At 40.6% G+C, this 72,076-nt stretch overlaps 3 protein-coding genes across 6 annotated transcripts; all 3 read right to left on the bottom strand.

Annotated features, from left to right (window-relative positions):
- Positions 1 to 487: 487 nt before the first annotated feature.
- LOC124874725 (gap junction gamma-1 protein-like) lies at positions 488 to 16,997 on the bottom strand. Of its 4 annotated transcripts, none has more exons than XM_047376203.1 (3): positions 16,649 to 16,997; positions 14,848 to 14,925; positions 488 to 2,942 (listed from the first exon to the last, which is right to left on the bottom strand). In XM_047376203.1, exon 3 carries the CDS (start codon positions 2,891 to 2,893, stop codon positions 1,517 to 1,519), a length of 1,377 nt encoding a protein of 458 aa, XP_047232159.1. In that variant the 5' UTR covers positions 2,894 to 2,942; positions 14,848 to 14,925; positions 16,649 to 16,997; the 3' UTR covers positions 488 to 1,516. The 4 variants fall into 4 exon arrangements, with proteins under 4 accessions (XP_047232159.1, XP_047232158.1, XP_047232160.1 ...); XM_047376202.1 differs by having other exon boundaries at positions 16,732 to 16,997; XM_047376204.1 differs by lacking the exon at positions 14,848 to 14,925 and having other exon boundaries at positions 16,732 to 16,997.
- An 8,775-nt stretch (positions 16,998 to 25,772) lies between these two features.
- On the bottom strand, positions 25,773 to 35,732 carry LOC124874619 (probable phosphatase phospho1). The gene is made up of 2 exons (XM_047376048.1): positions 35,576 to 35,732; positions 25,773 to 28,901 (listed from the first exon to the last, which is right to left on the bottom strand). The coding sequence occupies exon 2, from the start codon at positions 28,883 to 28,885 to the stop codon at positions 28,109 to 28,111; it is 777 nt and encodes a 258-aa protein (XP_047232004.1). The 5' UTR covers positions 28,886 to 28,901; positions 35,576 to 35,732; the 3' UTR covers positions 25,773 to 28,108.
- Positions 35,733 to 50,425: 14,693 nt separating this feature from the next.
- On the bottom strand, positions 50,426 to 68,388 carry LOC124875757 (synaptic vesicle membrane protein VAT-1 homolog). Its single transcript, XM_047378147.1, has 6 exons — positions 67,802 to 68,388; positions 59,945 to 60,152; positions 53,646 to 53,816; positions 53,447 to 53,536; positions 53,119 to 53,357; positions 50,426 to 50,830 (listed from the first exon to the last, which is right to left on the bottom strand). Exons 1-6 carry the CDS (start codon positions 68,201 to 68,203, stop codon positions 50,639 to 50,641), a joined length of 1,302 nt encoding a protein of 433 aa, XP_047234103.1. The 5' UTR covers positions 68,204 to 68,388; the 3' UTR covers positions 50,426 to 50,638.
- Between the last annotated feature and the right edge of the window lie 3,688 nt (positions 68,389 to 72,076).

Here is a 72,076-nt window from a genome sequence, read left to right as displayed (position 1 = left end):
TCTCTTCTTACATCATCTGCTGGGGAAGCAGCATCAGAATCGGGGACTTAAAAAAGCTCAACAAGCTGATAAAGAAGACTGGCTCTTGTTCTGGGGACTCCTCTAGAACCTCTGGAGATCATTGTGCAAAGAAGGGTTCTTCATAAAACAAAGAACATTATGGAGAACCCTGAGCATCATCTTCATGAGACTGTTGTACAAGAGTGTCTTCAGAGGCTTCTTCAGATCTACTGTAAGGCAGACCACTACAGGAGATCCTTCCTGCCTATGAGCTACAACAACATTTAATTTCCATTTTGTATTAATAAAGTATTTTTTGAATTGAACTGAATTTGAAAAACCAGTCCTTTTCCATTCCTGTCCAGTAGATGGCGATGTTTTTGTAAATATCAGTCTAATCGGATTATTATCTAGTAGTAAACTGTAATGAAAATCAAATGTTTTTTATGAGTCAGATTTCAATTAAACTGTCTTATGAAAGACAAACTCCAAAGAGAAAATGCTGTCTTTTTATTGAAAACATTAAGTCATTTAAGAGTAAAAAATAATCTCTGATCAAACCAAACATTCCAATTTAACAATTAAAAATCACATTTCTAACAGGTAAGATTAAACATGAGATTGGGGTGCTCGCTGTATTGCGTAATACATCAACAATTGAACTAATGTAAAAACAACTTGCACAGAAACCTACAAGATATATAAAAAAACTACCTAAAATGTAAACATCAAAATGTGATCAAATGGAAAAATCTCAAAACATAATGAAGACTTAATCCTTTCTCAGTCTCAAAGAAAAAAAAAAAGATTAGAACATTGTAAACTCTTATCTCTAAATTGGTCTTTCTGGATTAGGAGAACAATCCACATCAAGCTGGCTCAGTGGAAACTGTTTTGCATTCTTAGAAACAACATTAATTAAGAATTAGAAGCATTTGTACATAGACAGCCGTGTCACGTCAACTTTAGCGACAATAATAATTATAATAAAAACTGCTGAGTCACCGTTAAGCAGTTCTTTGGCTCTTCAATGAAGGCACTTAAATAGAGGTCTCTGCTTCCACAAGTAACTGATATTTCTTAACATCAAATAAAGGAAATGGCACAAAAATACCAGGATATAAATATCTATTGACGATAACTTCTGTGAATTTCTTAGTTAACTTGTAGCTAAATAACCAATTTCTTTAGACCCTTCCGTTATGTAGTGGGGTAGAGCTAATCTTTACTATAACTGCTTAGTGTTGAATGTAAATAATAAAACAAGGGAGAAATACTGCAAAGCACTTGCTAATACTAACTGAAATAAGCCCTACAACATTTTCTGTCTCTGAAGAACCGCTTTTTACCCCAGAAAGCTACTTCAATAAGCGTGTTATGACTGTTGGAGAGACACAGTATTCACATTTTTATTTAAAGAAACATTTTACAAAATGTTGCATTGGAGCCAATATCTGTAATGTAGCTGCATCAATTATAACCTCTAAGGCCTGTGTTTGAACAGTCTATCTTTATTTCAGATCCACTCAGAACTCTTTATCACTCCATATTTGCTGCTGTGGCTTGTGCCACTGCTGCCCCTGTCAGTGTCACCCTTGCCGGAGGCATGCCAGGAGGTCTGCCGGTGTTTACGTTCATGGTTGGGCTTACTGTTGTTATTACCGTGGCTCTGCAGCTGACTGTAGGTCTGGTTGTTAGAATTCATCTTCTTCTGAGCCTGGCCCACATCTTTATCAGCACTTCTGCGACCGTCTCCCCTCCCGGCTCTGCACAGGTTCTCATCATTTTCGGCGTACTGCTGACGCTCCTCTTGTGCGATGTTCACGTGGTTCTGTCGGCACGTCATCTTGGCATTGGTGAGATCGGTGATGGGAAGAGGTGGAATGTGGTTCCCTTTGGACATCAGAAGAGGTTTGATGGCGATGTTGTACCCTGGAGGGGCTGATGGTTCGTTCCAGGTAAAAGGGGAGCTGCTATAATCTTCACATAATCCTGCCTCATTAATTGCTTTATTTCTCTTTGTGAGTCCGTACAGTTCATTGTCGTGCAGGTGTAGTTGGCGGGAACGCATTATCTCACAGATGGTGCCCATGCCCAGTTGAAGCATCTCCCATAAATTGAGTACCAAACAGAGCATAGAGACAGCGTACATGATGAGGAGGAAGATTGTTTTCTCCGTGGGCCGTGATATGAAGCAGTCCACGCTATGCGGGCAGGGCAGGTCTGAGCACACGTATCTGGCAGGCACAGCAAATCCATACAACACATATTGACCACAGAGGAATGCCACCTCCAGGATGGCACGGGCCAACAGCTGAAAAACATAAATGCGCATCATTCCATCTTCTTTTATTCGCTGACGACCATCATGGCGAACCTTTGCTTTGACTTCTCTTGCACTACTGTCTCCCTTTCCAGCTAGACCCCCATCATCCTCTGCCTCCGTCACTTCATAGATCATCGGGTCTTCCTCGTTGTCATCCTCAGCCTCTTCGATGCCTCTGTGCTGCTTTCTGTTTGCCAGGTAAGCCTTCTTGAGTTTATTTCGTGAAAATCTGCACACTCCCCCCATATCTGCCTGGTCTTCTGCCCGAGCGATTTTGTTCACAGCGTAGCCCAGATACATAAGGGAAGGTGTGGCCACCAGGATGGTTTGGAAGATCCAGAAGCGGATGTGTGAGAGAGGAGCGAAGGCGTCGTAGCAGACGTTCTCGCAGCCCGGCTGGCCTGAGTTGCAGACGAATTTACTCTGCTCATCGTAGTAGATCGACTCGCCTCCCACGGCTGTCAAGACTATGCGAAAGACGAGGAGGACGGTGAGCCAGATCTTGCCCACAAACGTGGAATGATTGTGAATTTCCTCTAGTAAGCGAGTCAGAAAGCTCCAGCTCATGGTAGTAGCAGGAAAACTACAGCAAGAGGCAGCATACACCTTCTGTTACCTGTGGACGGGAAAAAAAACTAGCTTAGGGTTATAATAACAAAATTCACAATTTATTCTTTGACTTACTGAGCTGTTGAAGAATGAAGATTAGATCTGATAAATCAAACCCAAGGTTGGCATCCTGCAACTTTTAGATGTGCCTCTCTGTCTAAACACCTGATTCACAGAATTAAGTCCTGATTCACAGAATTAAGTCTTTAGCAGAACTCTGTAGAACTTGAGTGCATGAAGAGGTGAATCAGTCCTTTGATTCATTGTGTTGGACTTGGGGCACATCAAAAGGTTGTAGAGCACTGGCCCTCGTGGACTGGAGTTCGACACCCCTGGGTTAGTTGCACATAGGGAGGGATCTTTGGGAATTCATCTTTACAAAAACGTTGGAGGAAAAACAAGCCAAAAGCATCACAGATACTTCACTGTACGTATGAGTGGGTATAAGGTGCTTTTCATCATATTTGTCTTAGGCTATATTCACACTGCAGGAAAATGCTACTTTTTATTAAATTAATGAAGCAATTGTAACTACATTTGTCCGTGTTGAATACACAAATCAAATAAAAAATACAATCAAAGGCACAAGCGGTGGACTAACAGCCAGAATATGATACAGGGGCTCCACTTTTCTTAATTTTGGTTTACCATTAACTTGTGATGACATGCTCTAATGCAGTGGTTCTCAAACTTTTTCTGTTATGTCCCTCTTTTAAGAATGAAAAATTTTAATTTTTCTAATATAATTTGATACATCTTTTGCTTATTCTTGGTGAAGATAAAATGTCCAAGAATGCAACCTTTTCCTGATTCCTAGAATAACTGTGAGAAACGTGCTAAGCTTACAGATAAGACCACGCTATTCATACCCTCTGCAGATTTACAGTCATATTCAATAATCCTGAATTTCCACAGTGTGGGACAATAAAGGATCTTTCTATTCCATTCTAAATTAGAAGATGTGTTCTGATGAGGCTTGTTGGTCAGAGTAAAAGTACCTTTTGTGAATCATAACCTTTAAGCATGTATTAAACATGTTTCATTAAGCACATATATTAAAAATGTTACTAGTCTGATAAAATATTCTAATCTTCAATGTTGTGTTTTCATTAGTTGTAACCGGAAAGTCATCATAATTAACAAAAATAAAGGCTTGAAAACATCATTCTGTGTAGTATTTCTATATAATGTGCATCACTTCATAAACTGAGTTACTGAAATAAATGTACTTTTCAATATTCAAATTTGTTTATTTAAAATTACTTTCATTCAACTAAGATGTTTGTTTCTGGTAGGAAATGACACAGGCCTCTCTAAAACTATAAGAAATCATCATAAAATGACTATCAAGTATATCTGTTTTTATCTAAATTTGATTAAAACATTTACTAACCTTCCATTTCACATAGATTATTTGTAAACACCCTTAACATTTTTATTTAACGCTATCACATATTTTATAAGGATGTTTATTATTTTCCAACTGATCTCCTTGGCAATGCTCCAGAAATCTCTCTGATGAGGATTTGCGAACATTTGTGCACTGGAGGACAATATGGGTCAAACACATAAATAACTAAAGCGCTGACAGCAGCTGTTTGCAAGCCAAACTAAACAAATTAAAGCGTACTTCCTCTCTAACTACCTAACAAAGTCTACCCAACTCCAGCATCATAAAACCCAGTAGTGTGGTAAAGCAACGGCCCTGAGAAGACTGTTCATCCATCCAGTCCTATGATTCTATGGGAGAGATATGACTCCCTAACAGTTTAAATGGGATGTTTGATTATTATTTCCATAAACAACAAATAAATCAACACTTACCTTTTTGGTTAATGAAGAAAAGAAAATCTAAGCAAAAACATTTCCCCAGGACAAAAAGTAAAAACTATTCCCACTCCTCCCAAAATGACCCCTTCTTAGTGAGGTTCCCAGTAAGTATGAGAAATAGGGTATCCCCTAGGTGATATCAGAAGACAGGAAGTTGACTCAGATTACGCCCCCCTTTACAAAGAATCCAACAATAAACATAAGACTGCCAAGAGGAAAAGTCACAGGAAGAACTGGATGTTTTAGTCTGGAAACACTAACCAGCATCCTACAGCTCCAACCAACACCAATCTTCAGTGGAACTGGATCACATTCAAAAAGTTCAGGGGAAAAGGCCTTTTTCCTTTTAAAAGTAAAAATAATCCCAGAAATCCCTTTACAGGAATGTCAAACTTCTTACAGCGGTAAAAAAAAAGAAATCTGTATTTCTTGTCTATGTATGCCCCCAACACACACAGAATGAATCATAGAGCTGGTTACTGTATAAATGTAGAGGTCATAAACTCGTATTTTCTATTCTTCAAGGCGTTTTTCTGCCCTCGATGCTGATGTAGGGTATCATTGTTTGACCGCTGCATGTAGCAAACCTTCACATAAACAAACATAGTTATAAATGTCTTTCATTTTCTTTACAATGTAAACAAATACAGAAGCACTTAAACTTCATGTATAAACACACCCTGGCTGATCTTCAGAATAAAAAATGAATGAATTGTCCTGATAAACATCTTTTTAGGAAGGGTCACGACAGAACTGAGCTCTGGTTGAGTATATTCATCCATTGATTTCTTCACTTTTTTTTTACTGATTTATTCATTTATAATTATACAAAATCGCAATCGCAAAGGATAGCTTGGATGCATTATTTGGCAAGATATTATATTTCAAGTGTCAGACATTCACCTTTGCATATTAAAAATAAATTTGACCAGTTGGATGGACTGTGTATGGCTTTAGTGACTGAGATGCTAAAGGGTGTGGGGGTAATTTATTAACTATGCATCATTGGTTGACAAAGTGTTTGAAGTAGGACACATTTTAAAATACATTATATAGTCATCTTCTGCAGTATATGTCATCTGTTCACAGAAAAATAACTTTGGTACTCAAATGAAACCCCACACACATACCACACATTATGTAACCATTTAACACCTCTGTTTAATGAAGGTACCCATCTGTTCCAGCTGATTTCTAACTTGTTTAAAAAAGGTTTTAAAGGCACAGATTTCAGTGTTAGTAAATTAATAATAATGTAAAAAAAATTCAATGTTTTGTTGTTTCTCTTTTAGTTTAGTTCAGCTGTTTTATTTCCTTTAACCTATGTATACCAACTGTTCATGGCCTCCACACATCTTTATCGCTATAATGCCTGCACTTTGTCTAATAATAGACAGCAGACTATCACCAATGAATGAGTTAACACGCTTCCTGATGTCTGCTTCTTTGAAGAAGAAAAAAAAAAAACAACTCTTTTTCACCGTTTCATTAACGGCCACGTGACTTTTAAAAGTGCACATCTGGCCACGTTGTGTAATGTAGCATGTGGAGGGCCAGTGGCACAGCTACATCCGGACCAAACACGAATCCTACCGACAACCAGAAACTGGTACAACCCTCCAGACTGCTCACCTTCTACTTTTGCAAATGAAACGTCCCTCCAGAATCATGAGCAATAACCTTGCAAACAAAAAAATCCAAAACCTAAGAAAAGGACAAATGAACCTTATTTTTAGGTAATATGTCCTGATTGTTTTGATTGACCCAACGTTCCTTATATTAAACACATTTGAAGCCATCAACCTCTCCAGTTTAAGTAGTTTCATGAACAAATAGGAGCCGTCTACAAGACATTTCATACATATAATCTGTCAATTCATACCTTCCTTGAAGACAGTTTTTACCTGCTTTGACAATTGATTGTTTCATTTTCTTTAGTTCATTCACAGTCTACTGTTACAAAAAGTGATTATGTTACTCCAATAAATAGAATCTACCAGCAGGAAGTCACTCATAGTTATTGTACTATAATTAGGGGTCATGTTTCATCATATTTTATAAAGTAAAATGGCCAAGAAGAGGATCAGAAATAATGTGTAATATAATATGTTAAGGAAAATAATACACCAAAAATAAAATTATACAGGAAATTTGGGCTTTTTTTAATCTTCACAATTCAACAAAATACTTATATGATTAGTAAACTGTTATACAATGGTTCGGTATAGTGTAAAAATTTGTTTGTACACAGACTTTATAGCTTTATAAATCAGTTTAGATAAATGACATTTAGTACAGGTGATTTTTATACTAAACTTCCTCACAGCTTTATTCAGAGATACACAAATCGGTATATGTGATAACTATGTTATCAACCTTGTCACATAGCAATGCCAGGGTTTTTATTCTGACAGAGTGTTAACCAGTAATAACAAGACAAAACAAAACTCTGCAACGTTTTTACAGATGAAGAGCTTTTGCAGATGGTGTGAGTTGCAACTAAATAAGAAAAACACCTTTTCTCATAAATTAAGCATATATTTGTATTTAGAAGGGGGTCTATTTTAAAGCAAGTGCAATTGTTAAATTGCCAAAACCAAGTAGCTTTATAGTGCCTTTATTAAGATTTATAAACCTTAATTAGATGAATGGTACTGGTGACCTGTCCAGGGTGTACCCTGCCTGGAGATAGGCACCAGCTCCCTCAGGACCCTGTATGGAAGAAGCAGGTATGGAAAATGGATGGATGAATGGAATTAGATAAATGGGGAATGGGACGCTGTGTGGACATCTACTGTAAAAGTCATCTTTGCAGAAAACTGTCTTTCTCTTCTGACAAAAACATCATAGCACGCTACTGAAATTATGGCCTCATGCTGTTTGTTTCATTTGGAAAGGTTTGATTGTACTACTTATATACTTTTCCTTTAGCTGGATTCAAAGATTTAGTTGCCACATCTTAACAATTTGGTGAATCACAGTTCATGAAAGAAAATTCCAGTGATCTTTTTTCCTAAATAGGGTTAATATTTGTTGGCAGAAGTGCAAAGCTAGTAGACACATACCCCCATATAATGTTTTGGATAAAGAAAAATGAATGCCACAATTTTTAGAAATGTATTGCAAAAAAAAGTGTAAGTGGTATGAATACTTTTCCAAGGTCCTGCAAAGGTCATCTGTTGAAATTACTGGAAAAGTCATACAAGTTTTTGAAAAAGGCCTAAATATCCCAAACTGAAAACTTGGGAGCGGTGCTGCTCACCGTGTCCAGATGTCTACCATCCTGAGACCAAGAACCTCCTGTACCCTACAGAGCCAATAAAAGAGCCAGCTTTGTACAAGCCTATCTAAGTGGGCTTCAAGCTGTGAACACGAAGGTTTGTGGTTGCTTTCAAAGGTCTAAAAGTGGTGCTCCACCCAAAGGCATTTGAGAAGGAACCACTCACCAACTATTTACACAAACGGCAACTTTAAAAAGATTGTAACATGCTGACTATGCTGTTTCAAGCAGTCTACTGGTAGGAATTCTCCATTAATTAGATTCTCCTTAGTCTGCAAGAAGCTGACTTCAAATAAAGGTGCCTGATTACACTAAACCAGTCAAGATGCATACTACTTTATGGTTAGAATGCCAAATAAACCAAAAACATTCGCAACATACAGTATCTCACAGAAGTGAGTACATCCCTCACATATTTGTAAATATTTTATTATATCTTTTCATGGGACAACACCAAAGATGTGACAGTTTGATATAATGGAAAGTAGTCAGTGTACAGCTTCCCCTCAGAAGAACTCCAGACACGTCCATTAACTTCTAAAACGTTGGCAAACATCAGAACAAGCCTTGATATGTTATGATTTGGAGTTGTTTGGTTTTTGGCTTCGGGTTTTTTCTTTATATGTTTTTCACAGTTAAGGTTTTTAATCGTTCCATGCTGGAGATCCTCTTTGAACCATCTACAACTAATCTGGATTTTTTCCCTGGATCACTTTTTGCCGGACAGCCGCTCTTGTGTACCCTCCAGTCTGATCGTGTTCGACCTGCCCGCTCTCCCATGAGACTCCTCTGGACCATCAGACCACGTTGCCTACCTGCGCAGCAGTACAGCCCCAGACTCGCATCTCTCTCCCCCGGGCGGATCCATCCCGCCTGAAAAGTGAGCTAAGCTTTTTGTATTGTTTTTTTCCCTACCCTGGCCACCACTCACCATCTGCCGTTTCCTTTTCAGCCTGACCTCCGACCACGCCCCTCTTTGACTGAGTTCTCTGTTAATCGTGTAAATAAACCATCTTTAACCCACGCTTCTCTGTTTGAGTGTTCTCTCTGCATGTGGATCAAGTCGGCCTTAAAGAAAACGATGAGAGAACACTCGGGCCAGCCGGACCCAGCAGAGACACTCCAGAGAACCGTGTCAGAACACGGACACCTAATCCAGGCTCACGTTTCGACCCTCCGCTCCCTCCTCGACCAGCAGCAACAGGTCAGTCAGCAACTAGAGCAGATCACAACCTTAGTGCAGCACTCCCTGGGAGTTCTGCCCGCCTTGCCCCCGGAGGGCGCTGTACCTCCTCCGGTGACCCAGCAATTACCACATAGCCGCGATGTAGCGTCCCCCACTCCGGAAAAGTTTTACGGGGAGGTTGGAAGCTGCCGGGGGTTTTTGTTATAGTGCATGCTGATGTTCAATAGGTCCCCACAGTCGTTCCCTCACGATGACGTTAAGATCTCCTTTGTGTTAGGTTTACTGACCGGCAGAGCATTGCGGTGGGCGGAGGCAAAGTTCGCTAATCACAACCTGGCTGCACCTATGATGAGTTTATTAAAGATTTCAGGTTAACGTTTGACATTGATATGGACCAATCTAGTGTGGCTCGTTGTTTACGGGCGCTGAAACAGCATAAACGTCCCCTAACTGAATTCACAATAGATTTTTGTACTCTGGCAGTAGCATCTGGATGGAATTCCAGCGCCCTTAAATCAACTTTCTTTCAGACCCTAGACGAAGCTTTAAAAGACGAGCTCACTCTTCTAGACGAGCCTGATAATTTAGATGAATATATTGCTCTAGCCGTACGCCTGGACACCAGGATGAGGGAGAGGAGACGAGCCCGTACGGAGTGGACCACTGCTAGAGTGCATCCCGCTTCTCCTTCCTCGTTTTCGGCTCAACCGGTGCAGACACCAAGCCAGCCAGAGCCCGAGCCCATGCAGTTAGGTAGGGCGCAGCTTTCTGATGACGAGCGGCAACGCCGCAGAGAAGCCGGTCAGTGTTTCTACTGCGGCTCCCCAGAGCATCTAATATCCGCATGTCCGGTTCGACTAAAAGGGCGGGTTCGCCGGTTGTGAGGGGGCCATGCTGCCAGCCACCCTAGTTATAAACCGCCGCACCATTCCCCTGACTGCCCTGTTAGATTCGGGGTGCAAGTTAGATCTGATCGACCTGGGTTTAGTCAGACAAATGCACATAAAGACTGAGGCTTTAACTATGCCGCGCCAGGTTCTGGCCTTAGACGGCCAGACGCTCCATTGTATAACTCATAAAACTGAACCACTCAAGCTAGTCCTATCTGGGAATCATAGAGAGGGCATTGCTCTGTTTGTTTACCCCATCTCCCAGGCCTCGTTGGTTCTGGGTTTCCCATGGCTTCAGACACATAACCCCCATTTAAATTGGGTAGATCTGAGAATAGAATCCTGGTCTAACCAATGCGTTTCTACCATTTTACAGTTGGCCGTCACCCCTAGAACTCTTGTGGAGGGAGAGGAGAAGGAACCGCCGGGTCTCACCGGGGTCCCACATGAATACCACAACCTTAGCTCGGTGTTTAGTAAATCACGGGCCTCGTCCCTTCTTGCTCACCACCCCTATGACTGCGCTATCGACCTCCTACCGGGCGCTCCATTGCCCTCCAGCCGGCTGTACAAGATCTCTCGGCCGGAGAGGGGGGCAATGGAGAATTACATAGCCGAATCCCTCGCAGCCGGCATAATTCGGCTGTCCTCGTCCCCTCTCGGAGCCGGTTTCTTTTTTGTTGGCAAGAAGGACGGTTCCCTTCGCCCTTGCATCGATTATAGGGGCTTAAACGCCATAACAGTTAAGAATAAATACCCGTTACCTTTGCTGTCCTCAGCTTTTGAGCCCGTTCACGGAACGACAATTTTCACTAAGCTCAATCTTAGAAATGCTTACCACTTAGTCCGGATCCGCCAGGGGGATGAGTGGAAGACTGCATTCAAGACCCCACTGGGGCATTTTGAATACCTGGTAATGCCTTTTGGTTTATGCAATGCACCTGCAGTATTTCAGACTCTAGTAAACGATGTGCTACAGGACTTTTTGAACAATTTTGTTTTCGTATACCTGGATGACATTTTAATTTATTCCAGAACTGCCGCTGAGCACCGCCCACATGTCCGCCTGGTGCTGCAGCGCCTCCTAGAGAACCAGCTTTTTGTCAAGGCGGAGAAGTGTCAGTTCCACCAGCCTTCCGTCAGTTTTTTGGGATTTATTCTCGAGAGTGGGCAGGCTCGTGCCGATCCAGACAAGGTTAAGGCCATAGAGAACTGGCCAGTTCCCACTACTAGGAAACAATTACAATGTTTCCTAGGGTTTGCAAATTTTTATAGAAGGTTTATTCAGAACTACAGCCGGATCGCCAGTCCCTTGACGGCCCTGACGTCCACCAAGGTCCCCTTTGACTGGGCCCCCGAAGCCCAAGCTGCTTTCAACGAGCTAAACAGTCGGTTCGCCCAAGCCCCGGTCCTCATCCACCCCGACCCAGAGAAACAATTCACACTTGAGGTGGATGCCTCGGACACGGGAGTGGGAGCGGTGTTGTCTCAGTGTCAGAGCCTGGATGGCAAACTCCACCCCTGCGCCTTTTTCTCCCGTCGCTTGACGACAGCGGAGAGGAATTATGATGTTGGAGACAGGGAGCTGCTCGCCATCAAGCTCGCCCTGGAGGAGTGGCTGGTTAGAGGGTTCAGAGCACCCCGTGCTGGTTTGGACTGACCATAAAAATCTGTCTTACCTCCAGTCTGCCAGACGCTTAAATCCCCGTCAATCACGCTGGTCATTTTTTCCCCCCGCTTTAATATGTTGATCTCTTTCAGACCTGGAACCAAGAACATTAAACCTGACGCCTTGTCCTGCCAGTTCATCTCCGATGACTCTGAGAGGCAGGCCACACCAATCCTCCCCACCAGCTGTACTCTCGGGGCCGTGACCTGGGAGATTGAAGACCGTGGGCGGCAAGCCCTCCGTGCCGACCCGGGTCCGGGCACTGGACCACCTAACCGCATGTTCGTCCCCACTGCTGTGCAGTCCCAGCTGATTACCTGGTTCCACTCCTCAAGATTCGCCGTGCATCCCGGGATCAGTCGGACCATAGCTGCGGTCACTAGGCGCTTCTGGTGGCCCACTTTGCACCGTGACGTCAAGGAGTACGTTTCCGCCTGCCCGGTCTGTGCCCGGAACAAAACATCTAACCGACCACCTGCAGGTCTTCTGCAACCACTGAGCATTCCCCACCGACTTTGGTCCCACATCGCAGTGGGTTTTGTCACAGGCCTGCCAACATCCCACGGTATGACCGCCATTATGACCATTGTGGATAGATTCTCTAAAGCCTGTCATCTCGTTCCTCTTAGGAATTTGCCTTCAGCGTTCCAGACCTCCAGGCTCCTGGTGAAGCATGTGTTCCGGCTCCACGGCATACCCCAGGACGTGCTCTCCGATCGGGGCCCCCAGTTCACCGCCCGGCTCTGGAGGGTGTTCTGTACAGCTCTAGGTGCAAAGGTCTCACTGACATCCGGTTTCCACCCGCAGACCAATGGGGAGGTGGAGAGGCTAAATCAAGAACTGGAGGCTGCGCTCCGCTGCGTTACATCCTCCAATCCCTCAGAGTGGAGCACCTATCTGCCGTGGATTGAGTACTCACACAAATCTCACGTTTCTGCAGCAACTGGATTCACCCCATTTGAGGTCTCATTGGGGTACCAGCCACCCTTATTCCCATCTGACGAGAAAGCGATCGCAGCGACGTCAGCACAACAGTTTGTCCGGAGGAGCTGGCACATCTGGGACGCTATGTCAAGGGCTCTCCACCAGACAGGAGTCCAAAATAAACGTTATGCTGACAGGCGGCGTGTCCCTGCACCGACCTACCTCCCGGGCCAGAAGGTGTGGCTGTCTGCACGGGACATTCCCCTCAAGTCTCTATCCCGAAAACTCTCTCCCAGGTTCGTAGGCCCGTACACCATCGAGTCCCAGATAAGTCCTACCTCCGTCCGCCTTCGCCTGCCTGCCAGTTTCCGGATTCACCCCGTTTTTCATGTGTCCCAAATCAAAATAGTCCAAACCAGTATGCCCTTCCCTCCGGCCGAGCCCCCTCCACCCACCTGGGACTTCCAGGGCCACCCTGCCTATTCTGTTGGTCGGATTGTGGCCTCCCGTCGACGAGGTAGGGGGTGGCAGTTCCTGGTTGACTGGGAGGGTTACGGTCCAGAGGATCGCTCCTGGGTTCCTCGATCGTTTATTCTGGACCCGACCCTCATTAGGGACATCTGGGCTTTTCAGGCCGGTTCCTCCGGGCCGCCAGGTGGCGGCCGTTGAGGGGGAGGTGGTGTCAGAGTCTGCTCTTCATCCTGCCTGCTGTTTACCTTCTTCCACCACTAAGGGCGCTGGAGCCGGGTCCTGAGTTCCTGACAGGTGCACATCATCGCCTCATCAGCTGGAGGACTCTATGAGGGCGGCTCCCCAGCACTCCTACGCCTGAGTGTTTTGATCACTGCGGTAGTGATCACCTGGCCGTACCTTGTAATCCTGAGCAGTAGTTCTCTGACTAATTGCCTGTTCTGTCTTCCTTGATTCCTAGGCCTGTAAGCCGAGCTTCATGCTGGAGATCCTCTTCGAACCATCTACAACTAATCTGGATTTTTTCCCTGGATCACTTTTTGCCGGACAGCCGCTCTTGTGTACCCTCCAGTCTGATCGTGTTCGACCTGCCCGCTCTCCCATGAGACTCCTCTGGACCATCAGACCACGTTGCCTACCTGCGCAGCAGTACAGCCCCAGACTCGCATCTCTCTCCTCCGGGCGGATCCATCCCGCCTGAAAAGTGAGCTAAGCTTTTTGTATTGTTTTTTTTCCCTACCCTGGCCACCACTCACCATCTGCCGTTTCCTTTTCAGCCTGACCTCCCACCACGCCTCTCTTTGACCGAGTTCTCTGTTAATTGTGTAAATAAACCATCTTTAACCCACGCTTCTCTGTTTGAGTGTTCTCTCTGCATGTGGATCAAGTCGGCCTTAAAGAAAACGATGTCAGTAGTCTCTTATATGTTTTTCCTGACAACAAAAAACAAATTGTCACAACCAAAGTTTCAGCAGGTCAGTTTTAAAATGATTCTCAAGCTTCTTAATTCAGTTAGGAAAGCTACTAATATGGTCTGACAATGCATAATCTAAATCATAACTAACTTCATGATAGGTTTCTAAACATATAGGTTACTGAACACAATAAAGCCCTGTTTTGCTCCTGCTGATTAGGTCTTTATGGAGAAAATGCTAGCAAGTTATGACCTTTTTACCCTATATATACCCTTTTTTTTTAAACATTGTTCCATGTTGCAATGTCAGATGTTTCCTCTTAGAGAAAAAGCTCAGAATACATCAGAAACCATTAAAACACGTTATAAAGAAACAAGAACGCATCATAAACCTTTCTAGTAGGTCAGTATACTGAGGTATAATTTGAGGAAGGTTTTAAAAATTCAATACCACCCAACCTCACTGCATAAACCATCAATTATCCTCCCACGCAGCTGAGAACTAACCATTTTTTGTTAGAATAAAATGTTATTTAAGATGTTCATAGACTTTTACTCATGGCCAGTGCAACAGAAACATTGTACAAACAACTGGGGAAAACCTTTCTAACTAGTTTGCACCAACTTCTAAAAAAGTTGGTGCAAACTAGTAAGTTTTTTAAAAATGTTCTTAAATATGTACAACAAATACTCCAAACGTTAAAGTTAAGATAAAAACTTTCAGGTAATAATTGTGTTACAACTGTTACCTTTTCGTGTAATTGTTTTGATTTTCTCTTCTCCAACTTAATATCTTATCCAGAATTTTTAATTCATGGCCCATTTGCCTGCACAGAGAAAAGAAAAGAACAGCTTCAAGATCGATTATGTTATTTTTAAGGTCAAAAAGAGTTTAAACAAAAAAAAAAAAAAAAACTTTTCTTCAGGTTTAGTGACAATATTTTGCAACATTTGCACATCTTGAAAGCCAGTACCCTATAACATGCCATCTTTAATTCAGGCCTCAGTAAAACCCAACATCCTGACCATCAGTTATAGTCTAAGCAGTCATCTGGGTTTAGTGGCAGTTTCATTAAGGTTCCTCAAACTAAAGTTGGCATCTGATTCACATCACTGCTTACAGATGATTGAAAGCTTTTGTGAAAACAAAAAAATTGTCAATTTCCATGTTTTTAGTAACATTAAGAGCAAATCTGGTCAGGTCAAGCATGAGAACAGCAATAGTTAAGACTGATAAAACCTTGACTTGATTGATTTATTTTACAGTAATAATAGATTGTTTAAAACAGTTTCTGATGTGTGAAACTTTTACTGTCATTGTAAAAACCAATAGTTTTTTATGCTTTATACAACATTAGGTTAACCTTAGAAGGTGTCAACCTCAGAAAGCACAATAACTGGCCAAACCTGACCTGATTAATTTTATACTAAAAACAGATATTATTGTGTTGTAATACTCCAGGCCTGCTTTGACCAGTGCTATATTAAAGATGGCACAGGGCTTTAGCTGGCCGTGAAGGCCAAAAAGGATCAATATCACCTTCTTTACTTTTTTTATTTACAAATAGAGCAATGGTTCGACATACAGCAAACTATATTTTTGACCGGTGAGAATAATTGAGTCCAGGTTTGATTAGTGGACATACGCTTGACCTATTTTATGTTGCTTTAATACTCAGAGGTCTGCCTTTTATTTATTTATTATATTGTATATGTTTTTATAATGCAACAAATTAAGCACATGTTTAACATATCATCAGATGTATTTTTAATTTAGTTGGATCATTGTAAAATAACTCAAAGTTTGACTAGTCCAAGTCCTGCTGTTCTCAGTCTTGACCCTATGTAAGGTGATCCTAATGGTCAAAAAGCATTCAAATCGCCATTTAAAAAAAAAATATACAGCAAAGCTTTTATACATTGCAAACTATTTTTTTAATATTGTTTGGTCAGAGTAGATGAACTCAGTCAACATTAGATCAGTCTAAGAACTGCTGTTTGTAACATAAAGAGAAAATGTTCAAAAGCCAACTTCTATGTGTAAAATTTGCTCCACAGATCCGTTTGTAGAATCTGAAAGGCTCTAATTGCTCATTGATGTCCCAATATAAATACTATAGAAAAAGCCTTTAAAATAATTAGCCAGGAGATTAAATTAAATATGGTCGAATTTCCTATTGTAACCCCAAATAATTTACTTTAAACAATAGAAAATATAATAGCAAGTATTTAAACAGGAAAATCTACAGTTGCCTAGCAGCTAAACAAATGTGGTTTAGATGCTAGCACCTTGCTAACTCGAAGGAAAAGTAGCCTAGCTAGAAATAACTTTAAATATGAGAACAGCTTAATGTAAAAAAGGTCCAAAAGCTTAAATGTACACTTATATGAGCTCCATTCTCATTCTGCAAAAACAAAATCGAAATAACATGTTTTTTTTAGTTTGATAGTAGACACAATTAACAAATTAGTTAAGCCTCGAACGTCTAAAATCTTTACTAGCGAAGATACATTTTAAATATACACCTCGATATTTCGTTATAACCTCACCCTTTTCCCCAAATCTTTTGGCAGCAGGTCCTTTAACAAAATTCTCCCAAACTATTTTACACAGACGTTTTTCTCATGCCCACCTTTTCCGAGCACATCGTTGGGTTTAACGTTATCAACCCGGCAGAATGCAGACAGTCCAGCCAAGCACGATTGAAACAAAATCCCCGCCGAAACACAAGCAGCGTCGACTCTCTGCTTTTACTGCCCGTTCATACACTCACAGGGGGTTGTAAAGAAGTTTTCCCTTATTTTTAAAATAATATATCCTCTTCTTTCTTCTCCCAGACAGCAGTAGAAAGGGAGCGTGGATGTTGCTGAAGACAAACTGCCCGAACTGACTGAATCAAGAAAGGAGGGGTGTGTGTGTGTGTGTGTGTGTAAGAGAAAAAGTCAAGCATCATAGGGTAGATTTTTGTCATGGGTTTTTATTATCTACAAATATATTAAACAAAATGGTCTTAATTTTGTCCAGTTATATTCAAAATCATCATTGTTTTAGGATTGCATGTAGTCAAATTCTGTCCACCTTTCAGTAATATTACATTAAAACAACTTGGGAAGGTCAAAAAACCCAATTTTTAAATGCTACTGTCACGGATTTATCCTTTTCTCATCTTTGACTTTTAAGTTTATGAAACTGGAATATGTTCAAACATGGCCCCCAAACCTTCAGGGGGGTTCCCATAAATGCTTGAATTTTAACACAGATCTATCAGTCTAAAATCGTTTTGTTAACTTTTTTGTTAATTTGATTAGATGAAGATTTAAAGGAAGTGGCAAGTTTACTTTGTAAATGTGCAAAGAATATTTTAAATTTTTTGATTGTTGTGTAGACATATAGTTACAGTCTGATGCTACGAGTATAATGTTTTTTTTGTGCGTGTTTGAGCAAAGTTTGTTCACCATTAATCTCAGAAAATAATAACCAATTATCCTTGAAGACATGAAGGGGGGGCTGAACGGTGGCACAGTTGGTAGCACTGTTGCCTTGCAGCAAGAAGGTCCTGGGTTTAATTCCCAGCTGAGGGTCTTTCTGCATGGAGTTTGCATGTTCTCCCCGTGCATGCGTGGGTTCTCACCGGGTACTCCGGCTTCCTCCCACAGTCCAAAGACATATCTGTTAGGTTAATTGGTCACTCTAAATTGCCCTTAGGTGTATGAATGAGTGTGATTGTTTGTGTGTTTGTGTGTTGCCCTGCGACAGACTGGTGACCTGTCCAGGGTGTACCCCGCCTTTCGCCCATAGACTGCTGGAAATAGGCACCAGCTTCCCCGCAACCCACTATGGAATAAGCGGTAGGAAATGACTGACTGACATGAAGAGGGGCCCCAAATCAAATTTTGCTTAAGTCCCCATACAACCTTGGGCCAGCCCTGTATTAAAGGGTCAAATTACTTTCTCAATTAAGTTAAAGAAAGACAAAAACATTGCCATGTCAGGACTTTAAAAGACAATATATACAATGTTTTCATATGCGTATTGTGAGCTCCACTCTTATTGGTTCCCCTGGTAAAGATATTTTAAAAACCCAAAGCCATTTTAAAATCACTGGCTACAATATTTTGCACAGCTGTGAGCTTTTAGAAATGAAGCCGGCATTGCAGGAGGACAGGTGAAAGATATGGGGTGCGGCATCAATGTCAGCATTACTCATAAATGTGTGGTGAAAGTCTCCCCATACCAGTCTTCTCAAAACAATAATGGCGGAGGAACTGAGTGTAGCAATCCTGTTGTTGGACGAGCACATCCTCGAAATTTAAATTACATATCTCAATTTCTTACTCCTCTTGTTGAAAGTTATTTCTGAGTTTTGTTTAGGCTTTTAATTCCTGCAACTGGCTTGTTGCAAAACCATACATCATCACTACATCAATCCCTTAACCCATGAAGCAGTCAGCTGATGCAGTGCTGTAACTATCTTGCTTGACAAGTAAAGGCATAACAGAGGGGGTTGACTTCAACCCCCTTGCCACATTGATCCTTTCATAAAACATATGGAGACATAGTTTCAGTTAAAGTCCCAATAGCACCTTGGGATGATGAGGACACAAAGACCTTTTCTTGGCACGCCTCCCACACAACCATTTGGCATGTGTAGATATCCTGTAATCGCTGTTTCGGAGAATATGTGACCCCCAGATGCCACTCTTTGCTGTAAGTGAGGTTTGAAGATTTTTTTAACCTCCCTTACCATCCTGCTCTCTGTGTGTGGTGGCAAAATAAACGTAGGTTCTCATCCAGCCTTGTATGTTCCAGCTGTTTTAAACTTTATAAATCATACCTTTGACTTCAAAATATGAAAGATTAGGCATGTAGCTATTTTATCTTTTTGATATTTCCTTTCTTAATTGAGTGGAATATTTTTTTTTCAGTTTTGAAGAATGGCTAAGAGAAAAAGGTCTCTGTGTCATGAGTTACTTACATTATCTCACAAAAGTGAATACGCTCCTAAGTGAAAATCGTTAAATTGTGCCCAAAGGATCAATATTTTGTGTGGTCCCCATTACTTTGCAGCTCCGCCTTAACTCTCTTGGACATGGAGTTCACTAGAGCTTCACAGGTTGCCACTGGAATCCTCTTCCACATCTCCATGACAAGTACCCAGAGTTGGTATATTTTAGAGACCTTGCACTCTTTCAGCTTCCATTTGAGGATGTCCCACAGATGCTCAATAGGGTTTAGGTCTGGAGATGTAGATGGCCAGTCCAGCACTTTTACCCTCAATTTCTTTAGCCAGGCAGTGTTCATCTTGCAGGTGTGTTTGAGGTCGTTATCATTTTGTAAAATTGACCTACAGCCCAGGTTCCAAAGGGAGGAGAACATGCTCTGCTTCAGTATGTCACAATACATGTTGGCATTCATGGTTCCTTAAATAAACTGTTGCTCCCCACAGCCAGCAGCAATTCTCCAGCCCTAAACCATGACACTCACACCACCTGTGGCACCTGATTGCCGCCACACACACTTGAAAACATCTGAACCAAATAGGTTTATATTGGTCTCATGAGACCCCGGAACATGGTTGCAGTAATCCGTGTCCTGTCTGTTTGTCTTGAGCACACAGTTTGTGTGCGTTTGTGCATTATCTTTAGAAGATGCTTCCTTCTCAGACAACGGCTATGCAGACGTGTTTGATGCAGTGTGCCGCATACGGTCTGAGCAATGACAGGCTGACCCCCCACCTCTTCAACTTCTGCTGCATTGCTGGCAGCACTCATACACCTATTTTTAAAAGGTAACCCATGGATATGATGCTGAGAATGTGCCTTCAACATCTTTGGTCGAATATGGCGAGGCCTGTTCTCAGTCGAGCCTGTCCTGTTGAACCGCTGTATGGTCTTGGCCACCATGCTGCAGCTCAGTTTCAGGGTGTTTTGGGGTCTTCTTAAAGTCAAGTCCATCTTCATGTAGAGCAGCAATTCTTTTCTTTAGATCCTCAGGGAGGATGCCATGAGGTTCCATGGTGAGCTTCCAGGGACCAGTATGAAAGAGTGTGAGCACGATAACAACAAAGTTAATACACCTGCTCCCCATTCAAACCCGAGACTTTGTGAGTCACATGACACTGGGGAAGAAAAATGCCTAAAATCAAAGTTTTCAGTATGAAGTCTGAAAATCAGTGAAATCAGTGGCACATGGTGTGCATCAATGCAGGATGTATTGGAAAGTGTTGTAATGTGCAATTGAAATAATCTATAAAGCAAAAGGCGACAACATACCTGTGGAGCAGAGCCAAGTGAAGTTAGTTGGCACTGAAGTAAAAAAAAAACTGAAACCCTTACAAGGTCCTCAGGTGTCCCATATCAGTAATCAGTGTTGCATATGATAAATTCCCAACCTAACCACAAGCTCCAACAATGGCAGAATGAGTTATTATGTTAAAAACTGTTATTTCTTGTCAGCATGTAGATCATGCTGACAATTCTGAATTCTTGAAGGTTTGCAAAGAAAGGAGTTATTATTTTTTCTCACATTTAACTTCCTCAAGGACATGCAGATAAAATTCAAACATTGTTTTCTCTGCAGCTTGTGACCCTCAAACAAGGGAATCCTTTTTGTTCTCTGCATCTTTTCTCAAGGACATTAGATAAACTGCAGCCTAGACTGGCCAGGCTTCCATCATCCTTTCCAACCTCCTTTTAACTGACTGTCTCTTCCGCTATTAAAGCTATTAAGCTTGACTTTTGGCTGCCATTGTGTTCTTAAACTATCACCTGAAGAATCAAATGGGTAGCAGCGGTGGAAAAAAACTCAACCCTAATCAGCCTGATTGTGTATTGGCACCGGAGGTATCGTACTCTAATCCAAAATGACCTCCTACAAGCTTGAAGCTCCCTTAACTGAGTTATCTTTCACCTCGAGGTGGAGTAACTGAATGGAGAAGAATCGATGAGGTTATCCATAAAAGCAATCATCAGACAGCAATGGCAATTTAAGGCATCTCAACAGCTAAGCGTATCCCGTTTTGATGAGAAGAAGGGCTGCATCAGCTTATGTGTGGAAACTGACAAGGAGACACAAGCTGGAGAAGATCTTTAAATACCATTTGTCATACTTCTCCCAGCTATTGATTATTACAGGATTTTTCACATGTTTTACTTTTCTCTTGAGGTCAAAGCAGCATTAAACATTAATAGACTGTTTGAACAAGTGACAGACTCAGAGAAAGGCACATTGATCATTTTTATGCTACAACCGCAAACAAATGTAATGTTTTTATTATGATTTTATGTGATAGCCCAACACATAGTACTGCATAATTGTGAATTAGAAAGAAAATGGTACAAAAGTTTTACAAATAAAAATCGGAAAATTTTACTCTGATATGCTAATTAAAAATCCAGTGTCGCAAATTACCATCAGAAGCCACCTAATTTGTAATTATTGTCAATGTTAATGCAACATAATCTTGGTATAAATCCAGCTGTTCTGTGAAGGCAGAGGTTTGTTAGAGCACATCCAGAGAACAAACAGCATTGTGAAGACCAACTTATGGAAAAGCTTAAAGTAGGGTTAGCTTATAAAACAACCACATGGTGAGACATGGCATCTAAACTGACAGGCCAGGCAAGGAGAACATTAATATGAAAAGCATCCTTAGGTCACTGGTAACTCTGGGGGAGCTGTAGAGATCCAGAGCTCAGGTGTGAGAACTATTAGTCGTGCATTGCTTTATGGAAGACTGGTAAGAAAAAAGCCCTTGTTGACAGAAGGACACATGAAGTCATCCAAGCAGTTTGCCACAAGCCATGTAAGAGACACTGCAAACGTCTGGAAGAAGATAATTAACACTGTAGATCAGGCCTATTTACTATCCCCATGTTAAAACACAGTGACGGCAGCTTCATTCTGTGGGGATAGTTTACTTCAGCAGCGACAGGAAACGCTCTGAGGATTGATTGGAAAATGGATGATGCTAAATACAAGCCATTAAAACGAAGAGACAGCAAAAAACCTGAAACTAGGTAGAGGTCCACTTCAAAGCAGGACAACAATCTTAAACATTCAGCCACGCTCCTATCCCAAAAATACTTCTGGTGGTTCTGTAAATCATTCGATCAGGTTGGCCCAATCCAAATGTATGTTGCACTGTTTATATTTTTATTTCTAAAGAATTTTAAAAACTTAACATAATAAAATAAAATAAATAGGTTGTAATGTGACAAAATCAATGTGTGTGAGTACTTTTGACACATGGGACAAATAAGAAGTAAAGGAAGAGTGGGTCTGTGTTACATCTGCTTATTACAGTCAGCTTTTCATTGAGGAACATACAAGATACAGTCATTGACAATATAATGTAACACCACAACAACAGCACAAATTCAATCCTCCAAGTGGTGGAGATCGGATCAGTGGAATACCAAATGTGGAGAGGGAACAATGTGATGATCCCTGTTGTGAGACTGAGTTCAAAAAGAAGAAACAGACGATGTGACACTGATTAAGAAGCTGAATCATCAGATTACTCTGGTGACTTCTTCATCTACTTGAACTCACGTGACATGAAGCACCGCATATTTTCTTTGTCATCACAGCCTTGAGCCTCTCCTGTCGAATCCTATGAGAGATACTGAACGATGTTTCATGAATCTGCATCAGCAGCGATTATTCTAATGTGAGCTGTTTGTTGTCTCCCATCCTCTGCTGAGAGGGCTGAAGGATAGAGTTCAAAGGACTTAACAAAGTCACTTCACTGTTTGGGGATTTAGATTTGGCGCCATCTGTTGGTTAAAAGGTATAATTGGAAGTTAATATTCTGTACAGGTGTGGGTGAAAGAAAAAAATAGAAATCTACTTGCAAATAGCTGAAGAGACAACATTTGATAATTTAATGGAAGAAACATTTTTCAGTTTGAATTGTATTAAATAATACTATGATCAAAAACGCTGCTGTGTAAATTACTGAATGAATTTAAGATCATGAATATGCAAAAACAAAATGTACAAGCCTGGCAAATATATTAATATCTCTTGAACTTCATCACATTTTGCAACTTTACAACCACAAAATCCACTGAATGTTATTGTGATTTTTTTCCAACAGACCGAAACAGACTAGAGAATAACCGGGAAGTGTAAATAAAATGGTTTTCAAATTTTTTAAAATAAAATAGGTATTCACCCCCACTTTGAGTCAACACTTTAGACTTAAAGCTACAAGTCTTTCATGTATCTTTAATCTTGTCAGTCTTCGCTGCAAATTCACTCAAGTTCAATGGGATTGGATTAATGTCTGAGAACAAACATTTTTAAGTCTTGTCACACATTCTTAAAGAAATGTAGGTCTTGACTTTGACTGTTCCAATTTATTATGTGAATATTCTTTGATCTAAACCTTTCCATTGCATCTCTTGTTGCATGTTTGAGGTCGTCTGCTGATAGGTGACTGTCCCAGTCTTTTGCAGCCTCTAACAGGTTTTCTTCTGGAATTGCCCTCATATTTAGCTCTAAACATCATTCCGTTAACCCCCATAGCCCCATAGCATGATGCTGCGATCACCATATTTTACCGTAGGGGTGATGTGTAGTGTTAGTTTTCTTACACACATAGCACATATACCCTGCTTTAAACTTCTCAACTTTTTATCTGACCAGGTGGACTCTATTTACTGATTAGGTGACTTCTGAAAGCAATTGGTAGAACTGGACTTTTTTATGAGCAGTAAAGAAGGCTAAATACATAATTTTTCAGAGAACCATGTGTCATTTACTTTTCAATTCACAATTATGCACTTCCTTGTTGGTTTAATTAATAAAATTCTAATAAACTACTTTGAATATTGTGGTAATAACATCAAGTCACTGTAGGCACTGAAACCTCTTGACTGAAAAAGTAGAAGTCAAGATAATCCAGCTGCTTGTAATCTGTGCAACAGATGTCCAAAAACCATAATATAGGATTGTATTGAAGATTTCTTTTGGCACATCTACATCTGCCCTCATTTATTTAGAATAATATGTACAGACTCTGGAAGTCTAATTTTGCATGCTTTACCACAGTGTTGTTTGGTAGTCAAAGAGCGTGACGGTCAAACTGACTTGCCTGCAATTTATATTTGCTGTTTATTTTTCAAAACAAAACAAAATTTAAACAAATAAATGTAGCCCCTAAAGAGTGGGTCAACTGTGAATGGGCAACAGCAGGCATGGCTTTTCATTCATTTAAGTTATAGACAATGTTTTTGGATTAAACAGAAATCAGGGCCTTTTATTTTTTAGTAAGGACACAATGTTTAATTCTGTAGCACACTATAAGTCGACAGTGTTGCAGGTACATAAATGCAACAAAACAGACAAAACAATTCTTAAAAACTTAAGTTATTAAAATGTCGGACCTTTAGTTTTTCATATTTTTTATGCATTGAATAAATAATAATATTGTTTATTTCTAACAAGGACTCTCCTCAAACGTTGATTCGTTTTTAGTTGGTGCCATTTCCATTTAGGTCATCTGTTTTTTATCTAGATCTACTCCACCTCTATTAACTTTGACCTCAAGCCAACTTCAGATGATCTCCGTGCTAACAAACCGGTTTAGATGACCCCTCTTACTTACAAAATGTCATCTACTTAGACAAGATTACATCATCTGAGTGTCCTTCATGCACACTGTCCTTCCCCTTGATGTCTGCAACTTCATTTAATTTAATCAAGACAGTCTCAGTGTAAACATGGCTTAAAACCAGTTGTTTAACTAGATGCACTCACTGGATTGTTTTCTTTTGGCAATTCTTCACAAAAACAGCTTTTTAATCTACTTCCTCTTTTGAGATGACTATAAACTTATTCCTTGATAATCTTTAAAAGAGCCAGAATATTGTAGTTACTACACTGGCCATTTTTGAAATTAATGTCTGTTTAAATTAATTAAATGAATCAGCTGATCAATTAAGGATTAAAAACTGTGCAAATGAGAACTGCCCACTGCACCATCTTTTCATTCAGTACATAAGTGATCCATATTTAACTCTGTGATCATCTGACTCGACACAAATTGAATTAAAAGTGAATTTTGCACATTTAAATTATGTTTGGATTTGGTCAAACAGCCCGGCTCGTGAAAATAAATAACAAAAAGAAGAGAAGTCCCAATCAAGCTTTTTTTGCTTGTTTGTTTTTACTTAAATCAACTTAACAAATTAAGAAAAATTAAAGTATCGGATCTGAGTACCAGGAAATCAGCTGTGCAGGGTATGAAGTCGTCACAGATCAGTGTCATATCCAGCTTGTCCTTAGCATTTGTCACCAGCTGAAAACAATGTTTGAACTTTTTAAAATGTAAATGTGAACAAAGTTTTCTTCCTTCCTTTCCTTTTATGCTCAGAAAAACTTTCAAGAAAATGTTTTAGTAAAAGCTGTATTATTGGAATATGTAATATTGGAATCCTGAACACTACAGCAAAAGATTGTCAAAAATCCCAAAAATTCATAAAGAATGATCAAGAAAATTACAATTTCTAATATGTTTGTTTGTAACATTAACCACCGTTGCAGGTGCTAAAAAGCCAAAAGTAAGTCAATTTTAAACCATGGTGAGCCTAAACAATTTCTCAAAGACTTAAACCATTTTGCAGTTTGTTTCATCTCGGTTACAAAGGACACAGAAAAAACACAGCGTCTGGTAATGAATGGCTTTATATTCCTGTTACAATGATCCATTTAAACATTGTGTTAATGTTCTTGATCAAACACACAAAATCCACAGTGTACAGCAAACTACACAATATGAAAAGGAAAGCACATCATCAGAGCGCAATAAAAACAACACATTTTTTTATTTAGTGGTTGTTAACGGGACCCACTGAAAACACGGCTGATCTGGACTCGATATGCTTCCCTGAAAGTGTCAGGTGTCAAGTTTTCCTCTGTTAAAGATTATTTCTTTGCACTTTAAGTATATAACACTTAATTATTGCACAAAAGCTACAGGTAGCAGATAAATTACTTTAAGTTGGTAAATTCTTAGGAATTAGCATCACTCGAAGGTAGACTTAGATCTTCAAAAGATCTGATCCAAAAGAATTTAAGGATTATTCTGCAGCTGAAGTTGATTAAACCTCTACCTTTTTAGTCACAAAAACCTTTGACAGAAACCAGATCTTTGCCTACACTGTACAAGCAGACCATTTTATCTGTCTGACATGATATTGGACTAAACGTTTCCTATTTTAGGTCGGGATTATCAAAATTGGGTATTTTTGCTAAATGCCAGAATATTGAGAGACTTTTGAGAATTGTACTTACTTTCTTCAAAGTCAGATGTTTATGTACATTTTCTGAATATTTTGCAGCCCACAACATGATGGTGCCACCCACGTACTTCCTCCTTTTTTCTCCTATAAGGAGATTTTGGAAAGTTCTAATTGACCTAAAAGAGAAAATATTTGGTCTGCTTTGAAATCAGTGGAAAAAAAAAGCTGTTTTTTTAATACACTGCATGTAAACATCTGATTTTAACTGTATCATTATTATCTTTGCTTCTTTTCATTCTGTTCTCCCTGAGAAACTAACCACGTTAAAGGACTTTTCTAATACTCTTAAAGTATTACGTTGTTTTTTAAGGCTACAAACCAATCGGCCGTAACATTATGACTACAGATCAGCAAAATATAAATCAATAAACTCATCTCTTTATATGATAACACTGAGCACGGATATCTGGATGTAGTCCAGGCATTTTGCTGAATGTTACTTTGATCCTTGCCGCCTGCCTTAACCTTTCTGAGGAGTATTCACGCTGCTATAGCAGCAGCCGGACAGAGCTAGCAACATACAACTGCCTAAAGCTTACAAAAGACTAATGAGCTGTGATGTGATTGCATCTACAGAAATCAGTACCAATCAGCAGAGACCCTTTCCCATAATCCACAGGGCCCAAAGGATCTACTGCTAATGCCTTGACTGTTAGACAACCAGAGAACCCTGTGGGTCCTTTGTCCATGTTCCACAGACACCTTTTATTGGTCATAATATTTTGGCTGATCAGTTATATTTTATTAGTTCACTTTAATAGATTTTTCCAATTAATCAGCACATAAATATTGCAATCTATAGTGATCAACACATCTGCCTTACTTGAATGGCATGTTTGCTAATCTTTCCCATTTTGGAAAGTGGCTAAGATAGATATACTGAAGTTAAAGGTTGGGTTTTTCTAAAAAGGTTCAGTGTTGGTACCGTGGAGGAACTTATTTTAAGGATTTTTAACACATTCCTTCTAGGATACCAATGAATGTCAAGGCAGCTTAATATAATACTTTTAAATACACTGAAATATCCAAATGTTGTATTTTGCCTCACAATTAAATGTCATTGTTGGGTGAAAGGTTAAGAGCAGAGAGGGAGCGGATGGTTTCGGCGCTCATTGTATTGCATGCTGGTGTAGATTACTGCTGTAAAATCAATCCTCAGATTAGGTATCAGGTAATGCGCCTGAGTATCTGCAATCTTATCCTTGTTCTGTGCTGTCCGTGTCCCTGCCTGGCAGGTGTGTCCTTCGACCCTCACCTCACCTGACCCGTGTATCCATCGTCAAGCCTTCAATAAGGCGCTGAACTGGGAAAGTTTGTTAAAACTCTGTACAGATGCAAAAGCTGTCTAAAACAATTTCCAGGTAAAACTACCTTCATGTTTCAGGGGATATTTTGTTAAATGAGGCGATTTACATTCTGTCCAGAAGCCCACTCGGTTTCCCTTTAGTTTACATTTTTTTAAGTATTTTGAAAAGAAAGAAATGATAAAAAGTACATGTTTTCCTTATTGGTTATGTGAATTTTAACTTCCTGTGTATTTTCCATGCTGCATACACTGACTATGTTCTAAATTTGCTAAAAATTTCCCTCAACAGTCTATAGTCGTATTAGGTTAGGTTGAATAAATTGTTTGCTCTTCTTTATAAATTGCACCAATGGGGTTCCTTTCCCCCCGTTTCCCAATATTAAAAAACCCCAAACTCATCTCTCCTTCACCATTTTTTCCAGACAGTCCACTATATCATCCCCGGTGACCCAGGGGACCATATTTGCCTTGAACTTGGCTGACTGGGACTGCTGCATCTCCAGCAGCAGTCTGTGCATGGGGTAGTCCCTCCTGGCAAAGACAGTGTCCTGGGATCCCAGGGCCTGAGTGGGGCAAACGTCGTTGGACCCGTCCCCGACATAAAACACCCTCTGAAAACCAACGCCTCGCTCCTGTTCCCGGGCTGCCAAATACTCTCGAAGGATTGCCTGCTTGCACATGTTTTCGGGGCAACGCGGGCAGGAGTGCGAGTGGAAAGGACGGAGCACCAGGCCACCCCTGGCGTCAAAGTAAGAGGGGTTTGTGAAGATGCTCCTGAAAAGGTGGCGCACCCCGGTGTGCTCCAGCCATGTTTCAATAAAATACGTGTTGGCATCAGAGACCACCACCAGCTCAAAGTCGTGCTGATGGCTCTGCAGATAATGGAAGAGGTCCAGAAGCCCGGGGTTGGGCGGAATCTTCTCCACTGCTGACTGAATGGATTCCTTGGTCACACCCTGATCTGCCATGTAGGCCAAGATCTTTGCTGAGAACTCGTGGTATTGCCCCTCCCGGTAGCTGTTTATGAGCCAGGCGGGGAGCTGCTGATCCGGCAGGAGATGTACTGCGGCATCATCGCTGTTCTCACTGATGATTGTCTCATCGAAGTCAAACAACATCAAAAAGCGCTGGTCCTGTGGCGCTGTGTGGTTTGGGTTTGACAGAGATGCCATCTTTGGTATTCCTTGCCTGAAAAACAAAGATATTTTTGTTTAGTTCTATGTCTTTACTAATGACACAAAACCCTGTCTTTTACAACACAGTTTGCAAAACAAAGGGACACAAATACCAGTAGTTTGAGTCACACTGTAATCCCAGGAGAAAATAACACCTAAATACTTTTAAAGAAGCAACAAACTGCAGGGGATGACATGTTTTCTATGGGGTAGTTATAGATATAAACAGGATGTCCATCACAATTAGTGGAAGGGAACTGTCTGTAAGTAGTTTAAATACACTGTACATCTGCATTACATTCAAATTACTGCAGCAGACTCTGATTGTTGTCTTTTCATTCAGAGATTCCTGCTTTCCTTCCAGGATCTTTGTTTAGTCTTGTTGTGAAACTTCCACACCCCTAGTTACAGAAATGATATATCTACAGAAAAACAAGCCCCCATTTATTTTTGGTAGGCTGGCCACTCCTGGGAAGGTTCACCACTAAGGCTAAAACAATTAATCAGATTAATCATGATTATTGAAATAATCGTCAACTATTTTAGTAACTGAATAATCATTAACTGGAGTATACAGACTCTGTAACATGCCATTTGCTGAAAGAACAACCCACTCAGAGCAGTAATTAGGTCAAAATTGTACAGAAAATATTTACATTTTGTATTTCAGATGTAAAACCCTCTTTCTCTGTAAATATACTCCATACAGAACTCCTCAAGTGGCATAGTTTGAGCTTAACCTGGTTCAAATTCCGTAAAAAAATCTCCCATTAGGCCCCTTTTGCCAATTATTAATCTATTAATGGAAAATATAGTCGACAGATTAATTGATTAGCAAAGTAACTGCTAGTTGCAGCCCTATTCACCACTTTTACATTTTCTATCCATTTGTAGATAACAGTTCTCACTGTGGTTCTCTGGAGTCCCAGAGACTTAGAAATAGCCCTACAACCCTTTCCAGACTGCAGAGAATAAATAAGTATTGAATAAATAACAAAAACAGAGCTTTTTCCTCATCTGTTCTTGAATTTCTTTAAATCGGGGCATGATCTGTTGCTTTTTGAGATCCATTCACCTACTTCATTCTAAATTACAACACTGAATAACAGCTGTAAGTACAACACACCTTTGTGTAAATGAGGTCATGGTAATGCATTTTATTGCACATACATGACTGCAGGCCAGAACTCTTATCAGATATTGAAAAGCACCTGCTCTTTATAGCGTGTGTATCTTATCAAACATCAATGAATTACAATGTCATGTTGCTATGTGAAAAACCATTAAACTTAATGTCTGTGACGTGAAGATGAGTTCACCCCCTGTATGTGGCACTATGCCCTTATTAGCTAGCAAAGACTGGAAACGACTGGATGATATATTAGTGCAGTATAAATGGGGACAAACAATCACCAGTAATAAAGTAAAATCAATAAATTAAAAAAACACTTTTCTAACTACCCCTCCTTGAACCGTCACCTTAACGTGGTGGAGGGGTTTGAGTGCTCAAATGATCCTAGAGGCTATGTTGTCTGGGGCCTAAATGCCCCTGGTAGGGTCTCCCATGGCACACAGGTTCTAGGTGATGGGTCAGACAAAGAATGGTTCAAGAACCCCTCATGAAGAACACAATATCGAGGCACGTGACGTCGCCCGGTACGGCGGAGCCGGGGTCCCACCCTGGAGCCAGGCCTGGGGTCGGGACTCATCGGAGAGCGCCTGGTGGCCGGGTTGCTCCTCGCGGGACCCGGCCGGGCCAAGCCCGAACGAGAGACGCGAGGCCATCCTCCAGTGGGCCCACCACCTGCAGGGGGAACCGTGAGGGACCGGTGCAAAGAGGATTGGGTGGCGGACGAAGGTGGAGACCTCAACGGCCCGATCCCCGGATGCTTAGGCTGGCTCTAGGGACGTGGAATGTCACCTCGCTGGGGGGGAAGGAGTCTGAGCTTGTGCGGGAGGTCGAGAGATATCGACTAGAAATAGTCGGGCTCGCCTCCACGCACAGCGTGGGCTCTGGAACCCATCTCCTTGAGAGGGGTTGGACTCTCTTCTACTCTGGAGTGGCCCACGGGGAGAGGCGGCGGGCTGGTGTGGGTTTGCTTGTTGCCCCCCAGGTCAGCCGTCTCGTGTTGGGGTTTACCCCAGTGGATGAGAGGGTTGTATCCCTGCGCCTTCGGGTTGGGGAGAGGTCTCTGACTATCATTTCAGCCTAGGGCCGAGTGGTAGTGCAGAGTACCCTGCCTTCTTGGCGTCCCTGTCGGGGGTGCTGGATAGTGCCCCCTCCCGGGGACTCCATTATTCTGCTGGGGGACTTCAACGCCCACGTGGGGAACGACAGTGACACCTGGAGAGGCGTGATCGGGAGGAATGGCCTCCCCGATCTGAATCCGAGTGGTGTTTTGTTATTGGACTTCTGTGCTAGTCACGGATTGTCCATAACGAACACCATGTTCAAACATAAGGGTGTCCATCAGTGCACTTGGCACCAGGACACCCTAGGCAGGAGGTCGATGATCGACTTTGTTGTCGTATCATCAGACCTTCGGCCGCATGTTTTGGACACTGGTGTGAAGAGAGGGGCTGAGCTGTCCACTGATCATCACCTGGTGGTGAGTTGGATCCGCTGGAGGAGGAGAAAGCCGGACAGACTCGGCAGGCCCAAGCGCATAGTGAGGGTCTGCTGGGAACGCCTGGCGGAGCCCTCGGCCAGGGATGTATTCAACTCCCACCTCCGGGAGAGCTTCGACCAGATCCCGGGGGATGTTGGAGACATAGAGTCCAGAGTGGACCATGTTCTCCTGCATCTATTGTCGAATGCTGCTGCCCATAGCTGCCGCCGTAAGGTCTGCGGTGCCTGTCGTGGCGGCAATCCCAGAACCCGGTGGTGGACACCGGCAGTAAGGGATGCTGTTAAGCTGAAGAAGGAGTCCTATCGGCTGTGGTTGGCTTGTGGGACTCCTGAGGCGGCTGACGGGTACCGTGAGGCCAAGCGTGCTGCGGCCCGGGCTGTGGCAGAGGCAAAAACTCGGGTCTGGGAAGAGTTCGGTGAGGCCATGGAGAAGGACTACCGGTTGGCCTCGAAGCGATTCTGGCAAACCGTCCGACGTCTCAGGAGGGGGAAGCAGTGCTCTGCCAACACTGTTTATAGTGGGGGCGGGAGACTGCTGACCTCAACTGAGGACATTATCGGGCGGTGGAAGGAGTACTTCGAGGATCTCCTCAATCCTGCCATCACGCATTCCGTGGTGGAAACAGAGGCTGGGGACTCGGGGTTGGACTCTTTCATCACCCAGGCTGAAGTCACCGAGGTGGTTAAAAAGCTCCGCGGTGGCAAGGCTTCGGGGGTGGATGAGATCCGCCCTGAGTACCTCAAGTCTCTGGATGTTGTAGGGCTGTCATGGTTGACACGCCTCTTCAACATTGCGTGGCGGTCGGGGACAGTGCCTCTGGACTGGCAGACTGGGGTGGTGGTCCCCCTTTATAAGAAGGGGGACCGGAGGGTGTGTTCCAACTACAGGGGGATCACACTCCTCAGCCTCCCTGGTAAGGCCTACGCCAGGGTATTGGAGAGGAGAGTCCGACCGATAGTCGAACCTCGGCTTCAGGAGGAAGCAGTGTGGTTTTCGTCCCAGGCCGTGGAACACTGGACCAGCTCTATACCCTCTACAGGGTGCTCGAGGGTTCATGGGAGTTTGCCCAACCGGTTCACATGTGTTTTGTGGACCTGGAGAAGGCATTCGACTGTGTCCCTCGTGATGCCCTGTGGGGGGTGCTCCAGGAGTATGGAATCGGGGGCCCTTTATTAGGGGCCATCCGGTCCCTGTACGAGCGGAGCAGGAGTTTGGTCCGCATTGCCGGCACTAAGTCGGACCTGTTCCCAGTGCATGTTGGACTCCGGCAGGGCTTCCCTTTGTCGCCGGTCCTGTTCATAACTTTTATGGACAGGATTTCTAGACGCAGCCAAGGGCCGGAGGGGGTCTGGTTTGGGGACCAGTGGATTTCGTCTCTTCTTTTTGCGGATGACGTGGTCCTGCTGGCCCCCTCTAGCCAAGACCTACAGCATGCGCTGTGGCGGTTCGCAGCCGAGTGTGAAGCGCCTGGGATGAGGATCAGCTCCTCCAAGTCCGAGGCCATGGTACTCGACCGGAAAAGGGTGGCTTGTCCTCTTCAGGTTGGAGGGGAGTTCCTGCCTCAAGTGGAGGAGTTTAAGTATCTCGGGGTCTTGTTCACGAGTGAGGGAAGAATGGAGCGGGAGATCGACAGACGGATCGGTGCAGCTGCCACAGTAATGGGGGCGCTGTGCCGGTCCATTGTGGTGAAGAGAGAGCTGAGCCGAAAAGCAAAGCTCTCAATTTACTGGTCGGTCTACGTTCCTACCCTCACCTATGGCCATGAACTTTGGGTCATGACCGAAAGAACGAGATCACGGATACAAGCGGCTGAAATGAGCTTCCTCCGTAGGGTGGCCGGGCACTCCCTTAGAGATAGGGTGAGGAGCTCGGCCATCCGGGAGGGGCTCGGAGTAGAGCCGCTGCTCCTCCACATCGAGAGGAGCCAGTTGAGGTGGCTCGGGCATCTATACCGGATGCCTCCTGGACGCCTTCCTCGGGAGGTGTTCCAGGCACGTCCCACCGGGAGGAGGCCCAGGGGACGGCCCAGGACACGCTGGAGGGACTATGTCTCTCGGCTGGCCTGGGAACGCCTTGGGCTCCCCCTGGAGGAACTGGAGGAGGTGTCTGGAGAGAGGGACGTCTGGGTGTCTCTGCTGAGTCTGCTGCACCCGCGACCCGGTCCTGGATAAGCGGAAGACGACGGACGAACGAACGAACTTTTCTAACTACTTATTACAGCTAGCTGTGCACCATATAGCGCACTGGATAGAGTCAGGGTTCCTTAAGATCTATAGTTTTCCAGAATCATATTTCCAGAGTCCTTCAGGTCATTTTTAAAATATGAACTAGGACGGTTCATCATGAGTTTATGACAGGCATGTCTACATTGAGCCTTTAAATATGGAACCTGTTAAGACAATAGACAGGAAGGAAGGAAGGAAAGGATACAAGGAAAAAAAGAAAGGGAAAGAAAGATCCAAGGCAGAAAGAAGAGACACAAGCAAGTAAGGCAGCGAAGGAAGAATAGAACAAATAAATAAAGGACAGAAATAAGGAGGTATAAAAGGACACAAAAGAGGAAAGACAAGAAAAGAAGGAAGGAAAGGGAGGCTACAAGGTTAGAAATGAGGTAGAACATGAATAGGAATTAAAGCGCAAAGAAAGGAGAGAACGAAGGTGAGGAAAGGAAGAAGGACATGGGAGGGATGGACAGAGGGAAGGATGAAGGAAAAAAGGCTAGCATGACCCAAACAGGTTGTTCGACCTCAAATGATTCTGCAAAAAAGAGTGAGCCATACTTCTTCCAAAAGTAAAATACTCATTACCAGTTATCAGAAACTCTTGATGTCAGTTAGTTGTTTAGCGACAATTACTTTTTTACCCCACTTCCTGTTGTCATACAGGTACTATTCAAGTGCTTAATTGTAAAAAACTAGCAGTAATAGGGCTTGTAGCAAATGAAACGGACCTTTCCCAAACAAATTGTTATCATAGTTAACTGAACATTTATTGATTTCCTTTCACTTCATGGATATGCCTATTACAAAACATCCTCATAAATGTATTGAAGTTTGAGGTTTAAATGAGACAACATGTGAAGAAGGTCAAGGGATGTGAATACTTTTGCAAGGCACTAGAAGTACTTCTTTATATTATTCTAGAGTGAAAAAAATGTAGAATATAAAAAGTTAAGCATACAGTCAAAAAATTACAATTATATTAGATAAATGCAAACTAAAAACATTTCCTTTCAAACGCCTCATGGATACCTACTGTGAATGATTTCCGAGTGTCTGTCAGTCTGATGAACACTATTTATTTGAAAAAGGACCAATGTTTTAGTTCAAAACACCACTAGAAGTATCAAACCAGGTATTTTACTTTAATTTCATGCATTTAAACTAATCAGTGACCCATTTTGGCTTGTGCAGTAAATCTTTTTCATCATGCAGGAGAAAATCCCTTTAGGATAGTAATGTTACATCAGTGGATTGAATAACAAGCCCGCTAGATCTTCTCACTGTGGGGGTCAAGGTTCAACTTTTTCCTATGATTTGCTCCAATACCTGGCTTGCACCTAAAATCAAATGATTAAATGACTACCTGATAAGTGAGACAAAAACTGATGAGAAGCCTGGACTTCAGACCATGTTGGAGATTAGCATTTTTGGAAAGCCACGTGCTGCAAAAGCGAAAACTAGTTTTTCATTAGTACTTTAACGCTCCAATTATAGCATTGATTAGGTTATCACATAGGGGCAGTGAGCTCTGCACCAAATGTTTAAAGTTAAACAAGGGTGCATGCAGCTCATCTGCTCAGTTTAATTACATCAGATCTGCTCGCCAACCTGAATGCGATATAAGCTGCAACATGTGCCAGGCTGCAGCTGCATTACTAACTACACTAAGCCAGCTAAATTTATACCCTGTCCGCTGATCCTGTATGACAGGTTGAAAGTCAGCTGCGCTGCTCTCTGCCAGAAATCATATAACTCCTGGTACAGTAGAAAGTGACACACAATTAAATAACAGTATCTCCTTATAAATCCCAGGAATAGGACAAAAGCAGGCCTACCGGTGAAGGGGGTGGTGGTCTCCGAAGCGGGGGACTGTAGGTTTAGCAGCCGGGCTCCCCCAACCGCATCCGGTGACGCGGCGATGTTTTTTTTTAAAGGAGTCCCCGCAGCAGAGAGGATTTACCTATTTAAAGCCGCCGGTGGCAAGGAAGACAGCGTGAACGCAACTTCCGGGGAGGGGAGTATTTTCAAAATAAAAGCCGGAGTGTGGTTGTTTTTTTTTGTTTTTTTTTTCCAGAAGGTAGCTCCTTTTCTGGCAATATACGTGAATTAATTGTCATAAATTGAATTGCTGGAAACAGCCATCAAAGAGAAAATATTACAAATCTATGGGAAACGTGTATATTTTATTCTGTTGAATAATTTGATTTTTAATTTGTAGTATTGTTTAGCCGGTGCTGCTTTTAGTCTGTTTAAATTTATACGTTTCAGATTCCTTCACAGGGTACACCATGTACAGACGGGAGTTATTGCAAATATTACAAAAATACATATTTCTACTGTCGGAAAACGGCACACCATGATATTTTCTAGGTTTGATAACCTGACGTTAGAAAGAGCAAAAAAAAAAAAAAAAAGATAATTTGACTGTATTATATATTTACACAAATATATAAATCTATACATCTCATAATCTATTTGATTTTATTTAAACAGTAAAGCAACAAATATTCCAACTGAAAAAAATGAACATATTAAATAATATATTAATTACTATTATAATGTCTATACCATATTACTTTAAATAATTTTTTATTATTATTACTTTGATAAAAACAAGCAACAATTTTGGATAAACAGCTGCTAAATTTTCTAGTTTTTACAATAATAATAATAATAATAATAATAATACATTTTATTTAAAGGCGTCTTTAAGGGCACAAAGGTCACCTTACAAAAGTTAAACCAATAAAAGTTTTAGAAAAAACTGATAACAAAATAACAAAATAATAAGACCATGTTGCTAATCATGGTAAAAATACCTGTTTGATCAGATGAGTTTTCAGGTGTGATTTGAAAAGAAAGAGAGTGGCAGTGTTTCTGATGTCAGGAAAGAAGGTATTCCAGAGAAAGTAATCTTTCTTATTGCACACATTATGCCATTTTTGTAACAATGGAAGTACAAAACATTGATAGTAGCTGATTATTTATTCGGGCGGTAGTTTTAAAACAGCGTTATCTTCATCAAAGTGATTGGCGGTGCTTCTTTAGTTTCTGAAGCAGTAAAATGTCTGGAATTATCTCCAAACGACCAAATGTGTCTTTTATGTTAGCGATGGACTTTCAGTCAGCTCACCAGGCAGCAAAATGTGTGTGTTGGGGGGGAGGTATTGGAACTGTAGGAAGTGTATAAATGTTGCAGGTTTGAAACTTTTTAAAACTTTGCCAAACACCAGGAACCGACCCATATATAATTTAGAATTACTTTGAGGCTCTAGGAAACAATCAGAACAGTTTCTGGATTCCACAATGACGCCCTTAAGCTCTTAAACCACATGTATTTGTATGTATGGATTTTGTCATTTTGTTAACCAATTAGTTTGCTGTTGAGCCGTTAAAAACATAAATATAGAAAATATCAACATTTTGCCATTTCAGGTCTAAAAGACTTCTCAACTGTTACTTTCCCTTGTTGTGCAAATGTCCCTATAAAAAAAAAAACTAAAGACCTTTCTGCTGACCTGAGACATCAGTCATTACAAGTGTGAACTTGTTCATCTGCCACAGCTGAGTGTTAAACAAGGACTATGTGAAGAATCAGCCGTACAAAAGGCTGGAGAAGCTCTCACTGACCTGAGAACAAGATAAACAACCAGAGTCACATTCTTGTGTTATACCACGAACAGATAAGGCTAAAAAAATCACAGCCACTCTGCATTTCTTATGAGGTAGCCTTGAAGGACTTATTCCATGCTTTATTGTATGTCTTGAGGATGATGTTAATTCTTGTTTTGATTTTATTTATAGGTTTTTAGGGGAATCTATAAAGAAATATATATCATGGTATTAGAAATTGCCAAAGTAGAAAGGTTGTTATAATTTGAAGGCTGACACCTTTGTTGGACCCAGCAGCATTCAAGGCATATGAGCAGTGTTGAATTTTATTTGTGCATAAAACCAAAGTACAGCCATGGTTACTGGTTTTAACAGTGAGAGATATGGTCGTTTTTTTTTTTGCTTCATCGAGTTTTACATGTCGGTAAGGTGTTCTGAATAAAAACATTTCATATGTTTCAAAACATGTTATTACCACATATATAGCTGAACTATGTAAAAAAGGACACATAACCATTTTTTCTCAATGTATTACATTAAATCAGACTAAAGTTTCCCAGTTTTAGATCCGTTAGAATTGACAAAACTATTTCCTAAATGTTGATTGAAAAAAATACATAGATACTGCACTGAAATAAAATTGTGCAGAATATTTTCCTGCCAGCAACCATTAAAAAAATCAATGTTAATGTGGAAATATTGAAAATTACAAGTCCTGTTATAAGTTTTACCCCAAAATAAACCAGAGGCAGTGTTCAGAATAATCTATAACATGTTTTGAAAACACTAAAACTTTTCCTCAGAGGTCATAATTGCTGTTTTGAGTTTTTCATTGTCAGATCCAAAACAGTCATTGGTAACCAAGATGCTTGTCAGTATACTCCCAAATTACTCAACAGTGACCATGAGAAGGGCCTTGCAAGATTTCAGTCTGCACAGGAAGCTGAATCAGAGATGAGTAAACTGAAGATACCAACATTTCCAGGAGCCAGAATCAGGAAGACCGTATGGGTCTGCTTTTTCTGCACAACAAACAAATGACAAGTAAACCAAAAAAAAAAAACCACATCCTTTTATAATTATAATAGACTCATAAAATATATATAATCACTTTTCTAAATCAACATATCATTCTATTTGGAAAAACAGTGATCCAAAGGAAAAAATCATTTGTGCCACATTTAAATCAGCCCTCCTTTTTGTTTGCATACGAGGACCCCTGCTGGTGGCATGAAGGTAACGGATGTCTATAGGTATGGAGGACCGATCCTGACAAAATTAAAAATAAAAGCGGAAATATATATATTTTGTTTTTCCTTTTCCTTACACATGCGTTTTCATCAAGAAATGTATATATTTTGTTTTTCCTTTTCCTTACACATGCCTTTGTTCTTTTGACATTCCTCGTCTCTCTTTTTCCTTTACCGTATGCATTTCTCCTTCATTATGCAAATGAGGAGGGCTGCCTTCTTCTTTCCAGCTCCTCTACTATTGGTCAATAAACAGGAAGGAGGAGGATCCATGTGCAGGCCGAGGGTGTGTCCCAATTCAGGGGCTGGATCCTTCCAAGTCCGTACTTGTGGGCTGATTATGTCACAGCGCCGGGCGGAAAGTCTGTCAAATGCTGCCGACAAATGTGTCCTTCTTTTGCCCGATTTGAAGGATGCGTTGTGAGTATCCTTCGCGGTCCATGTTTTCCCATGATTCATTGCGGGTCGAAGCGGTTTAGTCAAGCTGGGGCAGCCATGGCGGACCACAGTGGCAAAAGCTGAGTAAAGTGTGAAAAATTACACTTTCTGTGACACAAATGAACTTTTACAATGTTTTTAGTGCAGGAATATAACTGTGTAGACGTGAAAAATCTGCTTGATTTATCAAGACATCAATTAATTTCAAACGTGCTCCGACGTGTTCGGAGTTTTCCGCTCCCATCGTAGTAACTGCCGGCTTGCCTCGCCAGCCCTACCGGTGGTGGGGCGAGCTAGACCCGGTAGAGATCTGGCCGGACTATCGGCACTGAGCTCCTGCTGCCAGTCATCACAGTGAACGTTAAACACAAGTGATTTCTAACAGTTTATGTTAGTATTATTTTAATGTATTGTGTCATTTGTTCATGTAAGTCAATTTGACATTACAGGTGATATTAAAGTTAACCTGAATAAATGGACGATTTTATGTAATCTTACCGTATCGCTGGAGAGTGTGATTGAGAATAAATAAGCTTTTAAATATTCATTTTTGATGAAGAAATGTGCTATATGTGTTTTTAAAAGTATATTTATAATTCAGGTAGCATTATAATTCGTGATTCCAGGTACAGCTGAAGAGAAATACACTTTCAAATGCAAGCAAATCTCAGTAAAGAAATGAAAAGTTTGAAAGAGCTTGTTTTAGGCATTTGCTTAGAAATATTTTTATATGTTCTGCAAATTAAGACAAATGTAAAATTAAAAAAGACTTTTTTTACACTGATATTAAGCGAGATGGGTTTGTTTTTGTTGTTTTTATTGTTTAGGGACAAAGGAGCAGACGGGCCAGTTTATTAAGCTCAGGGGTGAGAATGACCACCTTTTTACTGGAGCTAAAAACTCAGCCACCGTGGCTTGGAGGTACAATAACAACATTCTTTGCAGTCGGTTTCTGTCCAGTTTCAAAAACTCCTATCTTTCTAACTTTTATAAATATCCATCCAGTGATTAACATACTTCTTTTGGTTTTCCCTCTTTCTTTTTGCTTGTTTAGGACAATTCTGGAGAAGATGGTCCAACAGGGGAAGGTCAGCCCCTTGCAGGCCAAAAAAAAGTGGGATAATATGAAAAGGAAATATAAAGTATGTTCAGAAGTTCTCATGTCACACACTAATAAAAAATATTTCTAGAAGTCTTATTGGTTTCTCTGTTTAGTCAGCTCTTTTTTTCTTCAACATCCTTCAGCATGACTGGTTTGGCAGTGGGTCATGAAGGGCTGCATGGCCCTCCATGTGCTCGCCAGAGGTAGCCTGACTGCCATTAGGTACCAAGATGAGATCCTCAGACCCCTTGTGAGACCATATGTTGGTGCGGTTGGCCCTGGGTTCCTCCTAATGCAGGACAATGCTAGACCTCATGTGGCTGGAGTGTGTCTGCAGTTTCTGCAAGATGAAGACATTGAAGCTATGGACTGGCCCGCCCGTTCCCCAGACCTGAATCCGATTGAGCACATCTGGGACATCATGTCTCGCTCCATCCACCAACGTCACGTTGCACCACAGACTGTCCAGGAGTTGGTGGATGCTTTAGTCCAGGTCTGGGAGGAGATCCCTCAGGAGACCATCCATCGTCTCATCAGGAGCATGTCCAGGCGTTGTAGGGAGGTCATACAGGCAGGTGGAGGCCACACACAATACTGAGCCTCATTTTGACTTGTTTTAAGGACATTACATCAAAGGTGGATCAGCCTGTAGTGTGTTTTTCGACTTTAATTTCGTGTGTGACTCCAAATCCAGGCCTCCATTGGTTAATAAATTTGATTTACATTGATGATTGTTGTGTGATTTTGTTGTCAGCACATTCAATATCTCATATTCAATGAGAATATTTCATTCATTCAGATCCAGGATGTGTTATTTGAGTATTCCCTTTATTTTTTTGAGCAGTGTATATTACTTTTTGTGCTTTGCTTAGCCTAATAAACTTGGATCCTTAACCTATACCATAAAACATTTCAAAACCAGTACAGGACCTCTGAAACATTAAATCACTCTTTGGCGTGGTTATGGCATGTAGTGGTGGTTATGACCCCACACACAACCAAGCACACAGCTACTCCATGCACAAACTCTGCAAAACACATTAATAAATAAATAACTTTTTAGTATATAATTTATCAAACAAAAAACAAGAAGTAAAACCAAATTCATCTAGAAAAATCCAGTTTTACCAGTCTATGTGCTTTCATGCTTCTTTAAGACTGAAGTGATCCTTCTGCCAAAAAACGTTGTTGTGTGTTATTTTTGTGTGATTTTGTTGTCAGCCCATTCACCTTTGTACAGAACAAAGTATTCAATGAGAATATTTATTTCTTACAGATCTAGGATGTGTTATTTGAGTGTTCCCTTTATTTTTTTTTAGCAGTGTATATATATATATATATATACATTTCTTGATGAAAACGCATGTGTAAGGAAAAGGAATAACAAAATATATATATATTTCTGCTTTTATTTTTAATTTTGTCAGGATCGGTCTTCCATACATAGGTGGCTTTTTCTTTCCTTTTTCACTTTTTAAGTATAAGTCGGAAAAACATAATTTTTTTTTAAACATAAATGGCGTGGCAATAAGTTGTAAAACTTACCTCAGAATAAGAGAAAATCTTCACATTGTTTAGACTGAAGCTGACGGTCCCCTCACACGGCTGATCAGCTGTCAAGCTCCATTTCTAAAAAACTTTAACACTAACTTTGAATGTATAAAAGTTATTGTTAAAAACATATTTGTATAAAATATGTTTTATACCAGATTTTAGCTCTCAGTTATTTTCCGTCTGCAGTCAGACACAAATAAAAGAATATTACACAAAGAAAGGTACAGAAAACATTACAGGACATATATACAGTAACAATCATAAAATTATATACATTACCTAATAAAAGTTCAAACATAAAAAAATAAAGAAATTAAAGTATGGCTGCAAACGCCTATTCCTAAAACCCACCACCCACCCTATTTTCCTCAGAAAATGTGTCTAATGTCATAAAATATGATTTTTGCCCTTATATTGGGAATACTGCTAAATGTTTGTTTAAAAAGTTTTATTTTTTTATGCAAAATGTTTTTAAGTGTTGATTTATTTTTAATTCTGTTGGAAGTTTGTTCCATTATGTTATTGTTTTAAAAAAAAACATGTTGGATGTACATTCCGATGTATGTACTTATTGTTCTTTTTGGCTTTTACATCATATATATGTTATATGTTAGATATAAAGAAAGGGTTTAAATTGAAAATGACTTGACCGATTACTTCTAAACTACAGTTTATGATGTTGGCTTGGTCACTAAAGATCAAAGAAAGTTCAGCATTGGAATAAGATTGTTTAAAAAAGCCTTGGTCATATTTCTGGGCTCTGTAAATTGTATGCAAACACAGTAGAAATGCCTTTAAAGGCTATTATAACTAATAACTGTAAAACATCTGTTGCTTCAGTGAATTATTGTTTTTAAGCAACATAAATTATTTACATTAGCTTGACCCATGTCATCTAGTTTTACAGTGTTAGTCTCTAAAATGTTTCAATAGTGACATTTTAGGTCTAAATATTGGTTTAAACTCCATCCTCCTTTTTAAATACAATCACTTAGGGCTCAAAAAACAAACACAATGGTTTATGGCTTAAATGGTTGAAAATTAGGAATGTTCCATTTTCTCCACAGTCTGGGTCTAATTCTTCTTGTTACTGCACTGGTCACGCCACAGAGTGCTTCAAACTCTTGCAGCAGGAACTGTAGCTCCATCAAACACTAATGTTCTGCACAATAAAAGCAGATCAACTATGCTTCTTATAAATACATCTCTAAAAGAGTAAAAAAGTATTTTACTCTTTCATATGCTTGCTATTAATACTGTATTGAAACCTACTGAAGACACACAGAATGGAGTTTCACAGACCTACTTTAACTTCCTGTGCCTGCTAGCTGTACTGCAGGTCTAATGCAAGCCAATATGCAAACAGGAACAATGAGAGGAAATTTGGTTTTAGCTGTTATTTTTGCTTTTCTCCTTCAAGTGGCTTCAGGTGATTTTTTTATGAGTAAATCTCAAAAGCCCTGTAGTAGGCTTTATTTGCACACACAAACAAATGCATTGGGAATGGTGTACATTCTATTTCAGATACAAATAAGAAAAAGTGATCAGATGTATCACTCCACAGAAAGGGAGAAAGGAGAGGGAATATTAGACAGCAAACTTACAAACACTGACTATTTGAACTAAAATGCTTGAAGAACTTTCCCATAAATCTCTGAAATAATAATTAGTTGTCTAACCACAGCTGCTTTAGACCCGTGTCCCATTAAGCTGACCAACGTCTGGCACATGTCAGCAGGACAATTGGACTGCATTCCACAGTTCCTCTGCATTCCTTGGTTCTGCCTCAGAAACAGTATGTTTGATCAAACCCAACACACAAGTTTTCTATTGGATTAAGGTCCGGGTATTGGGCTGGCCAGCCGATAGCATTAATCTTGTTGGTTTGGAACCAAGATCCTGCTCACAAACTGGTGTTTTTTGGGTCACTGTTTTGCTGAAACACCAATTTCAAAGGCATTTCCTCTTTTTCAACGGCAGCAGTGCCTCCTCAAGTATTTTGATGTGTTCATACTGTAAAGATATCCCCATACCATTATGCCAGAGCCACCATGCTGCGGAGTGTACTGCTGCTTAATTCAGTGTTTGAAGGTTGTCTGACAAACTGCCTGCAGGCCCCAAATACAAAACAAACATCCTTGCTTTCATCAATCTACACAATGTTGCATCATTGCTATTTCGGTTTCAGTCAGTATTTCCTCCCAGGTCTTTCTGGTTTTAGTTTCCAGTTTAAAGCATCTGAGATAATTTTAGCAGACCTGCCTTCCATTTTACTTGCCCTCTCGAGGTTGGAGGGGAGCTCCTGTCTCAAGTGGAGGAGTTCAAGTATCTTGGGGTCTTCTTCACGAGTGAGGGGAGAACGAAGCGGGAGATTGACAGATGGATCGGTGCGGCCGCCGCAGTAATGAGGATGCTGTGCTGGTCCGTTGTGGTCAACAGAAAGCTGGGCCAAAAAGCGAAGTGCTCGATTTAACAATGGGTCTATATTCCTACCCTCACCTGAAACATCCGCTTCGGGTTATTACCAGATACAAGATACAAGCAGCTAAAATAAGAGTCTCCATAGGGTGGCTGGGCAGCCCCTTAGAGAAAGGGTGAGGAGCTTGGAGTAGAGCCGCTGCTCCTCCACATTGAGAGGAGTCAGTTGAGGTGGCTTGGGGATCTGTATCGGATGCCTCCTGGACGCCGCTGAAAAAAGCCTGAAAAAGTTCAATATTTATTCTCACTCATTTCAGAAAAAAAAATTTTTAAAACAAATATGAGAAAAGCAGAAACCACTTAGAGTTTTTGATGCCAGAAGTGAATGCAGTAACACACTGCAGCATGATAAAAAACAAAAACGTTTGGAGCCTCATGACTAACCATATAGGATCTCAAATATGGTATTACTAAGAATGCAGATGTGTAATAAAGTGAAGTTTAATTGATGAAAGCCACTATCAATATTATTGCAATTTTACAGATTTATAATGAAGCATCTACAAAATAAAAGATTTTTTAACAGTATTGCTAGGGCTGACATTTACTTTTTTCAAGAAACAGGAGTTTAGCACTTGAGGCGAGTCACTGAAAAACTCCACAGGGGTCCGAATATTTTGTTCATTTGCAACAAAGAAAAAGGAGAAAATAAGAAGAGATGTGCTCCAGTTCCTGCTGAAAATCTAGAACAGGTCTTAGTTTATACTGAGGGACCACAGCTGGCTAAGCTTAACAATACCTAGTGACCAAAATAACAGAATGTCACCAATGTAAATAACATAAAACAGTATCTGTGGCGTTTGTTCTGAGGCAAGTAAGTTGGCAATGCAGCAGAGAGATGGGCTGCAGGACAGAGACAGAAAGCAGCACTGATAGGGTGGAGAAAGGAATGTGAGGGGATGGGCTGGCGTGGAAGGAGGAATGAGACTCTTGTGCTTTTGACTGTGCAGCAGCATTGAATTACAGCCACAGCTGGACAAAACATCTGAGCTGCTGAGCTGAGTTAGGTCATGCAGGCAGAGAAAGAGACACGCAAATGTTAAATATTTGGAAGTAATAACTCTATCCTCGCCTTTAGAACTTCAGCCGGACTGAAACACTATGAGCATAACATCATTCCCCTTTTCCTCATTATCTACTCACTGTTTATATACAGGTGCTTCTCAAAATATTAGCATATTGTGATAAAGTTCATTATTTTCCATAATGTCATGATGAAAATTTAACATTCATATATTTTAGATTCATTGCACACTAACTGAAATATTTCAGGTCTTATATTGTCTTAATACGGATGATTTTGGCATACAGCTCATGAAAACCCAAAATTCCTATCTCACAAAATTAGCATATCATTAAAAGGGTCTCTAAACGAGCTTTGAACCTAATCATCTGAATCAACGAGTTAACTCTAAACACCTGCAAAAGATTCCTGAGGCCTTTAAAACTCCCAGCCTGGTTCATCACTCAAAACCCCAATCATGGGTAAGACTGCCGACCTGACTGCTGTCCAGAAGGCCACTATTGACACCCTCAAGCAAGAGGGTAAGACACAGAAAGAAATTTCTGAACGAATAGGCTGTTCCCAGAGTGCTGTATCAAGGCACCTCAGTGGGAAGTCTGTGGGAAGGAAAAAGTGTGGCAGAAAACGCTGCACAACGAGAAGAGGTGACCGGACCCTGAGGAAGATTGTGGAGAAGGGCCAATTCCAGACCTTGGGGGACCTGCGGAAGCAGTGGACTGAGTCTGGAGTAGAAATATCCAGAGCCACCGTGCACAGGCGTGTGCAGGAAATGGGCTACAGGTGCCGCATTCCCCAGGTCAAGCCACTTTTGAACCAGAAACAGCGGCAGAAGCGCCTGACCTGGGCTACAGAGAAGCAGCACTGGACTGTTGCTCAGTGGTCCAAAGTACTTTTTTCGGATGAAAGCAAATTCTGCATGTCATTCGGAAATCAAGGTGCCAGAGTCTGGAGGAAGACTGGGGAGAAGGAAATGCCAGAAGTCCAGTGTCAAGTACCCACAGTCAGTGATGGTCTGGGGTGCCGTGTCAGCTGCTGGTATTGGTCCATTGTGTTTTATCAAGGGCAGGGTCAATGCAGCTAGCTATCAGGAGATTTTGGAGCACTTCATGCTTCCATCTGCTGAAAAGCTTTATGGAGATGAAGATTTCATTTTTCAGCACGACCTGGCACCTGCTCACAGTGCCAAAACCACTGGTAAATGGTTTACTGACCATGGTATCACTGTGCTCAATTGGCCTGCCAAATCTCCTGACCTGAACCCCATAGAGAATCTGTGGGATATTGTGAAGAGAACGTTGAGAGACTCAAGACCCAACACTCTGGATGAGCTAAAGGCCGCTATCAAAGCATCCTGGGCCTCCATAAGACCTCAGCAGTGCCACAGGCTGATTGCCTCCATGCCACGCCGCATTGAAGCAGTCATTTCTGCAAAAGGATTCCCGACCAAGTATTGAGTGCATAACTGTACATGATTATTTGAAGGTTGACGTTTTTTGTATTAAAAACACTTTTCTTTTATTGGTCGGATGAAATATACTAATTTTGTGAGATAGGAATTTTGGGTTTTCATGAGCTGTATGCCAAAATCATCCGTATTAAGACAATAAAAGACCTGAAATATGTCAGTTAGTGTGCAATGAATCTAAAATATATGAATGTTAAATTTTCATCATGACATTATGGAAAATAATGAACTTAATCACAATATGCTAATATTTTGAGAAGCACCTGTAATCAGGAAAAGCCAGGATAGTTTAAGTTAATTAAAGTTTGACTACAAATTCTTTAAGGTTAAAAAGATGCAAAACAAGCAAATACATTTCAAAACTATTTAAAAGTAAGCCAACTATAATGCAATTTGTTTTCCAGTTAGTTTAAACTTCAACTGAGGGATATATGCTTAGGAAGGAAGCCCAAGAGAGATTGTCGAGCAGAAAAGGCCCTCTAATTGTTATCCACAGTTGGCTCGACGGCTGTGGTGAGAACCGGCTTCCAATTTGGCACAAATAAGTGAGGAAAGCTACGCTACAATAACACTTTCCTTGTGGAGCATATTTGAAAAAGGAAGAGCAGCCTAAATGACAAAAATAAAAACTAACTTGTAAAATGCACTGGCCTAAGTGAGTGAATTGTTGATGATATTTATTATTTCTCTGATAGAGAGATATATGTTTAGTACAAATCTAAGACTTCAGAACAGGTCTGAATGAACTTCAGTTCAGAAGAGATTAATAATTTTCTTACAGCTGGTGAACATTTGCCAAACCAAACCAAAATATGTATCTTTTAAACTAGTTTAAAAGAAATGCTTCAGTTCATTTAATGTTAAATTGATTAACGCTTCATTCACTTGTAAATAATAAAAATGTATTTGCTTTGGTGGCAGATGGTACTACCACCTAGTATTCACATAGTTTTACCCCGGGTAGACTCTTGTGTGTGTAAAAGCTGTAAAAGAATTTAAGTACATTTAATAGCAGAAAACAATAAATCATGTAATTGTTTAAAAAAGGTTCCACAGTTATTAGCACTCCAAAGAACCCCAGTGAAATCAGTTTAACTGAAGTATTTGTACTTTATACTTTACTCTCTTAGCTTGATCCAAGTGTCTAGCAATTTTCAATAACTAATTCATGACTTACATGACAGGACACAGCAGTCTGTTTCTTTCAGCCCCACTTCAAAATGGGAAAGACAAGGTAACATGTAGTTCAAGTAAGGGAGATGTGTCTGATGCTCACTAAGAGTGAGCTTTTAGGTAACAAACATCCCAGGCGGGTCTGGTGTGAAATAAATGATGAGTACAGCCCCTCTTCGATCATCGTTTATAATTTACATGTGTTTATGACGCCTCATGATCACCCCCAAGGTCCCAACAGGGAACGGGAAGTTGAAAACATTAAGCCCCTATTCCACAACAGGATGTGGTATTAACCCGTAATCAGTATGAACAGTACAGGATTGTGGAGTCTGGCATAATACAAACCAGAGACAACTGCAGCAAGTATTCGGTCCATGGGTTCTCTCAGAACTGCGACAGCTAGTCATATTCCATGTCCTAATCTGGGAAATATGTCAATCAGCAGAATCTGACTATAACAGTAACAAGAAGGATGACTTTGCTTGTATTTAAAGCTCAAAATGGATTTAGAAAGCATAGATGATGATCACAACCACAGAGCTCCATCCAGGGGAAATCACCAAGGGGAAATACCTCACAGGTAAAGGCTGGGATTTGTAAGCCACGCCCCGTTGATTCAGTAATCGCAGCAACATTAGCTGAAAGCTCCCACGGCCTGGGTTCTAGGCGGGTTCCCATGCACAGTGAGCCAGGATGGAGGAGTGTTTGGACATTTATTGTGGCACTATGCTGTGAAAGGGTGTTGTATGGAAAAGTCCACTGTGAAGTGTTTCTATTCCTAAACCTTCTTAGAGTGCATGGCCTCATGGACTTTCAAAAATACTAATACATTTTAAAAGAAAATCTGTTTGATTCTGCCAGAAAACTCAATATGGGTCATCATTGGAATAATGATCCAAAATACACTGCTCAAATAAATAAAGGGAACACTCAAATAACGCATCCTAGATCTGAATGAATTAAATATTCTCATTGAATACTTTGTTCTGTACAAAGTTGAATGTGCTGACAACAAAATTACACAAAAATCATCAATGGAAATCAAATTTATTAACCAATGGAGGCCTGGATTTGGAGTCACACACAAAATTAAAGTGGAAAAACACACTACAGGCTGATCCAACTTTGATGTAATGTCCTTAAAACAAGTCAAAATGAGGCTCAGTATTGTGTGTGGCCTCCATGTGTCTGTATGACCTCCCTACAACGCCTGGGCATGCTCCTGATGAGACGGCAGATGGTCTCCTGAGGGATCTCCTCCCAGACCTGGACTAAAGCATCCACCAACTCCTGGACAGTCTGTGGTGCAACGTGACGTTGGTGGACGGAGCGAGACATGATGTCCCAGATGTGCTCAATCGGATTCAGGTCTGGGGAACGGGCGGGCCAGTCCATAGCTTCAATGTCTTCATCTTGCAGGAACTGCTGACACACTCCTGCCACATGAGGTCTAGCATTGTTCTGCATTAGGAGGAACCCAGGGCCAACCGCACCAGCATATGGTCTCACAAGGGGTCTGAGGATCTCATCTCGGTACCTAATGGCAGTCAGGCTACCTCTGGCGAGCACATGGAAGAAATGCCACCCCACACCATTACTCATCTAACCGTTTGTGCAGACACATGCGCATTTGTGGCCTGCTGGAGGTCATTTTGCAGGGCTCTGGCAGTGCTCTTCCTGTTCCTCCTTGCACAAAGGCGGAGGTAGTGGTCCTGCTGCTGGGTTGTTGCCCTCCTAAGGCCTCCTCCACATCTCCTGGTGTACTGGCCTGTCTCCTGGTAGCGCCTCCAGGCTCTGGACACTACGCTGACAGACACAGCAAACCTTCTTGCCACAGTTCGCATTGATGTGCCATCCTGGATAAGCTGCACTACCTGAGCCACCTGTGTGGGTTGTAGAGTCCGTCTCATGCTACCACGAGTGTGAAAGCACCACCAACATTCAAAAGTGTCCAAAACATCAGCCAGAAATCATAGGTACTGAGAAGTGGTCTGTGGTCCCCACCTGCAGAACCACTCCTTTATTGAGTGTCTTGATAATCGCCAAAGATTTCCCCCTGTTGTCTATTCAATTTGCACAACATGTGAAATTGATTGTCAATCAGTGTTGCTTCCTAAGTGGACATTTTGATTTCACAGAAGTTTGATTTACTTGGAGTTATATTGTGTTGTTTAAGTGTTCCCTTTATTTTTTTCAGCAGTGTATATGGCCAAATCAAAACAGGAATGGTTCATCAGACACAAAATCTACCTTGTTCTATGGCCTTGTCAGTCCACAAAATTAGGAAAGAATGTGTGTTTTTGTAATGTGTACTGGCCCCAAACCTGTACAGTTGTGATGATACGTTTCTGAACACTTATCAGAATCAGCTGTTGATACAGTTGATAAACATGATCGCAGCCAGCAGTCAGCACAGGCAGACGTATTTCTTGAGCTTGTTTATCTGAAGATCCTCAGTTTGGTCAGCGAAGTCATTAGTCAAAGTCAGTTTAATACAAACGGTACCAACTTTGGTTTGTTGTCAGTACACATATCAAAGCCGTCTCCAGGCTCTGTTAAAACAATAAATGAGTCCTCAGATATGTATCAGAATAAAGTGGATTTTTATTTCATAAAATCAAGTGTTCCCAACAAGACAACATTATTGACATATTGCACAACAAAACAAACAGCTGAATACTGACAAAAATCACAAAATGCATGACATTACTTTTTGTTTATTTCTCCTTTAAAAAAAAAGAAAATCTGGACAGATTTGTGGAGAAGTGCTGGAAAGGCAACTATGATATACTCTCTTATTCAATCCCTTTCTGCTTCAACTTCCTCTGCAGGCTCCTCTTTCTTCTCGCTGACAGCAGCTTCATTTTTTTCAGCATTTTCTGCTGCCTCTGCGTTGGACTTTGGCTTCTCTTCGCTCTTCTTGGGCTCGGGAAGAAGGATGATTTTCCCAATATTTTGACGATCGTGCATGCGCTTCATGGCTTCAGCCACCTGGGAATAAACAGAAGGTGTTTGAAACAGCAAGCATGCGTCATCCCAGAAGGTTTCCTCCTGGTACAATTTCCATCAAAGATAAACTTGTGCAGTCTTTGTACAGACATGCACTTTCATATCAACTGTAACAAGAGCCTGTTGCTGGTCCCATGATGATAATTTAAGGTTTTTGGAGACTTCTTTCAGCATCTTGCAGTCTGTTCTAAGTGCGAACTTGCTGGGAGGGTTAGACCTTGGCATGTTGGCAGATGTTTTTAATGTCCTCCACTTGTAGACAATTTCGAATTCTAGACTTCTTTAAATCTCCTACCAGACCCACAAGCTGCAGTATGAAGACCCCAGACAGCCCTTTTGGTGTTCAGTCTCACTTCAACAGTCAGCAGCACCAAACTAAATTTCTGAGGTTTGAACAAACGTGGACTGCACTGTTCTAATGATGTTCTAGCAATGTTCTAATGATGTGCACCGGATGCTATACAGGTGTGATTTTAGGCATTTCAACTGGGAACAAATATTGGGTCTACTAATGTATTCCTCACCAGGAATAATTTTTATTTAAATTACAGTTTACAGAACAATTTACTTCAGCAATGAAAGAAAATAAGTTTAGATTTTCCATTGCTTTCCTGTTAACATAGCTAGTGTTCCTATATGAATACAGGTCCTTCTCAAAATATTAGCATATTGTGATAAAGTTCATTATTTTCCATAATGTAATGATGAAAATTTAACATTCATATATTTTAGATTCATTAAACACTAACTGAAATATTTCAGGTCTTTTATTGTCTTAATACGGATGATTTTGGCATACAGCTCATGAAAACCCAAAATTCCTATCTCACAAAATTAGCATATTTCATCCGACCAATAAAAGAAAAGTGTTTTTAATACAAACAACGTCAACCTTCAAATAATCATGTACAGTTATGCACTCAATACTTGGTCGGGAATCCTTTGGCAGAAATGACTGCTTCAATGCGGCGTGGCATGGAGGCAATCAGCCTGTGGCACTGCTGAGGTCTTATGGAGGCCCAGGATGCTTCGATAGCGGCCTTTAGCTCATTCAGAGTGTTGGGTTTTGAGTCTCTCAACGTTCTCTTCACAATATCCCACAGATTCTCTATGGGGTTCAGGTCAGGAGAGTTGGCAGGCCAATTGAGCACAGTGATACCATGGTCAGTAAACCATTTACCAGTGGTTTTGGCACTGTGAGCAGGTGCCAGGTCGTGCTGAAAAATGAAATCTTCATCTCCATAAAGCTTTTCAGCAGATGGAAGCATGAAGTGCTCCAAAATCTCCTGATAGCTAGCTGCATTGACCCTGCCCTTGATAAAACACAGTGGACCAACACCAGCAGCTGACACGGCACCCCAGACCATCACTGACTGTGGGTACTTGACACTGGACTTCTGGCATTTTGGCATTTCCTTCTCCCCAGTCTTCCTCCAGACTCTGGCACCTTGATTTCCGAATGACATGCAGAATTTGCTTTCATCCGAAAAAAGTACTTTGGACCACTGAGCAACAGTCCAGTGCTGCTTCTCTGTAGCCCAGGTCAGGCGCTTCTGCCGCTGTTTCTGGTTCAAAGGTGGCTTGACTTGGGGAATGCGGCACCTGTAGCCCATTTCCTGCACACGCCTGTGCACGGTGGCTCTGGATGTTTCTACTCCAGACTCAGTCCACTGCTTCCGCAGGTCCCCCAAGGTCTGGAATCGGCCCTTCTCCACAATCTTCCTCAGGGTCCGGTCACCTCTTCTCGTTGTGCAGCGTTTTCTGCCACACTTTTTCCTTCCCACAGACTTCCCACTGAGGTGCCTTGATACAGCACTCTGGGAACAGCCTATTCGTTCAGACATTTCTTTCTGTGTCTTACCCTCTTGCTTGAGGGTGTCAATAGTGGCCTTCTGGACAGCAGTCAGGTCGGTAGTCTTACCCATGATTGGGGTTTTGAGTGATGAACCAGGCTGGGAGTTTTAAAGGCCTCAGGAATCTTTTGCAGGTGTTTAGAGTTAACTCGTTGATTCAGATGATTAGGTTCATAGCTCGTTTAGAGACCCTTTTAATGATATGCTAATTTTGTGAGATAGGAATTTTGGGTTTTCATGAGCTGTATGCCGAAATCATCCGTATTAAGACAATAAAAGACCTGAAATATTTCAGTTAGTGTGCAATGAATCTAAAATATATGAATGTTAAATTTTCATCATGACATTATGGAAAATAATGAACTTTATCACAATATGCTAATATTTTGAGAAGGACCTGTATTTCTCCAGACTAACCTCCTCAAAGTGGTAGCAGGAGTCAATTCGGGGCTTGATCTTCCCCTGCTGGTACAGCTCCAGCAGCTTAACGAGAGTTTTCTCAAAGAGCCCCTCATCATGGATGTAGCCCAGATGGAAGCCAGAGATGGCCTTGTTAGTCTGCATCAGTTTCAGGGTGTTGAGAGTGAGCTGGTTGTACCAGGTCTTCGCCATGGCCAGCAGGTTCTTCTTCTGGCCTGTCACACAGTTGGCTGCACCTGGATCCACAGAGAAAATAACCTAAAATGTAAATGCATGTTTCCCCATGTGACATTTTTGATGATTTATATCAAATGCGGTGTTTTACCGAAGACTATGAGCATGCCCAGAGGTTTAAGCAAACTGAAGCCTTTTTGACTGTCAGAACCACCAAGAGGGTCCAGGACAATATCCACTCCTACAGAGAAAAATGAACAAATAAAGGGGATAAATGTGAACAAAATGGTCAGAAAAACAATTAATGTTAGTGTCTATTTCAGAGCAGTAAAACTGTTTTCTTTTCTTACCCTTTGGGCTAATTTTGCGGATTTCAGTCACATAGTCTTTGGTGCGGTAGTCGATGGGGTGAGTAACACCGCCTTGGCTGATGGTCTCGTGTTTGGAAGCCGATGCAGTGCCAAAAATCGTCACATCCTGCACGGTCTGACACAGCTGGGTAACAGCAATACCCACACCACCTACAGATGTGCACACACAGATGAGTCTGGTACCATCAGGTGGGTGCTTTGCTTGAGGAAAGAAGCTTTTCAACCTCTGTGCGGTTTGAAACCAACAGCAACGTGATCATGAAACAATCCATCTGTTGTGGTTTCAAATGCACTCTGCTGATCGGACAGATTCTCTTATAAGGCTTCATTCTGACTCACTCCAGCCTGTTTGAATGAAATGCTGGACAAAACCTGCATACAAACCAGAAAGTTGGGCATTTTTTAAGAAAATAGCTAAATATTGTTTTTAGAAATATTTTCTGTAAGATTTAGGAATAAAACAACTTCTAAACTCTACATGTTTAAGACTAAAACTCAGAGCGTTAGAGATTCACTTTAACACAATATATAATCAAACACAGACAGCTGCAGAAAATCCTTAATCCCACAGCTATAACCATCTATGCTAACTTTTTGCAGAAACAAAGATAATGCCAGTTATTAAAACTGTGTTATTGGCATTTTATGTGACAGACCAACAAAAAGCGGTGCATAATTTAAGAGTGAAAGGAAAAGCATATGTGGTTTTTAAATTATCAGTAAAAGTAAAAATTTGAAAAGTGTATCATGCATTTGTATTTACCCTCCCCCACCTTAGTGAATCCATAGTAGTACACATTTAACTGCAAGTACAGCTGCAGGTCCTTTGGGGTATGTCACTACCAACTTTGCAGATCTAGAGACATAAATCTTAGCCCCTTCGTTTTTGCAAAACAGCTCAAACGAGGCCAGAGTGAATGAAGAGAGTCAGTAAACATTATTTTTCAAGTCTTGCCACAAATACACTGCTCAAAAAAATAAAGGGAACACTCAAATAACACACCCTAGATCTGAATGAATTAAATATTATCATTGAATACTTTGTTCTGTACAAAGTTGAATGTGCTGACAACAAAATCACACAAAAATCATCAATGGAAATCAACTTTATGAACCAATGGAGGCCTGGATTTGGAGTCACACACAAAATGAAAGTGGAACAGTCTGTGGTGCAACGTGACTTTGGTGGATGGAGCGAGACATGATGTCCCAGATGTGCTCAATTGGATTCAGGTCTGAGGAACGGGCGGGCCAGTCCATAGCTTCAATGTCTTCATCTTGCAGGAACTGCTGACACACTCCAGCCACATGAGGTCTAGCATTGTTCTGCATTAGGAGGAACCCAGGGCCAACCACACCAGCATATGGTCTCACAAGGGGTCTGAGGATCTCATCTCGGTACCTAATGGCAGTCAAGCTAACTCTGGCAAGCACATGGAGGGCCGCACGGCCCTTCAAAGAAATGCCACCCCACATCATTACTGACCCACTGCCAAACCAGTCATGCTGAAGGATGTTCCAGGCAGCAGATCGCTCTCCACGGTGTCTCCAGACTCTGTCACGTCTGTCACATGTGCTCAGGGTGAACCTGCTTTCATCTGTGAAGAGCACAGGGCGCCAGTGGCGAATTTGCCAATCCTGGTGTTCTCTGGCAAATGCCAAGCGTCCTGCATGGTGTTGGGCTGTGAGCACAACCCCCATTTGTGGACGTCAGGCCCTCATACCGTCCTCATGGAATTGGTTTCTAACCATTTGCGTCCTGCTGATTTCACAGAAGTTGATTTACTTGGAGTTATATTGTGTTGTTTAAGTGTTCCCTTTATTTTTTTCAGCAGTGTACTTAATTTTATTTTGGTTTGGACTTTGATTAGGCCATTCTAATACATGAATATGCTTTAATATAAATTTATTTGTAGTTAGGGCCATAGTGAAGTCTTGATGCATTGCCACCTATTTAACTTCATCCATGAATACTTTTGTTAACCATCGTAAATTAAACTAATACATATAAAAGTTTTATAATATAAGGCAGTCATATCAGTTTTTTCCCTATGACCCTCGCAGTGCATGCTATAATGTTACATTCAGTTCTCCTGAAGTTGGAGGTGTGATTTTGCCATCTGCTAAAACCTTGGCTAAGGGATAAACTGAAGCTAAAATAAGCGTTTCTATGGTAGCGTAGCCTTTAACAAGCCATCTGGGTGTGCAAGTTCACCTGTTATCCCTCTTGTCCTCTTCATCACCCTGGCCTTTTGCAGATTAATTATACAGGTCAGTTGCCAATCATCTTGTTGCTTAGAACTGTTAAATGGCCTTCAAGAGCGAGGATGTTGAAGGTCAGGTGACTGCAGCCATGACGGCAGAGAGGCTGGTAAAACTAACCCATATTTTGCTGTTACTTTAACGTTATGGTAAATGCCTTACTGAACTACATCAATCAAAAAGCTAGATATGATGTAAATACCACAATGAAGTTAACTTAATTATGCATACTTCTTGAAAAACTTCTAAAATTTTACATGGATGAATAACTAATTTTGTGGATTAGTGCAGGAATAAACTGATTATTTGCTAGCAATGAACAACAAAGATACCCAGCCCTGGGTCAAATGTATTTGTCAAGTTGGATTCTCATTTCATCCCAACTTCTTTCCATTTCATACTGGAGAATAAACCATTTTGTACCCATGTAATAAATAGTCGCACAGCAGTTTACTGCAGTTGGTAGTTAAGTATCAATTATGCATATTCATAATTATAAAAATCCTTAAATTTAACATCTAATTGAATTATATAATATTTTCTTTAAATTACACCCCATTTCCATTTAGTGTGGTTCTGACCCCAGATAGATGATAGATAACTTTAATGAGCAGAACACAGAAAATGACTATAAATCATGTCCCAACAGGTACAAAATGTCTTAGAGGTGGGTACAAAATGACCAAAGCTTTGTATAAAACGTCCAGTGGCAGTAAGCTCCTACTGGTACCCGAAAAACAGAATCTAACAGCGGTTCTCCAACAAAGTGCTCATTTCCTGCCCCGTTTTGCAAGCAGGAAGTGTTGTTGTTGAGTTTTAAAGAACATACCGCCAACTAGTGGCCTGGTGAGGGAATTACACCATTTTTACATCTCAACTGTTGCTATGTCAATGGAGATTGTAATAAAACATTGTCATGTAGATGTGTTAAGAGAAATGAATCGCTGTCTTGTAAACAGATAAAGATAATTAAAACAATTTGGCGGCAGTTAAATCCAGCTGCTTCACTCCAAAATGCTGTTTGATCTCCTAACATCTAAAAAAAGATTTTACTTCAGTAAAATCAACTAGACATTCAATTTTGTTTGCTAAGACAATTTTAATAAAAGGACAATTAAATTACGCGCTAAGATAAGCTATGATAAACTGAGGTAGGCTATGCTAAAGACGTATTTCATCATTGTTCTCATCCAACTTATATTACTGTAATACATCAGAGGCATTAGTTTAACACTTCTCTACACATTCAAACCACTGAGATTATAAATATCTGCGTGTTTTTTTAATGCCACATGCTGCCAAAGCAACCAAGACTGATAATGATCCATGCTGCCCTTTAATGAATACGTGGTTGGGAGATCATAGCAACACACACACACACACACACATTACAACCTCAAATCTGACCCGCATTCTCCAGGGGGATGGCTTTTCTCTGCAATACTGCAGAGTACACAAAGAAGTAATTAGATACCCAAGTGTGCTTGGGGAATTTATTTTGCCTTGGAGATCGGTGGAAACGTTCATCTAGACTGACAAATAACTCATAGCAGGGACACTTTTCCTGTGATGAAACTTTAAGGACGTCACTGATCAATTTAAAGGACATTTTTAATTCTTTTGAAATTGAGTTCTTCATTTTCTAAACTAAAAAAAAAATACACTAAGGCTAAAGTAAAAATTATTTTCCTAGTTAACAGACTATTTATGTGGGATTATATTAAACACAAAGCTGGGTCTAAATAATTTGCAAGCCAATTCTTTAGATGACGGATAAAAACATAGTTGAAAATGTGTGGGTGACGGTACAGAGATTGAAGAAACCCAATCGACATGGCGAGATAATTAATTAAAGCCAGATTATAGATAATTATGGTTTAATTAGTGGTGATTATACATTTTTGTAGACATCAGATATCAGGGGTGTACATACCCTTTCTAAAATGCCAAGGTTATGTGGTGCAAAAGATTTTTACTTTTTTTTACCTTTAATGTTACACATTTTCTGTATAATGTTCAATAGGTGCAATAACAGGGTTGTAAAAGTATTAACTCTCCTAAACTGGTACTTTGTCAAACCAGTTTTTAACTGAATTTCAGAATAATGTTTCTTAGACTAATGTGATGTTATTCCGAGAATCCAACACCTTGGCCTTGAAATATTTGCCCATGCTACCTTGCTAAAGTCCAAATCTGCCCTTTGTGAGAACATCTTCTACCCAACAGATGTTCTGTCAGATTTAGTTTGTCTGCTAGAAAGCAGACACAGCTGGTTTTAGGTCAAAAGCAACTGATATTTTAGCGGTTAATTATTTCATCCACTTTGACAAAACAGCAGCCCCACAGGAGGATGCTTTCACCACCACGTTTAACCTTGGATATTGTTTTTTTTTTTTTTTTTTTTAATGAGAGGCGCTGTTGTTTCTGTGCCAAACATGCCATTGTAATGTGTCCCCTAAAGGATAAGTCTGGTTTCAGCAGACCATAACACGCTCTTCTATAAGGCTTTAGCAGATTTTGACCAGGCCTGAGTGCTTTCTTTGGAAGATATGGCTTCTGTCTTTTAACTCTGCTCCTTATTCCAAACATTTGGTAGAAAGCAGAATATTGTTGTCACCTGCAGAACACATCTAATTAGCAAAAGCTTCTGCAGTTCCTTTAGTGTTGATGTTAGTCTCCAAGTAGCCTTATTTATTTTGAAGACAAGTCACTTTTGTCCAATATTTTTACCAGTTTTATTGACTGTCTTTGCTGTTCGATGGTATATATAAAAGGCTGTGGATTTTATTTCCCTGACCTTTCTCCTGACTGACAACTTTGCTCAATAAGATGATTATAATTCTATGCAACATCTCTGCAAATGTAGTTAAATGATGCAAATATCAGGAAAATCCTTGGAAGATCTTTAGCCTGACCTGCCGATTCTAATTTTGGCCAAGATTGATTTTTTTTTATGCTTGACACTGTCAGGTGTTATAAGGTCACAATACACCTTCAATTTTCCAGTTTTATTTTATTGAAAAACATTGAACAATACCCATGAAACAATACAAAATTGTTTTAACTGCACATGGTAAGGCTCTCAAATATAAATGAAAAGTTTAGAGCATTGCAGTTCGTTTAGTCTTTCGTTTTTCACATTTTAAAAAGAAACAAAACTTGCACAATAGGTTAGACAAGTAGATAAGATCGGTGGATAAGATCAGTTTCACATGCAAGTATCGGCAGATCAACGATCTCTCAAAAGTATGGAAATTGGGCCAGTCAATCGATCGGTGCACCCCTAATTAGGTATGTAGAAAAGTAAACTGAAAACTGAAATTCAATTACATGGTGCTTCAACGAATTATGTGAAGACTCATGCAGCCAGGTTATTTCGCCCATTTCTTTTTTTTTTTTTTTTTTTCCCTCATTATTTATTCTGTTTTTATTGAACTGTACAGATAAAATGTCATTAAAAGTTGGAAAATTTTTTGAAATGATTTACCAAGGTCTCATTTATATAAATCACAAAAACCTGGCACTTTCTGGCAATTTACCCGAGGTGTGTATATGTTGAAGATCTAATGTATCACACTGATCACTACTGTACTATGTTGTGTAGAAAGTCATAATTTTGCAATAATGAGCAAAGAGCTGTAAATTTAAAACTCAAGTCCTTAATCAGTTATTTAGCCCATGTTACAAAATCAGACTTCAACATGAGCAAAAACAAACACATTTTAGGTGAAAGTGAATTTGTGACTATATTTGGAAATGTAACTTTATGTAGCAAGTATTACTGTGACAACATCAACTTTCAATAAAAATAATTCCTCTTTTTTCTGATATTAAGTTAAATCAATAAATTGTCAAATATAACTGAAAGCATACAACAAGTTTTTTTTGGGGGATCTTTAGATTAGTGTGAAAAATTGTTGCATTAGAAAATTATTAAATAGGTGCAACAATTTGACCTGAAGATAAAATTATTGAAATATTTAAGTGTATGAAAAAAGATTTTCTGTGTTTCTTACCAGCAGCCATGTGAATGAGGACGCTTTTTCCTGGCCTGAGATTGGCCATCTCAAACAGCATCATGTAGGCCGTCATGTAGTTAACAGGAAGAGCAGCAGCTTCCTCAAAGCTCATCGCTTCTGGAATGGGAAAAGTGCGGTTGGCAGGCACGACCGCCAGTTCCTGCCACATGCCGTGGCGGTTCATGGCGATGACGCGATCTCCTACCTGAGTAAACAGAAAGCGGGAGACAAAGGAGAAGGAAAAGGTAACTCTGGTAATCTGTGGCTGTCAAGCTCAACTGGAAGTAGCCCACAATTAGTAATCATCTTAACTACCAGATACCTTTTACAGGCCATAATACCCAGGATTTATCGCCCCCTTTCAACATAATGAAGATACATGATGTTCTTTCTTCTCAAAAAAAAACCAAAACATTATGATGCCAACCACTGCAAGTTTCTACAGTGAGTCTACTTAAAAAAAAAAGAGTTGCCCATTACATATTTCTTCTGTTTTTGCAACTTTGTCATGCTTAAGCATTTCAGATAACACAAATTTTAATATCAGTCACAGCCAACCTGAGAAAATAATTTCTAATGGTTTCATTTTCTCAGGTAAAAATAAGATAATACAGTCCTTTGTAAAAAGGTAGTTACACCCTAAACCTGATAACTGGTTGTGCCACTATTGGCAGCAACAACTGAAATTAAGAATTGGCAATAACTGGCAATGAATGTTTGTCAACCCAATGGAGTTTTAGCTAAACCTTCTTTGCAGAATGATTTTACTTCAAAGACATTGGAGGGTTGAACAGACTGTTTAAAGGTGAGGAAATAACAGCTATGCTCTTTTTCTGAAATGCTGTGATAGTTTTACACCAGATGAAATGAGATGCAAACACCTTGTCTCGTCAATTCACAGAATATTTTCCTAAAAGTCTTTAGGAGCGGGCGCAGTACGCGGTAGAGCGTGTGACCCATATATGGAGGCCTCAGTCCTCGATGCAGCCGTCCTGGGTTCGAGGCCTGACCCTGAAGACCTATGCTGCATGCCATTCCCCTCTCTCCAACCCACTTCATGCCTGCCTACTTTTGTTTTTTTGGCAATGTGAGACCAGCCTTTGTGCTTTATTTGATTGGCAGTGATTCTCTGCTGGAGGTTTCTTGATATTAAAAAGAGTGGCTCCTCTTCACCGTTACCACAAGCTTGTTCAGGTGGGGAGAATAACTGCAGGTTCAACAACTTTGCAATCAGCTGGCCATTCTCAAATGGATAACTTTTTGTCAGTTGGGCATAAAATGGCCTTGACTGTTATGCACCGAATTTAATTCTGTACAGCTGTATATGAAACAGATTTATGCTTTGAGAAGACATTTATTCTGAATTGTTGAAAGACTTGAAGCCAGCTGTATGTGTTGGATCTTTTGAGAACCAAAAACTGGGCTTTTGCAAAATGTTGATGCTCTGCAGGCTGCAAAATAAAGAAAAAACTTGTCTTATAATAGCCTCATAGTCAGGGAAAAGGAAGAAAACAGCAAAGGCCACAGGAAAAGTGTGATCTGATTATGAATGCTGCACTGCTTCCTCTTCGACAGTTTTAGGAGCTGAGTGACTCACTCACTTCCTGCAAAGCACAACTCATGACATTAGACAGATCTCGCAAAGACTTATGCAGACAAAGGAAAAACCACTCGCACATAAACACCTCTTGCATGTGTCATGACTCAACCCGATCCACCTTTCTTCAATTACGGCACATGTTTTGCCTTTCACCTGAGAGGGCACCCCTGTTTTTGATCTGATCCAGCACCTAAATGCTGGAATTTGTGACATACTTTTTGAAACAGCATGATTGTCCCTTTGAGAAAGAGCAGAGATAAGTTCCTGAAAAGAAGATATGAACTCAAGTAACTGGAGGGATGTTAAAAGCAGGATAGCAAAAACATGTCTTGACAGGATTTTATATTGCTAGGCGTATCATCACCCCAACCAACCGGACAAACTTCTTCTCAATGCCAAACATCCGAACATATTGAATAAATAGACATCAACCAAATATTCTTGACACAATGAATAAAAAGAAGAAATCAAAAGTTTAGCAGATTAGATATAAGTGCAAAAAGAGACACTTCTATCAGCCTTATACTGCGTCGATAGCAGAAAAAGTTCCTCCAAGTGGTCAGATACATTGCTGGCATACAGAATTAGCATGCATGGCACTTAAAATATTATATTCTACCACATATTGCATTTGAGCACTCTTGTTATTCTGATATCACAAAGATTTATACCGCAATGATGACTGTGATTTAATGTTTTGCATCTCAGACAGAAATATACAATCGAATCAATTCAACCATGCAGATAGAATCAAATTTAATTGCATGCATTCCAATTAATTACAATCTGATGGAGATGAATTCAGTTTGTAATTCTAACTGCTGAAGATTTTCTTTCTATGGAAAACCCAGGTGATTGCATCAAGTTGCTGATTTTACAGTGATACTTCATGCTGAGCGAGCAAGTGGCCACAGCAGAAAGAAGGAAGAAATAGGTGGGGATGAAATGGGTGGTACAAACTGGATAAAGGGGCGAATTGACTTGGAGCTAAAGGAAAACTAGATACTCACCCTCAGGGTCTAAACTGGTGCTGCAAAACATTGAGAGTGAATGTTGTGGACATTTACATTTTCATATGTGATGTATGTGGCTTAAGATGCCTTAAGATGGTTGAAGTAGGTGAGAAAGATGTTCATAGGTCATTTTTCTCCAAGTCAAGTCACATGTTGAAATCTGGTCGTGGACCGCTAGAAAACTTCCAGAGGGCCGCAAATGGCCCCCAGACCACACTTTGGAAATGTCTGCTTTAACCAAATGAGGATTATTAAAACTCATAATAAAATCCTACAATAGTTTTCTTTAATGCAAATTATTGAAATTTCTCCCCTATTGCCTCAAACTGATTCTATTGAAAATCATATGGAGGAGTAACAAATGTGCTTCTTGTATGTTGCATTATGCATATCATTTTTATCCCATATTGTTTAAGTTCTATCTTCAAAGTTAACTCCTAATTGTCAGCGAAGAACCACATCACAAACACAATTTAACATATAAATTAATAAGTATATATTTCAGAGAGTCAAGTCTAGATGTGTAGTGTAATTATTGATCGTTGCAGGAGAATAATCAACAATCAAGTAAGAGCTTTAAAAGGATCCAGCATACCACATTCAGTCTGTCTGGTTCCCAAGTGTTTTATGAAACGACCACACCCTGCAGTCCTTATCTGGAGACACTGTCCTCCAAATCCTGCTCCGTCTCTCTCCAAAAACACTTTGGCATCCTTTTATGTTATTGTCTGCAGCTCTTTGCTCTCATGCTGCAGGCGCACCCAAAATCTTACCCTAAATGTAACCAAACAGCCCATAGCGGTACCTAATTTTCTTCAAATCTTCAGGGTGGATAAGTTTCAAATTTTTAGCCCCAACTCTTTTGGGAGTTCTGACTGCTTCCTGTGCTTCCTTTTGAGGTTTCTGCCCTAAAATGCACAGCAGTGTTTATAGGAATCCTACTCTACGAAAGTGGAGGGGGAAACTTGGCAAAAGGAATGAGAGGAAGAGTGTAGTAAGAGGAGGAGGAGGGGGGATTCTTTGACAGCGAGGGATAATGAGCAGCTTTGGTAAAACTTAGATAACAAGCATGTCAAGCATGTTAAAGCTCTCAAACGACCTATGTTATGCAAGTATAGGAAAAACATTTCTCAAATAAGAAGCACTGTTAGTATAACCCAGTCCTACATGCTGTCAAGAATGAATAATCATTTGGGTGGCATGTATTATCTTTCCAAATCCTTCTTTGGACAGTAAACAATATTGATGGTATTTCCACCTTCCAAACCTGTTCTTACACCAAGGTATAATGCTGAAATGGAGTTGTTACTACAAATCAGTATCTTACCTTACTTCCAGTAGACAACGGCCAGAGAAACCTCAATTTAGGTTAACAGGAAGAAAAGCTCAGAGTAAGGTTGCATAGAAATATATATTTCAATATAACTAATACTAAAAAAGAACATATATATATTTTGTATTGTGTCTAAATAAACAAACATTAATTTTCATCTTACTGAGTTGGCACAAAACTTTGCACAGCAGCACTGCAGACACTCTTATGCAAGCAGTGTCTACTAGGTATAGCTAGAAAGTCGGTTAGCGCTTCAGAATTGGTGAAACTTCCTAAAGACCGACACTATGATGGAAGGACTTTAAAAAGGTCAATAAGACTCTACAACAGTGCATTATTAATGGCCAACACTATCTTTTTAAATATTAGCAACTTGCTGCTAGACCAACCATGGCTCCATCCCCCCGTGTGAACGAACCAGCACAAGGTCAGCGCAAGGTCGGCCAACCTTATCGGGAAAGAGACGGCCAAAACTACAAAGGTTCAAAATGATGAAGGGGCAAACTATTTACTGGTGTTGCATTTTTTAAGGAAAAAAATACTGTCACATCGTTATTGAATGTACTATTTATATAGGAGGAACTTGTTTTGCTATGTAAAATTAGTATTGGAAAAAGAAACATGTTATCAGGCTGGAGTGTCTTTTAAAAACCTTTTATAAAAGGCAGTGACGTAAAATACCAATACAGCAGTACATTTTGTTAGCTTACTCCATCTTCGGTATAAAGAGCCACAGATTTCTATATAAATAAGCACTAAAGGCAAATGTCACAGTTCTGTAAAATTTCATAAGGTATTTTTTGCATGTATTTTAAAACAGGAATCACTTTGACATAATTGGTGTCTTTTTAATATGTATGGCACCCTGGTCCTGTATGTTGTTTTAAAATGCTTTATAAATAAAGCTGGATCAGATTGGATGGTTGAGGTCTGCTTCTGTCGTGTTTCGGCTCTTGCGCGCGGTTTTCTTTTTTCTGCTTCACCATTGTCAAGTTGCAAAAAGAGTTACTGAATCCAAGTAGAAAATATCTGAGCAGAATCCTGATGTAAAAAATCTGAACTTTCCCTTTAATTTTATTATTTTAAATATAACAAAAAATTTATGTATTTTAGATTCTGAAGTTGCAAAGATGTTTGTTTACATACAGAAACCAGAGAATGAACTCAATAATTATTGCTTACAATAATGATGATTTTGGAAATCATCATTATTGTAAGCATGTGAATTCATTTTCTGGTTTCTGTATGTCAACAAACATCTTTGCAACTTCAGAATCTAAAATACATTAATTTTTAGTTAGATTTAAAATAATAAAATTAAAATATTGCAACTAATAACCATTGGGGGGCAGATTATTTAATTACCATTGAATCCCTGTCAAAAAAAGATTTGACATTTTCATGTGTCCTCATCTGAGCGCAAAACTATACAGTACTTTAGATTACTACAGTTTTTCTACAGAGGGATTTAACAGTTTATAAGTCCTCACAGCTTTGAATAGGAAGGAGGACACTGGGAAATGTGTTTGCAGTGTTAGACTTCACCATTACACAACAATAAACCCTGCATATTGAGCCTTTAAGAATGATTTAAACTGTCTGTGAAGGCAGTGGGAAGTCTCTGGACCTCCATGCAGGCCATCTCTGCAAGTCTAGATTCTTTAAATGATTTTTTAGAACATCACTGACATTGCAACTGTCGATCTTCGAGGGAATGTGTCAGCAAGAATAAATCTAAATTTGGCCTACAAACAAGAAGTGAAATCTTCCTCTGAGCAGATGCATTTCATGTATTGACACCTAACTAAGTGTACCAACATTTCCGCAAAAAGCTGACATTTAGAATAGTTTCGTCCAACAATTCAGCATCTACAATTTGCTAGCATTAAAAAGCCTCTTGGATGTCTGTCATTTTGCAGTGGCTTCGAAAAGTTTTTTACATTTTGTTGCCTTTGTAACGCAAACTTTATTGTATGTTAATGGGATTTTATGTGCTAGACCAACACAAAGTTGTGCTAATTCTGAAGTAGAAAGAAAATAATGGATAAAATGCTACTCTAATACCACCTAAATAAAATCTTGTTTAGCCAACTGCCTTCAGAACTTACCTAATTAGTAAATAGAGTCAACCTGTGTGTAATTTAATGTCGGTATAAACCAGCTGTTCTGTGAAAGCCTCAGAAGTTTGTGAAAGAAGATTATTTAACAAACAACATGAAGACCTAGGAACACACAGGTCAGGGATAAAGTTGTGGAGATGTTGAATGGAGGGTGAGGTTAGAAAACAACAGAGCATTAATCAGAGAAGCCACCAGGAGGCCCATGGTAACTCTGGAGGAGCTGCAGAGCTCAGCTGGGGGAATCTGTTGACTGTTGTCAACTATTAGTCATGCCCTCCACAAATCTAACCTTTACAAACTGGTGGCAAGATTTTTGAATTTTTGAAAGAAAGCCAAAAGTTTTCCCCTCTCAACTTTGCCATAAGCAATGCAGCGCACACAACAAACATGGAGAGGAAGGTAAAACTGAACTTTTGGACCTACATACAAAATGACGTGTGGCAAAAAACTAACACTGCACATCACCCTGAAACAAACTGTCAACACCGTGAAAAACTGTGGTAGATTAGATGTACAATGCAGTCTCTGAAAGTGCAGAGTCGGTGGAGACATAACTCCACAAGACTCGCAGCTGCAACAGTAGCGAAATCTGGTTCTGCAAAGTACTGACTTTCTGACTTTTATTTTTTACTACTTTGTGTTGCTCTATCACATAATCCTCTCATAAAAACATTGAAGATTGTGGTTGTAAAAAATAATATATATATATATATATATATGGTTTACCTTGTAAACCAATAACTCAATTAAATAATGTGAACACTTTCTGTTTTCCCATATATAAAAACTTAGAACATAAGCTAAAGACCAGCATTGCACAGAGCTTTGATTGCTCCCTGTGAAACCAAATTAATCAAAGCCACCAGAGAGAAAAAACCCCTGAACTTTTGCAAAAGCTGCAACTAGCAGGCATGGAGGTTAACTGGCATGAGTCACTCTGCTTTTATCTTCAGTAAGGTATCATAAAAAACAAGAAGCATGCATGTGTTAATAGTAAAACCACTCACCTGTGGATCCCTATAAATGGACACCTCTGAGGAAAAGGTGCCACATCTGTGCAAATACTTTATTTAGATGAATATACGTGATAAATTACAGAGAAGCCACCAATCAGTCACAGAGATTTTGGTCAATTTTCACTTATCAGCAAGTCAAACGCTAAAAAAATTGTTTTATCTCATTTACTTTGGTGTGCTGTTCTGGTTTAATGTGTCTGATAAAGACTGTGGGCATAGGTTTTGATGCATAAATGGGGATAATCTTGGAAATCCTTAATTGTCTGCTGGCTTCAAAGCCACAACCCTCCAGGTGATAGTCATTAGAAAAAGAAAATGTGCATCAGCAGGTTGGATGTCAAAGATGACCTGAAGTCAGTACCTTCCTAGTTAATAACTGATCTGTTGTTTTCATTTTGGCCCTCAATATGTGGAAAGGTGTTTTCATAAGAGAAGGTGGAAAATGAGCCACTCCTGTTGTGAGGGAGGGGGACAAAAAGCTTCAAGGACAAACTGCAAACCAGACAGTGGCAGTTTTCATAATGGTACAGAATGCAGGAAGAGCTTCATCCCCCAAAAGAAAATATAAAAACACATAATATTGTTAAGTCACTTTAATACATGGTCCGCTCAGGACTTACCTGCAAAACAAGATCCATTAAATACAGAATGCAACAATGATCAGACATGGGTAATATATAAAAAGGGATGCCAGGTAAATTCTGCTTAGGACCCCATAGATTCTTGGACCGGCTCTGCGTGTGGGTATGTGAAGCATTCACAGTTAACTCACTTTTCTGTCGGTCACATCCTCCGCCACGGCCTCGATGACCCCGGAGCCCTCCATTCCAAGCGTGATGGGCGGGGACGGCAGCAGGTCGTACAGACCCTGCTTCCCCAGCAGCTCGGCAAAGTTCAGCCCGCACGCCTTGACCCGAACCAGGACTTCTCCGGCCTTCAGCTGCGACTTGTTCATGCTCTTCACCTGCAGCTTGATCTTCTCGTAGCCTCCATATCCCGTCAGGACCAGAGCCCGATAGGAGATGGTCTTCTCCTCCTCGGCTGCTGCGGGCCTGTTGCTGCCCGACTCCGGCGTGGCTTCTGCGGGAGCAGGGGCGGCAGCTGGTGGTGGTTCGTCGGGCTTCTTCACCTGCTCCGGTTCTTGCTGCTGAGTTGGAGCCTCTTCACCAGACATGATGACTACTTTTAAGAAGCTTTCTGAAGATTTTCAATTCGTGCGTGTTTGCTGGAGTCCGTAGGCCCAATAGGCAGCAACGAGAAAATATAAGAAAACTATATTTGATTTAAAAAGCTTTCATAAATGAGATGCTCCTTACAAATCACAAGCTTGTTTGTGAAAATGACCACTCCTCTCTGGTTCCCTGTGTGAGCTCCACTCAACAAGTGGTTAAAATACACAGGGAGGCAATTAAAAAAAAAAGTGATTCCGGTGAGTACTTTCACAATAAAACTCTTAAACGGCAGCTGGCGTTTTTTTTTTTAAGGCACGCAGCAGTAAAGGGTCGGAGGAGAGCCAAGTGAAAAATGGTGTCAAACGTTTGTGCCGGTTTCATTCCCATGGGAATCATGCTGAATAAATGACAGGCCAGCATCTAGGCAAACAGCTGAACTTTGCCCTTGTACACATGCATACAAGCATGTTTGATGGCCTTTAGTGACCCCGGATCATTTTTATTATCCGGGGTCACTATAGGGGGGTCGGGTCTCAACTAATGGCTGAGAACTTTAGGTGATCTCCTTTAGGAGATCCTAATGGCAAGCTAGTTTTTTTGTTTTTGTTTTTAGTATAAAATCACTTAAAAGCAGACTTCTTCGGTGCCTCCTGATCAAAGTTACATATATAGGTGGACAATGATTTATTTCACATTTTGTTTTCTATTTATCTAATCAGTTTAATTCTATTTTTCTCTCATTGCAATAATGTTAGTTTTTGTTTTTATTTTTAATGTACTGCCGCACTGTTTTTCAAAGGAATTTAAAAGCATGTGAAATCAGTACCTAAAATATACGAAAGCAGTTCACCACCAGAAGAGAGATTTTTTTACTCGTGATTTACTTGTTGAGTGTCAGATTTTCATTGTAAAATGATCTATAGCCATTTTCTTCAAGCGTTTCAAATATGGGCAAATTATCAGGTTAGAAAAACGAGTTCCATGTAAAAAAAAATATTATTTTGAAAGATGAGTTTGACTTCCGGCGTTATACTTTCTCTCCCTGACTTGACAGAGCTTTGAAAAACTGGCAGATCAGTTATGTTGGATATCAAACAACAGGGATGTGAGGCAGAGAGCTACAAAGCCCGGACACTGGACTCCTGCTGCGAGAAGCAGGATTTCCCCCTCCATCTGGAATACCCAGTCAGTTAAAATGAATGCATACTGAAGTGAACTTGCAGATTATACTTCCTTACAGTCACAGTGACTTGTTGAGCTATAAAGCACTTATCCACCCACAGTTTGTGCACACACATCCTGCATTCAGAGCAGCTCTCACATCTCATACTGCTGACTGAATGAGGCTGACAGGAAGTGGTGACAAACACATACAGTGGGGAGAAGAAGTATATGATACCCATCTTTCAGGGTTTCCCATATGCCAAGCATGTAGAAATCTTTAATTTTTATCATAGGTACTCTTCGACTATCAGTGACGGAATCTGAAACAAAAATCTAGAAAATGACCGTGTGTGATTTTTAAGGAATTTACATAAGTATTTGTCACCTAACAACCAGAATCCCAGCTCTCACAGGCCTGTTAGTTCTTCTTTAAGAAGCCCTCCTGTTCTCCACTCATTACCTGTATTAACTGCACCTGTTTGAACTTATCTGTATCAAAGACACCTGTCCACACACTCAATGAAACAAACTCCAACCTCTCCACAATGGCCAAGACCAGAGAGCTGTGTGAGGACATCAGGGATAAAATAGTAGACCTGCAAAAGGCAGGGATGGGCTACGGGAAAATAGCCAAGCAGCTTGGTGAGAAGGCCACAACTGTTGGCACAATTATAAGAAAATGGAAGAAGTTCAAGGTGATGGTCAATCTCCCTCGGTTGGGTGCCTCGTGCAAGATCTCATCTCGTGAGGCATCAGTGATCATGAGGAAGGTGAGGGATCAGCCCAGAACTACACGACAGGACCTAGTCGATGACCTGAAGAAAGCTGGGACCACAGTCTCAAAGATTATTAGTAACACACTACACCTCCATGGATTAGAATCCTGCAGCACACACAAGGTCCACCTGCTCAAGCCAGCACATGTCCAGGCCCATCTGAAGTTTGCCAGTGACCATCTATGGTCCAGAGGAGGAATGGGAGAAGGTCATGTGGTCTGATGAGACAAAGATAGATCTTTTTGGTCTAAACTCCACTCGCCATGTTTGGAGGAAGAAGAAGGATGAGTACAACCCCAAGAACACCATCCCTACCGTGAAGAATGGAGATAGAAACATCATTCTTTGGGGATGCATTTCCGCAGAGGGGACAGGACGACTGCACCGTATTGAGGGGAGGATGGATGGGGCCATGCATCAGGAGATCTTAGTGAATAGAGGATGGGTCATGGCTGGGTCTTCCAGCATGACAACGACCCGAAGCACACAGCTAGGGCAACTAAGGAGTGGCTCCGTAAGAAGCATCTCAAGGTCCTGGAGTGGCCAAGCTAGTCTCCAGACCTGAACCCAATCTAAAACCTTTGGAGGGAGCTGAAAGTCCAGCAACAGCCTTGAAACCTGAGGGATCTGGAGAAGATCTGTATGGAGGAGTGGTCCAAAATTCCTGCTGCAGTGTGTGTAAACCTCAACAAGAACTACAGGAAACATTTTATATCTGTAATTGCAATCAAAGGTTTCTGTACCAAATATTAAGTTTTGTTTCTCTGTTGTATCAAATACTTATGTCTGCTACCCCCGTGATTTTTTATACAGGTACTGGCGACCTGTCCAGGGTGACCCCGCCTCTCGCCCATACACTGCTGGAGATAGGTACCAGCTTCCCCGCGACCCACTATGGAATAAGCGGTAGAAAATGACTGACTGATGACTGATTATTATGTAAGTGTATAAAGAATAACCATTCACTGTTTGATTGTTGTGTTTGAGCTTGGTTTGTTCACAAAGACACTTTAGGCAATAATAAACAATTATCTATGGTTGCTTTTAAGCTCAGTCAAATAAACTTGGCTCCATCTTCCACATCCCACCAAATCTGTATTGAAATAAAGTCAGGGGTGGTCGTAACATGACGAGGGGCCCCAAATCAAATTCTGCCTAAGGCCCTAGACAACCTTGGACCCGCCCTGTGTATTTACTTTTGAGGGCCATTGTATTTTCTGCAAGACTTTACCTGATTATAACAAACTTCCTTCACCAAATGTTGTACATTGTTTTAAAACACAGAATGCAGTTACTATATCAGTTGTTTTTGGATTTACAGATAAGATGGAAATTGTGATAATTTATAGACTGTTAAAACATTTGAACAAGCATATTAATAGCTTATATGATACAATTTGCAAAGGAACCCCAACTATAAATAGAAAAGATGATTTTCCAGCATTTTTTTATACAAATACACGATCCCTGGGTTTTAAACTATAAATAAAATGGTCAAGTTGCTGTATTAAATTAATTGTTGCTTTTTGGCCACAAGAGAGCGCTAAAAGCTCACCCACAGTTAAGATATTCTGAGCCACACAATTCTGATAGTATCACTGGCAAAGGCTCAAAGTAGTTCACAGAGCAGCTAAATCACATCCTTTAATTACACAACATTGTCAACAACCCGCGTTTTGTGCAATTTAGTCAACTTAGATATACACCAATTGAAAAGAATGTCATTAACTCCCCATTTTCATTTTCAATATGTATGAGAAAAGTGTTTTTATTTTATTCATTACCGTCTTACATCTTACCCCTTTTATTGACTTGCACTTACAAACAGAATAGTTGTGTAAACTGATGAAAATCATAGATCAGGTCAGCAAAAATCAGTCGGGGAAAGACAGGAAGTGCAGAAACTCTCTCTTAAAATTAGCAAATTGCTGAACA

Source organism: Girardinichthys multiradiatus, chromosome 10 (assembly GCF_021462225.1).
Source record: "Girardinichthys multiradiatus isolate DD_20200921_A chromosome 10, DD_fGirMul_XY1, whole genome shotgun sequence".
Classification (NCBI taxonomy): Eukaryota; Metazoa; Chordata; class Actinopteri; order Cyprinodontiformes; family Goodeidae; genus Girardinichthys; species Girardinichthys multiradiatus.
Note: the sequence above shows the minus strand (reverse complement) of the source record. Positions and strands in the feature narration are given on the sequence as shown.

What these genes read in the sequence shown, in the direction of transcription:
- LOC124874725 (XM_047376203.1), bottom strand. Translation starts at nt 2,893, where the DNA reads ATGAGCTGGAGCTTTCTGACTCGCTTACTAGAGGAAATTCACAATCAT.
- LOC124874619 (XM_047376048.1), bottom strand. Translation starts at nt 28,885, where the DNA reads ATGGCATCTCTGTCAAACCCAAACCACACAGCGCCACAGGACCAGCGC.
- LOC124875757 (XM_047378147.1), bottom strand. Translation starts at nt 68,203, where the DNA reads ATGTCTGGTGAAGAGGCTCCAACTCAGCAGCAAGAACCGGAGCAGGTG. An exon ending in AGGATGTGACCGACAGAAAA is followed by an intron (nt 60,153 to 67,801) that starts GTGAGTTAACTG and finishes CTGTTTACTCAG; the next exon opens with GTAGGAGATCGCGTCATCGC. An exon ending in GGGCATGCTCATAGTCTTCG is followed by an intron (nt 53,358 to 53,446) that starts GTAAAACACCGC and finishes CTGTGGATCCAG; the next exon opens with GTGCAGCCAACTGTGTGACA.